The sequence below is a fragment of the Leopardus geoffroyi genome, chromosome D1 (assembly GCF_018350155.1).
Source record: "Leopardus geoffroyi isolate Oge1 chromosome D1, O.geoffroyi_Oge1_pat1.0, whole genome shotgun sequence".
NCBI classification, from domain to species: domain Eukaryota; kingdom Metazoa; phylum Chordata; class Mammalia; order Carnivora; family Felidae; genus Leopardus; species Leopardus geoffroyi.
Genome location: NC_059329.1, coordinates 15,462,807 through 15,527,584, shown reverse-complemented (window position 1 = coordinate 15,527,584; position 64,778 = coordinate 15,462,807). Strand labels below are relative to the sequence as shown.

At 53.8% G+C, this 64,778-nt stretch overlaps 2 protein-coding genes and 1 long non-coding RNA gene across 9 annotated transcripts; 2 read left to right on the top strand and 1 right to left on the bottom strand.

Annotated features, from left to right (window-relative positions):
* Positions 1–15,586: 15,586 nt before the first annotated feature.
* On the top strand, positions 15,587–47,069 carry FXYD6 (FXYD domain containing ion transport regulator 6). Of its 6 annotated transcripts, none has more exons than XM_045482967.1 (8): positions 15,587–15,847; positions 41,559–41,621; positions 42,217–42,255; positions 42,365–42,439; positions 43,255–43,291; positions 43,851–43,900; positions 44,418–44,468; positions 45,756–47,069. In XM_045482967.1, the coding sequence occupies exons 2-7, from the start codon at positions 41,564–41,566 to the stop codon at positions 44,444–44,446; spliced, it is 288 nt and encodes a 95-aa protein (XP_045338923.1). In that variant the 5' UTR covers positions 15,587–15,847; positions 41,559–41,563; the 3' UTR covers positions 44,447–44,468; positions 45,756–47,069. The 6 variants fall into 6 exon arrangements, with proteins under 6 accessions (XP_045338923.1, XP_045338927.1, XP_045338928.1 ...); XM_045482971.1 differs by having other exon boundaries at positions 15,604–15,847; positions 42,220–42,255; XM_045482972.1 differs by having other exon boundaries at positions 15,653–15,847; positions 44,418–44,460.
* LOC123600723 lies at positions 24,901–26,873 on the bottom strand. The gene is made up of 2 exons (XR_006713774.1): positions 26,181–26,873; positions 24,901–25,735 (listed from the first exon to the last, which is right to left on the bottom strand). It is a non-coding gene; the product is annotated as an uncharacterized LOC123600723 (long non-coding RNA).
* An 8,283-nt stretch (positions 47,070–55,352) lies between the features above and the next one.
* LOC123600722 (sodium/potassium-transporting ATPase subunit gamma-like) lies at positions 55,353–62,490 on the top strand. Of its 2 annotated transcripts, none has more exons than XM_045482974.1 (6): positions 55,353–55,511; positions 59,963–60,001; positions 60,185–60,259; positions 61,911–61,947; positions 62,133–62,163; positions 62,297–62,490. In XM_045482974.1, the coding sequence occupies exons 1-5, from the start codon at positions 55,493–55,495 to the stop codon at positions 62,155–62,157; spliced, it is 195 nt and encodes a 64-aa protein (XP_045338930.1). In that variant the 5' UTR covers positions 55,353–55,492; the 3' UTR covers positions 62,158–62,163; positions 62,297–62,490. The 2 variants fall into 2 exon arrangements, with proteins under 2 accessions (XP_045338930.1, XP_045338929.1); XM_045482973.1 differs by lacking the exon at positions 55,353–55,511 and adding an exon at positions 58,026–58,147.
* The last annotated feature ends 2,288 nt before the right edge of the window (positions 62,491–64,778 follow it).

The following is a 64,778-nucleotide window of genomic DNA, read 5'->3' as shown; positions in this document are numbered from 1 at the left end:
GTAACAGCATCATTTGTTGAAGACTGCACTTTTCCCATCCAGTTGCCTTTTCGTTTTGTTCAGAAAGTCAGTTGAGCACATTTGTGTGGGTGTATTTCCAGACTCTATGTTATTCCATTGGTCTATGTGTCTGTTCGTTCACCAATGCCACCCTGTGAGCTTTACAGTATGTCTTAAAGTTGGGTAGGGTGAGTCCTCCAAATTGGTTTTTTTTTTTTTTTCAAAATTATTTTGGGTATTCTAGTTCCTTATTTTTCCACACAAGTTTTAGAACCAGCTGGTTTCTATCTACAGAGAATCCTGTTGAAATATTTATTGGGATCGTGGTAAATCTGTACTCCATTTGAAGAGAATTAACATGTTAACTATTGAGCCTTCCAAACTATGAACATGGTATGTCATCCATTTCTTTAGATTTTCATTGCCTTCTTTCATTTAGGTTTTATAGTTTTCAGTATACAGACCCCGTACCTATGTCATTACACTTATAGCTAAGTATTTAATCACACGTTAACATAAATAATAATTTCGTTAAACTAACTCTATTTTTTAAAGAAGAAAAAAAGGTGTTTTACACGTTTGCAAATCTCTTTAATATCTGGCTTAATAAAAGCTAGCTGGATTCTAATACTTGCTTCAGTATTCAATCTTTTGTGATATATTATTTGGGATGAAATATATGATGAAAATCTGATCTCACACAGATATGGAGTTGAAAAGTGAGAGTATTTTAGTAGCCCTTTCAAGTGATTGTGATTACTGTGACACTAGACACAAACTTGACAAGTAGCAGTTCTGTAAAGGTCAGTTGCAATGTGGAATCTGAAATCTGTCAATGAATGTTTTGTGCTTGGTTATCTTAAAATCTCTTGGTCTATGTTGCACTCTCAATGGGTCTCTTACCCATGCCTGATTGTATAACATCATACGTTGCTCATTTGGAAAATACTGGTTCTGAGTTATGAACATCTCCCAAATGTTGATACATTCTGGTACAATATAAAAAATAGTATCTGTTCATATCACCCCTGATCTCATCAGAAAAGCCTTTAAGGATTGGGAAGCTCATGGAGAAGGATCCACATTTTCCACAATCCGAATTTTCAATTGTAAGTTTATATCATTAGTAGCAAATATTGCCGGATGTTTTCTTTGAGGTGACAGTCTCATTTTGCTCATTTTCGAGAAAATGGTTGCCAACTATCAAGTTGGAGTGATCATAGTTTGTCCATCTTCTTTCAAGGAAAAATGGTGTTTCGTGAAAACAGTGGCTGGTTCAGCCTGCAGCTGAGACTTACAAGGGCTCTTTCTCGAAACGAGCTTAGCATCTCGGTGTGTAGCAGGACTGCTTTCATTTTTTTCACACGGAATATTAAAAAAGACATGTACTGGGGATTAGGATTTAAACAAATGAATACATTTGAGTCATGAATAATCTCTGCCGCTTCCATGTTCCTAAGTGAAACTGGCAACTGTGTAATCGTGACGGCGACAGCGACTACAAGTTCGAGTTGGTGTCATTGCCTTGACTCATGAGAAGGAGCCAATGGTTTTGCCCACCATTGCTTTTGTACCATTGGTGCAAATGCTAACACAGTGAAAAAGGCAACTGACATCATAGTATTATTATGGAAATAGTTTTGACCTGCTGATCCCCTGAAAACGTCTCAGGGACCCCCACACTTTGAGGACTGCTACCTTAGACAGCCGAAGACAAAAAATGGAAATCTGCGAGTATTGTCTTTGGATAGTTACTTCCCGGAAGTGCTATTGGAACCGTGTCTTTGTCTGACTCTCACCGCCCACACTCAGGAAAAAGTGAATAATCTCTCATCGAAAGAAGCGGGGGGTCTAGTCAGTTTATGGTATGCGGTGAGGTTGGGTCTTGTTGAAGAAGAGAGATGTTAATTTAATTGCAGTTTAATGAAGAGCTCAGTGGGTGGGAGAAAGAAGATAGGGGATTTGCATTTCCTTAACTTCTTGGGCTTACTGAATCCCAGGGGAGGGCTCGGCTTCTAGTTAGAAAAACACGATCACTCTGCCCCGTTGGGGAAGCATGGCTGATGCCCTCAAGGTCAGTGGTGAAGTCTGGGTGGGGTCTGCCTTGTGGTGGGACTAGAGATGAGTACTCCGTCAGGTTCTTCTCTGATAAACCTTCTAATGGTTCTGAGTCATAGATGCTCCAAACCCAGTGGAATTCAACAAATTGTCACAAGCACTTACTAATACCAAAAACCGTGTTAAGTGCTGGGGTTGGAGGTAGAGGTCGAGGACATATACCTATCATTTATCATGGTGTCCCCTCATTGGCCCTTTCCAGCCTGGTCTATTTTTTTTAAGTTTATTTATTTATTTATTTTGAGAGACAGAGAGAGACGGGGTGGGGCGGGGAGAGAATGTTAGTGGGGGAGGGGCAGAGAGAGGGAGACAGAGAATCCCAAGCAGGCTTTGGGCTAACAGTGTGGAGCCAGATGCAGAGCTCGAACCCATGAACCATGAGATCATGACCTGAGCCAAAACCAAGAGTTGGATGCTCAACGGACGGAGCCAGCCAGGCCCCCCACCCCGCCTGGTCTGTTTTTTAAAGCTTCATTGTTTTTGTTATCTTATAATTTAGCTCTCACTACAGGAGAGTTTTTAAAAATCCAAACGATCCTGGAAACTATGAAAATAATGTAAAGAGAACTGTTTATTTGTGACAAGCATCGTGCGATAAACTCTCCGCATCCTCACACACTTTATCTCATTTAATCTCTCGACAACATTATGAAGTAGGTACTATTGCAAAGAAGAAAGTAAAAATCACCTTCAATCCCACCATCCAAGGATGCCTGGGTGGCTCAGTCGGTTGAGCATCAGACTCTCGATTTCCAATCAGGTCATGATCTCCTAGTTCTTGGGATTGAGCCCCACATTGGGCTCTATGCTGACAGCACAGAGCATGCTTAGGATTCTCTCTCTCTCTCTCTCTCTGCCCCTTTCCTGCTCATTTTCTCTCTCTCTCTCTCAAATAAATAAACTTAAGAAAAAATTTTAAAAAAAAAATCCGACTCTCCAAAAGTAAATAGCATTAGCATTTGGGTAAAATGGTACAACTCCATGCGTCCATAGAGAGGGCTACAATTTTATGCCAGTAGGATCATATTTTATAGATTATTTTGTACCTTGATTTCATCTTCTCAACAGTAGGAGATAAGCACCTTTCCCAAAGGCATGGGTATTATCATCTTTAACAATTGCAGGATATTCCATTGGACAGATATATCAATCCGCCAGTGGACATCCAAGTAGGAGTAGTTGGTTTCCAGAGTTTGCTATTATACACACTGCTGCTGTGAATTTCTTTGCACCTGCTTCATTCCGAAACAACAATCTTCTGAGGGTAAATTTCAATAAGGAGGCTTGTTTACATTTCCATTCAAAATGCTGCACGGTTTTCCAGGAGAGCTGAATTAACTTCCATACCTCCAACAGTGTCCCAGTGTGCTACTCTATTCTTCAAAGAATGTTAAGGGCAGCATGAAAGCACATGTGAATGTGTTGTCGTGTCAATACCTGTGTGTATATGTGAGCTGCCCACGTGTGTGTGTGGGGGGGGGTTCATTTATTCATTTAACAAATGTTTCTGGGCATCTACCACGAGGCAGACATTCAGGTGGGGCTGTAACTATTGAGAAGCTCAACATGATCCCATCTCTCACGGGGTCAAACATACTTGAAAAAGAAAAAAAACAACTGCCATAACAGCGTGAAGAAAAATTACGTGAAGATGTGACCACCTGTAACGAGGCTCTGCCCTGGGCAAGTGATGGTGGCCAGGGTAGTAGAGGAAATCAGAGAAGTCTTCCTTGGAAAAGGGCTATTAGAGGGGCACCTGGGTGACTCAGTCGGTTAAGTGCCCAACTCTTGGTTGCAGCTCAGGTCACGATCTCACGGTTTGTGGGTTCGAGCCCTGCACGGAGCTCTGAGCTGACAGCATGGAGCCTGCTTGAGATTCTCTCTCTCTCTCTCTCTCTCTCTCTCAAAATAAATAAATAAACTTACAAAAGAAGAAGAAGAAGAAAAAGGGCTATTAGAGCTAAGGTCTGAAGGGTAAGGAGGCACTAACTAGACATAGAGTAGCAGGAAGCGTGTTGCAGGCAGAGAGAAAGCTTTTATCTCTGGGTTTACCCTCAGTGGGAACCATCTTGCCAGGACAATCTCCTGCCATTCCCCACATTCCTGACTTTTCCGAGGCAGGAGGAGTACAGCCTGAAGAAAGAAAGAAGGCTGGAGAGGCTGGAGCCCAGAGAATGCGTGGGGAGAGTGGAGCCCAAGGATGCAGAAAGGGGTGGCAGGACCTTGTGTCTGGTCGCATATGTCTGAACGTGTACGTGCACTTGAGCACACGTGTGACTATCGGAGAGCTTGGTGGGTGGACGAGGACGCAGGTTCTCCATATGTGGTCCCCTGACCAGAAGTACCCACATCCCCCGGGGGTGGAGCCCAGCAGCTTGTGTTTTAACCCCTGACCGTTGGGTCTGCGCGTCTGTTTGAGAAGCACTCCGGAGGATGTGTTTGTCCGGATGCACCTGCGTGAGAGGCTTTGGGATATTTGACTTGCAGGTGGAGGTTTGCATATAGGCGTCCTCATGGCAGGAAACTCCTTCCATCTTCTCGGCTTTGCCCTCTCAAAGCACTCCCAAGTCCAGGGCAGTCACTCTGAGGCACTTAGCAGATATCAAATGATGATGATAACGATGATAGGCGGCTATGTCTCCAGCTGAGCCCCCATTTCTTACCAGTCCCCGGGAAGAGCAGCCACAAGGCGCCCTTCTTTTATCACAGACAGAAATTTAATCTCAATGGTGCAGGAAGCAGGAAATTCACAATGGGAGAGCAAGAGAAATGGCTTATTCAGAGTGGAAAAATACCTCCCTGCACCGCCCCTAACCAGATTCCCAGGGCAAAGAGAACAACTTCTGGCCAGTCCCTGGCTAATGACACTGGGTGTGCGGAGAGAGAGACAGAGAGGGTGGGGTGGGCGCCAGGGCCTTGGGGCCACACAGGGCAGGGGGTGCGGGTGGCAGGTGGCCATGAGACGGTGTCCTTGTGACATAGGACTGTGCACGGTGGGAGCCCCAGAGAGCAGGATCTCCTGGTGGGAAGAAGGGGCCAGGATGCCCGAAAGCCAGGCACTAAGGTTGTATCTTCACTGAACAAAACCCCAAACATGTATCCGATCCGCACCCAGATTCTCGTCCTGGCTCGGCCCCTTATCAACTCAGAGACGCTGGGGAAGCTGCTTCAGTTCTTTCGGGCTCGGTTTCCTTGTCTCGGAAATGGGGGTGATCACGGGATCTTCATCGCAGGGCTGCTGTGTGGGCTAAGGGAGGTGATGCACGGGAACTCATCAGCGCTGTGCCAGCCTCATGGGAAACGCTCACTTCCAGCTGGTGGTGGCATTTGTGTTAATTCCTGGAGACGCAGTTCTCTGGCCGCACTACCCGAGCCAGCTCAGTGAGTTCAGTTGGGTTGATCAGGGTCCCCGAGACCTGGGGCGGCCAGCGGTGCTTTCCTCCCTCCTGGAACACCCGGTGTCCTGGTGATCTGCAAAGGTACAGGGGTCCGAAGCCCAGGGCGTGTTACTTGGACCCCACAGTCACTGCTGTCTTGTGTCTCTGCATTCCCTCTGTCCCTTTGTCACAACGGCTGCCACGGGGTGGGGCTCACCGTGAAGAGGGCCACAGGGAAATGGGGGTAAGGAACACCTAGGTCTCAAGGTTGCTGTGTGACAAGGTGTGTAACATGCCTAGTTTCATGCCTGGCATGTGCTAGGTCCATAGCAGGTGTGAGTTAAAGATCGAGTCGTGGGGCGCCTGGGTGGCGCCGTCAGTTAAGCGTCCGACTTCAGCCAGGTCACGATCTCGCGGTCCGTGAGTTCGAGCCCCGCGTCGGGCTCTGGGCTGATGGCTCGGAGCCTGGAGCCTGTTTCCGATTCTGTGGCTCCCTCTCTCTCTGCCCCTCCCCCGTTCGTGCTCTGTCTCTCTCTGTCCCAAAAATAAATAAACGTTGAAAAAAAAAATTAAAAAAAAAAAAGATCGAGTCGTCTCGTGGGGCTAGTCAACGTGGGTTCAGTTAGTGCAGGAAGTCACGAAATAGATGTTCGTTGAGTAACTGCCCTTGCCGGACATCGCAGCAGGTATGTTCTGTGTGGTCTCGCCATCAGTCCCCACAACAACCCCACAGAATGAAGGCTCTCATTATCACCACCTTCCCCGATGAGGAAACGGACACTCAGAAAAGCCTTGAACTTGTTCGAGACCAGCAGTCCTGGATTCTAACTCGTGACTATCCAATTCTCACTCTATTAGCCTCTTACTACTTGTCCGAAAGAACCTGTTCTTTGGCGTGGAAACTGCAGACAGCGTTACTGATTTGTCCACTGAGCGAGAATTATTTGCCAAAGAAATACATTTACCAACCTCACTCATTTTGCCCACCCTGACCAGAGGGGTAGTTCTTCTCTCTGCTTGGCCTTGACCTCTCCAGCATCCCTTCTCTCTTGTTCAATCCTCAGCAGAGGGCAGCTGGGAGCATTTAAGTTATGTGCTCTGTGCACAGCAGCTCTTGGGAAGAAAGGGAAACTAAAAATAAACTCGCTTGGGTGGTATCTCTGGGCCTCCTCTAATGATGAAGGAGGGGGGCTGGGCTTCGAGGGGAGAGAAGGGGAGAGAGAAGAACCCCAACACTGGGTTGAGAAGACTTGGCCTCACAGAAATAGTTCTGGGGGCCACTTCTCTCCCAGATCCCAGTCAGCTTTCTTAGCAGCACAGGGGGGCAGCTGGGGACTCAGGAAGTCCAGGTCATAGGCCCTCCCAATTGGGCGGCTGCCAGCCCTGTCTCTCTTCGGCTGGTGGAGGAAGCAGATAAGAAAACTGACCCTGGATGGAATCTTCTAATTCCCTATTCCCTCCCAGCAGGCCTTTCTTTCTTTCTTTCTTTCTTACTTTCTTTTTGTTTAAAAAAATTTTTTTAATGTTTTTTAAATTTATTTTTGAGACAGAGAAAGACAGAGCATGAGTGGGGGAGGAGCAGAGAGAGAGGGAGACACAGAATCCAAAGCAGACTCCACCTCGGAGCCGTCAACACAGAGCCCGACGCGGGGCTCGAACTCACGAACTGCGAGATCGTGACCTGAGCTAAAGTCAGACGCCCAACTGACTGAGCCACCCAGGTGCCCCCGCCCCCCCCCCCCCACCACCACCAGCAGGCCCTTTTTAACCTGCCAAGTAGCTCACGCTGTATTTGCCACAATCGCATTCCAACCTCTGTGCCTGGGCTCACTCTTCTACCCCAAACCTCCATCCTCTACCTTCAAAGGTCAACTCTTCCAGGAAGGCAGCCTAGATTAGTTCCACCTCTTATTCTGATCTTTTCTCTTAGCCTGGATTAGTTGGGACATTAATAATCGGTACTCACAAGTACATGGCCTAGTTAACATGTTAAGATATTTGCCATGAGTTTAAGAAAGTGTAAGTTTTTCTCACCCCTCAGTTATGACACGGAAATCCTGGGAGATAGGTCTCATCCAGCTCAGATATCCATCCTGTGGCTCTGTTCAGAGCTCTGCACGCAGAACTCTCTCGTGCCCTGTTTCTTCCAAGACGTGGCCTTGTCTCTCTCGCTGCGTGTGTCCCTGCTCCTGTGCACTCCAGGACTTCAGACCCACTGAGTCTGCGAGCCATGTATGAAGCAGTTCATGGGGGTATTCAGCTCTTTCCCGGTCCCAGGCAGGTTCTGTTAAAAAGCTGAGGCCCAGGCCCCGTTCTTGGAGAATCAGATGCATAGGCCTGGGGTGGGGCCTAATCACCTTGCCTGAGTCGTCTCTTGCTGCAAAACAAAACGCCCCCAAAGTAATGGTTTCAAAAAACAACAACCATTTTATTTACTCAAGATCTGAGGAATAGGAATTCGGGCAGGGCCCAGCTGAGTGACTGGTGGTCAGGGTCGCGCAGCGGGTGGCCCTCGGCTGGGATGGGAACGTCCAAGGTGACCTCAGGCCTTTCTCCATGTGGTCTCTCTCCATCTCTTTCCAGCAGGGTAGTCTGACTTCTTCTAAGGCGGCTGGCTTCCAAGGGGTGATGTTCCAAACACCTACAGCAGAAGTTACAGCTCTTTTTCTTTAAAAATTTTTAAAAATTTTTATTTATTTTTGAGAGAGAGTGAGTGTGGGAGCAGGGGAGGGGCAGAGAGAGAGAGAGAGAGACACAGAATCCGAAGCAGGCTCCAGGCTCCGAGCTATCGGCACAGAACCTGACGCGGGGCTCGAACTCATGAACCAGTGAGATCATGACCTGAGCTGGAGTCGGACGCTCGACAGACTGAGCCGCCCAGAAGCCCCTTGTCAATATCACTCTAATCTTTTGCATCAGCAAATACTGATCATCCACCAATTATATTGGCAGGTGTCAGGGAATGGGTGTTAAAAACATAAAATATAAAACAAACAACTCCCCCCAAAAGACAAAATAAACAAACAGAAAACATAAACTAGACACCCTTCCTGTCTTCAGACTACTCAGCGTCCAACAGTACCCGGCTTAGGTGATTCCCTGGGTCAAAATCATTGTGTTCCTCCTCCCGATTCGGAAGCTGAAGTCTCTGAGTTAAATTTAGGAAGACAATTGCACACTCTCTTTTAAACAATGTGCCAGGAAGGAGTTGCGTTCCGGGGCTCTATAAATGTTTAATATTAGGATAAATGGCCAGAATGGTGAGAGTTGTAGGCCCATCCCCTCCTGTCAGCCACATCTTAGGTTCCATACAAGACCTGAAAAGTGAAAATCAATAGAGATGATGCTTTAAACGGTGGACATCAAATATGCTTTTGGTCTGGGAGGCAATTACATGAACGGCATCATCAAAGAGAGAACGGAATGGAAGGAGGGTTGAGAGAGATGGAGAAGCCAGTGGACCCAAGAGTCTGTTAGAAACCGACGAGAGAGGCAAGCGGTCTGCTGACCTGCTCGGCGTCCCTCTTGGGTGCCCCGTGTCATCAGAAATGAACCCCCTTCCCGCGACGGGCCAGCCACAGCCCCGGGATGCCAGGCCTCGGGCTGGTGCCGTCCGCTCCTTGGGAGAAATGCAGTAGGCCCTGAGTTCGCCCCGCAGGGAAGTTGTTCTCCTCTCCTGGCAGTTAATCTGCAGGCCTGGCATGATTTCCCTATAAAGTTCAGCAAATCAGCCAGCCCCAAAACATTTGATTGCTTCCCTCAACTCTTGCTTGGGCTTTGGGGAGGGGCTGGGTGGGGAGGATGCAACAGAGCAAAAGTGGATTCGAGTCTTTCCAGCCTGGACACGTGACTGGGCTCGTGGGGTATCGTCTGATTGCGGGGCTGGTCTAAAGGCTGAATGGAGGCCCCTGCTGTGTCCCTATGGTTCTTTCTGGCCTCTGTTCTGAGCCTGGATCCAGGGGGTTGCGAGAAAGTATATGATGATAAACAGGTGCCTCGCCCCGCAAACGTTGGCTCCAGGCACTCAGGGAGGGGTGGGGAGTTCAGACGCCTGCTTCTGCTAAAAGGCTGTCAGCTTCTCTGTGCACAGGGGAAAGCAGAAACAGGAATCTATTCTGGTCTTGTCTAGGGAGCCATTATGGATTGAATCTCCAACGTCATTATCTCCAAAGGGCAGCATCACTCGTTTTCTCCCATTTGCATTCACTGGGAAGAGACAAATGGGTGCATATTTGCAGAGTGGAAAGGCTGGGGGGCGGAGTGGTCATGTGCCCCGTTTGGATAACGAGCGGCTCTGGAAGAGGCGTGCTCATAATTAGAGATTGGCACCTTGGGGCGACACTTCACATTCACAAGACAAGTTTAAGTTAATCAGGCAGAATTCGTTCTCCAGACTAATGGGACCGGGGTGGATTTTTCACTTAGAAACAAATCTCATGCATGCTTTGGCATGCCTTGTTTCCTGACATATGTTATAGTTTTCCTGTGGGAAGACAGGGAGAAATTTTGTTTCAGACTTCCCCCACTCTGCCTGCCTCTGCTTTCTTCCCTTTCTCAAACGTCAAGATCCTGAGGTACAGGTGGCTAAGGGAGGGGAAAATGGGGGACCGACTCCAGGAAGAGAGGGGCTGGTGTCTGTTTCTCTTTGGACGTGCTAGCATGTGTCACGCGTGTGTGAGTGGGGCTGGGATTGACAGGTAGAGATCCTGCGGGGGGGGGGGGGGACGTTTCGCTCGTGCTCAATTTCTGCCTTCCCATGATGCCAGGCTGTCTCCCCCCAGCTGTTCCATCCTATTTGGACAAGTTGGGACTGTGTTGGCTGCGTGCAACAGAAAACCAGCTACGGTCCATTTTCTGTAATGGGGGCTGAATTTTCTCAGGTGACGGCAACTCTGGAGGGCAGGATGGCTGCTTTACCTCCAGGCATCACGCCCAGGTTTCTGACCAAAGAGGGTGAGGAGGAAGAGGTAGAGAAGCAGGAGGGAGGAGAGGAGGGGGGAAAGGGGAAAGAGGATGTGGAAAGGGAGGGGGAGGAGGAGGAGGAGGAGGAGGGAGAAGAAAAGGGCCCAGGGGCGAAAGTCACATGTCTTTCTTAGAATTCTTACTCAATATAATTCTGTTGCTCTCTCCTGGGCCAGAACTGGGTCACACGGACACCCCTAGAGAGTCTGGAAAATGAGTAGTTTACACAGAGCACAGGCACCTCGGTTAGAAAAACGCGACGATCTGGTCTGGGGAACCTGCCGTGTCTGACATCCTCCCCAGTCCCTGCGGCTCCACACGTCGGCAGAGAAGTCCCGCTTTTCAACCCCCAAAGTCAATGCCAGGGTCTCCTGCTCTAACTCTGCAGACGGCCTGGCCTGGGAACCCTGTGAGGCTCACTGCTCACCTCTCCTCTACCTGTGGCCTCAACAACACCGCTACTCCGTCCCGTCACCTTGCGAAGAGAGAACAAAACAATCGCAGGGCACACGTGTGGTGCAGGCCCAGGGGTACCAGTGCGTGGCGGGGGGGGGGGGGTGTGGGGGGGAGACGGGGGGGCGATCTGCAGGCTTGGGTTAGGCTGTGAGATTGCTGGGAGAGTGGGGGAAGAAAGTGTTCAAAATGAATCTGGAGAGGTTGGCTGGTTGGGTCACCAGGCAAGACACGGGGGTCTCAGATGGAGCGAGAGGCCGGGCTGACCCCAAGGAGTTCCTGTTCCGTTAGGGCAGCAGATGTGCAATTATACCCACCAAACTTTGGACTCTGATAGGTACCCTTATACGTGTAGGGCACGGCACTCTTCCTGACAGCATGGACAAAACAGCCTTAATGTCAATAAGGCGACGTCTGAATTGAGCTTTGTGGGCTAGGTAGGGTTCTCGCAGGCAGAGAAGGGAGAGGGGATGTTTTAAGCAGAGAAACTCTACGAGTAAAGATCTGGGGGGCAGGCCAGGAGGCAGCATATTTGAATTTTCATTTTAATGTTTATTTTTGAGAGAGAGAGAGACAGAGACAGAGAGCGTGAGTGGGGGAGGGGCAGAGAGAGAGACACACACAGAATCGGAAGCAGGCTCCAGGCTCTGAGGTGTCAGCACAGAGCCCGACGAGGGGCTCGAACTCATGAACCGCAAGATCGTGACCCGAGCCGAAGTCAGACGCTTCACCGACTGAGCCACCCAGGCGCCCCAAGGGGGCAGCATATTTGGATAACTGAGTGGCCTTCTTGGGCTGGGGGACAGCAGTTGCAAGGATTGGGGTGACAGGGGCGGGGATGGGATGGGGAAGGCAGGGCAAGGGGTGGGGTCAGGGGACGAAGCAGAAAAGGTAGGTGGGTACTGGGCTATAAAGGCTGAGCGTCGTGTTGAAAAGTCGGGCTGCGGTGTGCAGAAAGCAGGAAACTGCTGAAGGTCTGAATCACGTCCGAGTTGTAGAGAATGACTACCAAAGAGTTGACAGCCTGAGGGTGGGGAGACGGAGGCAGAGTCTCCAGCAGGAGGCTGGCAGCAGAGGGGCCTGATCTAGAACCCAAGCAGTCAGGGGAGAGGAGTGAGGATGGCAGGTGCCTTCCTGGGTGAGTGACCGGGTGGGGGCAGCGCCATTTATGAACTCAAGAAAGACACAGGAGGGGAAGCGTCTTTGTTGGGGGTGGGGGTCGGGTGCTGGGTTCAGCATGAGCAGGGCTGGGTCCCTGGGGATTACTCCTCTGGGTCTCTGGGTCTCTGGGGTGAGGACCAGGCTGGAGAGTGCAGGGCCATCGGCCCTAAATGGATGGTAAAACCGCGGTTGTGGAATGGATTGTCCAGGAACTGGGTAAAGCAACAAAGGCCCCAACACAAGCTGCTTGAGGGAGACGCTGAGGGGGGTCTAGAAAGAAAGGTCAGGGAGGGTGGAACGGACCAGGGTCAAGGAGCAGTGTGGGAGTGAGCAAGCTCTTTCAGCCCAGGAGTAAGAAAATGGTCCTGTCTTACGGTTTGGGGGCTCAGCATTTGTCTGGGGTTGGGGGAGGTACATTCAAAGTGAGTGTGAATGGGGGCTCCTGGGTGGCTCAGTTGGTTAAGGTCTGACTTCGGTTAAGGTCACGATCTCTCGATTCGTGGGTTCGAGCCCCGCCCCGCGACGGGCTCTGGGCTAACAGCTCGGAGCCCGGAGCCTGCTTCGGATCCCGTGTCTCCCTCTGTCTCTGCCCCTCCCCTGCTCATGCTCTGTCTCTGTCTCAGAACATAAATAAACATTAAACAATAATTTACAAAGTGAGCGGGAAAGGATCCAAAGTAGCGCTTGGCGGAGCTGCTCTGAGCCTACAGTCTGCACCCCAGGATGAAACGGTACCTCAAAAGCCACTTTGGAGGGGCACCTGCTAGAAGAGGTGGGGAATCTCTCCCTGAGACTCCTGGTCTTGCCGCTTTCATTTTCCCTGCTGGCCCTCCACTTCCGGTCAGTGGCTGCGTGGCCCTGGGGCCGACGCGCTGAAGAGCTATTTTTGCCTCCGATGCTGGAGGCCTGGGGAGCGTTTTAGAAACGGTTTCTGTCCTTTCTTGTCCTACTTCCACCACGGCCATGCACCCCTGCCCGGCTCTCTCCTTTTGCTTCCAGCGCCTTTAGAGAAACAGGGTGCTCTTCATTTGGGGGCCAGGCCCGTGTCTCAGCCTTACACGGGCACCGCTCTCCTCACAGCCCCTGGCTCCTCATTGAGGGGGGGGCCCCTACATCCTAAGCTAGCCATTCCCCAGTTCTCGCTTGCAACGGGTTTCCTACCGCCCTTCAGTGGCTTCCCAGTTTCCTGAGGATAAAAGCTGGATTTGCCCAGGAACTACCAGGCCTGCCTGATCTGGCATCTGTCTCCTTCTGCGACCCGTCACCCCTGCTCCAGGGCCACCGTGGCTCCTTCCGTGCCGTGCTCCTTCTGCCTCAGGGCCTTTGCACATGTTGCTTCCGTTGGTATGTCAGAATCTTTTCCCACTCCGTCTGTCCTTCCAATTCCTGGCTCCTTCCCCTCCTCTCTTTTGACACCACCTGACCCTTTGGCTTGCTTTTCAAATGCTACATCCTCAGGGCTCTGGACCAGGTTTTACTGGCACACTTATTTGTAGGACCAGTTGATAAATATCTGTCTCACCCATTAGCCACGAGGGGCCCTGACTTTCCTTTCACCGTTGGATCCTGGAGCTTGGCCCAGGGCAGAGTGGCTCCTCACATCAATAAATACGCTGAAAGACCCTTCCTGACTCACGCCCACATTTCATAGGGGCTGGATGCCTCTTTTCTCCCCCTAGAGGGAGATGCTACCCTTCCTGGAACAAGCTTGGGCGGGATCATAGCTACGCCGCCCCCACACTTCTTCCTCAGTGGTCCTGGAGGGACTGTGACGAAGCACCGTTTGAGAGGCAAGCTGTGGCCCTTCCTCCAGGGATCGGAGGTCCTGGTCTACCTCTGCAGCCTTTTGCCAGGCAGCCGTGGTGGCAGGTGTCCCCAGGAAGTCGTGTGGCCAAACACCTTGGAATTCTCCGGCGGGAAAGGGGCTGGTACTCCAGGTGACCTGGCTTTGGGGTTCCCTTTTCCCCAACAGGTGTGCCAAGCCCTGGGTTTGATGTGTCTCCACCAGTAGGGGACTTTGGAAAAGCAGCGCAGAGAAATGGCCCAAATGGCACTTAAGGGCATCTGGGAAGGATGAGTCCGCTTGCCCAAGGACACGAGCCTACCAAGTGGTATGGTTTCGTCTCTCCCCCCCCCCCCCCCCCCACTGAGAGCAGAAGAGAATGGAGGACAGCTGTCACCAACTTCTCACTTGTAGAGGAAAAGACAGGGACAGAAAGGTTACTTGGTCCCCGTCAAGACCCGTGGATTCGCCAGGATCGGAGCCAGCCTTAGAGTTTTAGCTTTCGGAGGCACCCACAGAACTTGGGGACTGTCCCAGAACCATGCCCGTTTTGTCCAAGGTCCTGTGCTCGACGGGTCGGAGCTGTCCCCCTGCCGGTCTCCCTGAGGGGGGGCTACCCACTTGTTCTCAGTAATCCTTGATGGCGTCCACATCTGTGCAGAGCCTTTTTGAATTCTTGAGTATGTCCTGCCTTGGGATTTTGAGAACTTCTCATTTGTTAAAAATTACCTAGTCTCCTTCATTTTGCAGATGAAAATACTGAGGCTGGGAGCTGGGGGTGTTGGAGGTGGGGCTGGGTCTCTTCCTGGCCATATCCCTCTGTCCCAGGGTCTGTAAAAAGTCTCTGTGGTCCCGCCTAGGTGTGGACAACCAGTCTCTCTCAGGAAACCCCTCTCACCCTGACAGCCTCATGGCAGGCAACATGACTTCCCGGCTATGACTGCGTGGCCAGCCTTTACTGTGTTTTTCTGGTTTCTGCCCTTGCCCTTCTTGGTCCCCTCTTATAAGCCCTGCTGCTTCCTCACTCCCTGAGGAGTGAGCAGCTTGCTCCTTCTGCCTCAGGGCCTTTGTACTGGACTACCGAGCACTCACTCTGAGCTCCTGGGCTAAGCCTCCCAGGAGGTGAGTGTAACCCAGCCATCGTCATTTGTGAGGAAACTGAGGCTCAAGAGCTTCCTTTAGCGATTTGCTCAAGGCTACCTCCCGGGGAGAGTCGCAGAGCCAGGATTTACATCTTGAAATTCAGATGTCATCTTAAATTTGGACCCTGAGGACTGGGTTGGGGGGGGGGGGGAGGCAGTCTTGCGACCTGGCAGGACCAGGATGAGGGGCCCTGAAGAGGAGGTTCTAGGCAGCACACCTGTCACTCGGGTGAGCGCCCCCCACCTGGCTCCAGCTGAAAATGACAGCTACAACCAGGGCGGGCTCAGGCGCCTACGACACAGCCATTCATGCTTTCGGTACACATTCCCCCTAATTGCCAAGGCTCCCAATTAACGTGGGTTGCTGTGTCTGGTGCTGGGTTATTTCCCCGTTCCCCTCGGTTTACTATTTCGGAGAGACACTAGCTCTGTCATTGTGTTTGTCTCGCTGCCTTCCCACCGTCCCCGGAGGAAAACCAAAAAGCAGCAGCTGTAGGCAGATCCCGGGCGCGGGCCCGCCCCCTCGGCGGCCGTCTCCTGTTGCTTCTGGAGCGGGACCTGCCCCCCCCACTCCCCCCCCCCCCCAGAGGCGCCCTCCCTCACCCCGGACGCGCCACGCTCCCCGGTGACACCGCGGCGGCCCTTCCCGGAGCCCGGCCCGGCCGAGCCCCGCCCCCCTCTCCCACCCGCGCCGGCCGCGCCGCTCCCGCCCGCCCCAGCCCTGCGCAGGAGGGGAGGCGGGAAACACGCGAGAGCCTCTCCCACCGCCCTGCCCCCAGCCCCGCCACTCCCAGCTCCTCGGACTCCGTGCGTCCTCCGGGGATTGTCTCCGAGGGGCCCGCGCTGTGCAGGTAAGCGGCGGCGGCGGGAGGCAAAGTTGGGCGCTTCTTCCGAGGACGGCAGGAGGCCGGGGTGGGGACCGAGCGCGGCGGCGCCGGGAGCTGCCGCGTTTTGTTTGTTTCGGTGGGTGTGAGCGGCCCCCGAGGGCCCCCGGCAGCCCCGGCGGCGGGAACGCGCTGGGGGCTGTAAACCCGGGGGGGGGGGGGTGGGCGTCGGAAGGGGAGCGTGGCCTCTCGCGGGGGAGGCCCGCCAGGCGGTGGGTGCGGGTGAAGCCGGTGACGGCAGCGCCCTCGCCTCTGCCCGGGGCGTGGGGCTACGGTGTTTTGGAGAAGGGGAAGGGGCAGCTCCCACCCCAATCTAGCGGGAGCCTCCCCTTTGTTACTGGGCGGCCGTGGACACTTGAGTGGAGCGTGGGCATGTGAAGACGGGGAGGTGGCTGGAGGCGAGTGTAGACACACGGAGCCGTGCAAAATGGGACGGCTGGTTTGGTGCTTGGGTGGCGTGGGGGCTGGGGCAGGGCGGTGGGCAAGGGGCTGGGGGGCGGCGGGGGGGGGGTGGGGAGGTAAAGAAGGGCTGGGGTTCCGAGCGTGGATTCATGAGAATGTCTGCATCAGTTGTTTTCCCTCCTTCTTGTTTATCCAGTCCTGTTTTCTTCCAGGGGGCCTCCCCGATCCCCCCGGTTCTCTCCTTTCCTCACGCCCAGCCCCTTTCCCCAGCAGGGCCGGCCCTGGCTGAGCCTCCCCCATTGTGTCTTGCTGGGCTTCTGTGGACAGTTGGAAGGGCGGCTCTGGCTCCTGGCGCTTGCTTCTGGCTCTTACAAGTGGTGGCTGGTCGGGAAAGCACCGGAGGGTGGGCGCAGGGAGCGGCGGTGCTGGAGAACCGGGCCCGGTCAGGCCCCTGCTGCCAAACCCCGGGGACACATGGGGAGGGGGGCGGGGGGGGGGCTGTGGCCTCTTTCTTCCTCCACTTCCTTTGTCTCCCCGGCGTTGGGCCCTCCGGCTGGGCCCGGATTTCCAGGTTCGGAGATGGGTCAGTGCGCAGCTCCCGTCCTCTACAGAAGGACCCCCGCCCTGGGGGCCCGCCGCCCTCATATTGTGGATGCGTGCATGTGTGTATCTGTTTCGGCAACTTAGCCTTTCGCACGTGACCTCCCTGGCAGTTGCCATGGAAACCCCTCTTCAATTCTCAGCCTCCCTCCTTTTCCTGCCCATTCCTCACCTCCATATCGCCTCCCCTCCCCCCCCCAACATGGTTGCCTAGAGACTGGTTATCCCTGGCTTCTCTGGCTCGGAGACCCTGGGTAGCCAGCTCCCACCTGGAACCCAGGCGGCGGCTTCCTCGCTCCAGCTGCCCCCCCACTACACCCCGCAAACGTGCCCCGAACGCCCCAAACGCATATCCCTGCATACCGCGCTGCACACACTCCCTCACACACGCACCACGCGTTCTGTCGTGCCAGGCACTCGAACACACTACAGGTACGTGTATCTCATCCCGCAGATACACCGCATGCACACCCAGTTCATCCTACACAGGACCCTCAATGCCACTCCCACATTGCGTGTGCTCTCACACCGACGATAACACGCACACACACACACACACACAGTACTTCGAGAGAAGTCTCGAGCTGGAAGAGAGAGGGCAGTTTCCTGCCTCATCTGGCTCTGTGCGGGAGTGTGTGTAGGGAAGGCTCAGGGAAGGCCAGAAGGAAACATCTCCCTGGGGACGCTGGGTTAGGAGGTAGAGAGAAATGCACTGGCAACTTCCAGCTTCCCTCAGAGAGGAGCCCCTCCCCTAGGTCCTAGCCTCAAGAGGCTGAGCACACAACCAGAATTTAAAGCCCTCCCTGCCCAGACCCTGAGAAAGCCTGAGGCTCCTGGCCCACCCTGGCGGTCTCATCTCAGCCCCCCGAGTCTTCCTGGCTAACAGGATCGGGCAGCCCCGGGACCAGCAGAGGGCTGAGAGCCTCCACAAAGAAGGGAGGACGCGGGTGGTAGGGCTGAGCGAGGGAGCAAGTGGGGGGGGGGGAGGGGTGCAGGGAGGGCAGGAAGAGGACCGAGTGGAGACAGGGCCAGGAGGGGCTGGAAGGAGAGGAGCCAGGCGGTAAGAGGGCACGCGTCCGGCGATCTGCTCCTGTTGGGGGTCCAGGCCACCCTCTCCCCTTTAGGCACATTTCCCCGCTTCCTGTGGCCCCTCCGGCCACATGTGTGCATCTGGGAGAGGAAGCCAGTTTGCAAAGGGCTCCTGCATTGCTGGGGCTTTTCCAAGACCCGTGGCTTCGGTGGTGTTCAGGGCGAACACCTGGGTGGACACCAGAGGGAAGAATTGCCTTCCCGGCCTCCGCTTGCACTTTGGACTGACGGAGTATCCATTTCATTCATTCATTCATTCATTCATTCATTCATTCATTCAGTGACTTGTTTTGAGTACCTACTGTGTATTAATTACTAGGGACACTAGAGTGAGGAAGAAGAGAATCCTAGATTTCTGAGGGTCACAAGGGGCCCTGAGGGAACATTCAGTCAGGACGTCGTGAAGACGAGGAAACAGGCTCAGAAGTCACACACACACACACACACCCAGCGGTGGCTGAGGCTTTCTGACTTTTCAGCTAGGATTTGTGACACCACACTCCCATCCCACATCTCTTGCCTTCTTTTCTCTATTGCTGGCAATCCTTGGTGGACTGAGCTATCCCTCCCCAAAGGGCAGGTGCCCGAGGTGGGTACCCGAGTGAGCCAAGAGCCTGCTCTATTGTATTTTCTTGGAGGGTGTGGCTAGGAGAGGGGGGAGAAGGAGCAGTTCCCTAGACCCTGGAAACTTCCTGCAGCCTTAGGGGAGTCAGCCCACCTGGATCCCCCATAAACCAGAGCACATGCTCCCCTGCCCCGCAGCCCTGTTGGACTTAGCTGGCTGCCATCTGGAGGGCAGACTGTGCCAGGCGGCCCCTAGGACTCACTGTCTAACAAATCACCCACCTGCTTCTGCCCCAGTGCTTGAGCGCCCTGGAGGAAGCAAACCAGTCGTGACAGGCACAGTCCCTGGAGGCAGAGAGCCTGAAGCATAAAGACTATGAGCCTGGAGGCACAGACCCAGGTTCTAGTCCTGGCTTTGGCCCAAGGGCAAGTGCATTCATCCCACAAATACCCTTTTGGATGCAAACTGGGCTTCTGGTGAAAGTCAGAAATAGTTTAGGCTGATTTCACGCAGGTGAAAGCCTCCAACATTTTAGACCTCTGTTTCCACCTCTGTCAATAAGGGGTTTCGATTCCATGATTTCTAAGCCATTTCTTCCTCTAATTTTGGTAGATTATACAATCTTGAGGGCCCTTTCCTCTCCTGGTGCCAAATTGTGCTCATTATTTCATAATACAGGGTTGCAGCTGAGCTGAGCAGGAGAGGGTCTGGTCTCTGGTTCCTTTGGAGAAAGCCTCCCCTTTAACCTAGTCCAACGGGAGTTGTCCCAGACGCTGAAACTAGGTTTTCTTCTCTCGGGGTGTAGGAGCCAGCCCCTCCTGGACACTGGTCTACCTGTTCTGTTCTGCCAGGATTAAAACAGGCTGGGTAGAAGGTTGAAAGAGGTGTTCTCTGCAGAGGATGAGACCCAGGGCCACCATTTGGTGGGTCTGTGAAATCCCCGAGAGGGAGAGCCTTTGGCCAGGTTGTGGCTGTGGCCCCAGGAGTTGAGCAAGGCTTTCTGTGCCTGATGAGAAGCAAAATATCTCTGGCCGAGACAAAAGTCTGGAACCAATTGTCAGCATCGTCTCTGCTCTGGAATAGGAGGGGGGAGGTGAGACCTTGACCTGGGGAAGTCTGAAGTCAGCTTGGATCCCACACAGGAACACATTTGTTACTCAGATGTTCAGAGCGGCTGTGTGTGTGTGGGGGGGGGGGGGGGGGGGGGCGGAGGACGAAGTCCAGGAAGGGGGCTGGGACCCTGGGGACCAGGCTGGGCCATGGGAATGTGACTGTTCCCTCAGAATATCTGACTTGGGCCTCCTTTTAACAAACGTCAGCCGAGTCCCTTGGATGCATTAGGCTGCTTCTCAGGACCCAGCAGAGCCGTGAAAAGAATAGCTTCTCATTCTCAGAGCCCTCCTGCTCACCTTGATCAGTCGCCTTGTCCCGTCCCTTCCTCCCATCAGGAAGGCTCTGCAACCTTCTTCAGCTGGAAGGGCCCGGCACTCATGTGCACGTGGGCTCACACGTGCACACACTTTCCCTTTTTGACACATACGTAACCTGCCATCCCTCTCCCGTGGGCACGTGCTCGCAGGTCCCCACACCCCTTCTCGCCTCACCCAGCTGCAGTCTGGCACCCAGACCGTTGTGACGGTCCCTTGCCTTGTTCTCTCAGCCCCGATCCACTTGACCGGCGGTGCCGCCGACGGAGTCCGGCTACGTCACACCTCCCGTGGCTCTCCGTGGTCCGTTAATAAGGACAGGTGCCTGGGCATCAGCACTGAGGCTCTCGTAACCTGGGTGTGGCCATGCACCGGCCATTGTCCCCAGGTGGGGCATCCCTGGCCTTGTGTTCTCCTCCTGTCTGCCTGTGCTCAGGTCCTACCCGGAACGAGCCCTCCCTCGGGCCTGCCGAACAGAGGCTGGCGCACGGACTTGGGTTCAAATCTGGGTTCTGATGCCTCCTAGGTTTCTTAACTTTCTAGGCCTCAGTTTCCTTATCTGTCACACGAGCATGGGGATGACAGAGGTGAGCTGTGTAGGGTGCTTCACACGGTGCCTGGCATGTAGTAAGCAGGAGATATTAGCTGTTGTGACGATAATAACAGTGATGACATTATTATTATGGGAATGGAGTAACTCGCTGTCGTTACATCAGCCTCCGAGGCTCCTCTCCAGTGCTCATTCTTGCAAATAGGTTTTCCTAATTCCCAGTAAACAGAAGTGCTTTCCTTCCCCTGGGCCCCCTGAATGCCCTGTTGACTCTCCACCTAGAGTACGAGGCCCGCCGTCTCCCCTCCACCTTCCTTACCTCTCCAAAGGCAGGATCTGTCCCCCACACGGTGCCTGGCATGGTGCTGGGCACCTGGAGAAAGTCCAGTGAGCATGTGTGAACTGAACATATGGGAGAAAGTCCTCGCCCACCAGGAGGTGTTGAAAGCCCACTTGTCCTGCAGAACTGCCTCCCTGCCAGTCGCTCAGACCCAGGAATGCATCCTGCGCGTCCCTAAGGCATGCGTTCCTTCGTGCCCATGCGCCATTGTGGCGGGGGCGGTTCCCCTGGTAGAATCCAGAAAACAAGAATTCGACCCCATCCGGGGTCTGGAGGATGCTGAAGGTCTGAGGTCAGTGGAGGGAAGCTGACTCATAGCGTTTTGGTGAGTGGGGTTTGACAGAGCCCCAGAGAGCAGAAACGAGGCAGTGGAAGGGAGGGGTGCTGAGAAAGTTTTTAAATTCCTGAAGAAACCTATGCAGGTGCCTGGGTTGTTCTGAGCTGGGATTGGATCATAACCACAAGGGATAATCATACGGAACATCCATGCAGTGGGGAATCGACATTTACTGAGCAGCTGCTTTGCTGAGCCCTGGAGCCCCGAGGATGCCTAACCTGTGCCTCCACCCCCAGGGAGTTCATAGTCTGATGGAGGAGACACCCTAGTGGTGGCAGTGCATACGTGGGAAGAGGTAGGGGCCTTGGCTCAGCGGGAACAGGGGAACGAGGGCTTGTGGCAGGAGGGAGGGGACAGTGTGCTTCCTGGAGTGGAGGCACACGAGGTTGTATAAACCCTCCGAACGTGCACATGTACCCACCCTTGCCATCTGGAGGCAGGGCAGATTTCCCTGGGGTCAAGGTTTGTCCCCATGCTCCTACCCCTGCCACTGCGAAGCAAGACGATGTGAGTACGTTCAAAGCACCCTGCAGGCTGGGACATGCAGGCCAGAGCTGTGCTTTCCAGGAGCTGGGCTGTTGGATGGGGAAGGGCAAGGGGCCTGGCCAAGCTGCCTGGTACTGTGGTCTGACCGTGGGCAGGGTGCTGTGGGCCTCTGGCCTTGGCAGCTGCTCTGAGTTTCTGTTTCTGCCTCTGGGAATGCTTGTCTGGCCTCTCTTGAATGGGCCTTTGTCAGCGGGCATGTGGAGGAGGTGATCCCATTGCTGGCCTGACTCATTCACGTCTGCCCAGCCTGCCCGGGGTTGGGGGGGGGGGCGGGGGGCGGGGGGCGGCCCCGGGCTCCTGCGCGATGCCACCCACCGTCTAGGTTCCCTGGAACTAGACCGAGTTCCCCTAGGGGAAGGGGCCTGGGCCCTCTGAGCTTGCAGCCGGCAGGCAACAAACAGTCCTGCTCCCTGACTCTGGGCAGCTTGTTTCCCTGGCCTGTGCCGGAGTTGGCCACACAGCCCTGCTCTGTGTCTCTGGGCTGTCCTGTCCGGAAGAGCTCTTGGGGCAGTGGCTGGGATGGCATCGTGAGGATCGTCACAGTTGGCAGGGATAGCGGGGGCCAGCGAGGCACTGGGCCCCCACTGGTGGGTCAGCTTGGGGTCTTGCCAGGGAAATTTTTAGAAACCAGGCCTGTGTTTGTGCTTTGTGAACCCTGTGTATCCCTTTCCAAGGAAAGGGCTTTATTTCTTTGCGTGGTCCATTCTTTTTTCCTTTGACTGTGTGTCTCTTCCCCCAAAGGAACTCCATGTTAAAGATAAAGGTGCCTCTGGGTTGAAATAATAAGTCCTCTCTACATAATAAAGGACCTTTCTTTGTCCCTCCCACTCCCCCTGTGCAGCCAGGCTAGATTGGGTTTGGGCTCCAGAGAAATAGCTTTGAGTCACAGGGACCTGTGGGCTCAGCCTCCCGCCCTCAGCTGTGGGGGCGCCCTGCTCTGTGAGTGAAGGAGGGTGGGGGCAGACCCAGAGAGGGGGACACTCGGGGAGGCCCCGCAAGACAATGAGAGGGATTCAGGAGGAAGGGGCCACCCTGGGAAGTGTCAGCATGATGGTCTGGGCCCGAGGTGCCCTGTCATGCTTATAGCCGCCTTGGGGCAGTGCAGGGAATTCAGTAACTCAGGCCCCTTGGGCCTGTGACAGTGTCACTGCCCTCTGCCGTCTCCTTAATCCCAGGCTTAGAGTGCTCTCTGTTCATCAGCCCCTCTTTGGAACTTTGTAAGGGGCCAGTCATTTCAAGTTAGGTTATTAAACAGAATAATTGATGTTTACTGTTTATTTGACGGGCATTTAAAATGCAAATCAAGGGAACAGGTTGCATTTTCCTCTGGAGGCCACAGATCCATCAGTGACCTCTGGTTAGACCCAAAACACTTGTTTTAAATGCAGCTTTAAAAGCCTTTGCTGGATAGTGGCTCTGTGCTTCTGAGCTGTAAAAGCCTGGCCTCTGTTACAGGAGCGTCAGACGTCATGAACAGGGCACAGGGCTGCACCCTGCTTGCCAGGAAGGTGAACAGATGTGGGAGGTGATGGGATGGGCTTGGGGGCTGTTGTGTTTTTAACTGAAATAAAAAAAAAAATTTTTTTTTAACATTTATTCATTTTTGGAGACAGAGAGAGACAGAGCGTGAGTGGGGGAGGGGCAGAGAGAGAGGGAGACACGGAATCCAAAGCGGGCTCCGGGCTCTGAGCTGTCAGCACAGAGCCCAACGTGGGGCTCCGACTCAACGAACTGTGAGATCGTGACCTGAGCTGAAGTTGGACACTCAACCGACTGAGCCACCCAGGCGCCCCACTAATACGTTGCTATTAATTAAAGTCCATACTTTATTCAGAGGTCCTTCGTTTTTACCTAATGTCCTTTTTCTGTTCCAGGATCCTGTCTGGAATACCACATTCCACTCAGTTGTCTTGTCTCCTTAGGCATCTCTGGACTGTGCCAGTTTCTCAGACTTGCCTTTTTTTTTTTTTTTTTTTTTTTTTTGATGACCTTGACAGTTTTGAGGAGGACTGGTCATCCATATGGTAGGATACCCCTCAACCTCGGATTTGTCTGACTTTTTTCTCGTGACTCGACCGGGCTTATGGGTTTTGGGGAGGAAAATCACAGAGGCGGAATGCTATTTTCATCATGCCACATCAACATCAAGGGTACGTGCGATCCGTGTGAATCATCACGGTTGCTGTTGATAGGACCGGGTTTTCGGTGCCCCCCACACCTCCCCGACACAATTCTAGGGCCTGGCGATTAGAGCTGTGCTCCTTCAAACATCCGTCTGTCAGCTAGCACTCACTGGCTGGCTGTCCGGCCTCAGTTTCTTGCAAGTCACGGGGTGGCACAGAGACTTTTCAGCTAGGAGAGCCTTGTTAAAGAGAGCCTGAAACAGAAAGTGTGGTGTGCCGGATCAGTGCTAATGACAGGCAACAGGTGCACGTTGAGTCTGGGGGAAAGAAGCAGGCAGTTCAGTCCATAGGCTGGAGAGGTCGTTGGACAAAGACAGCATTTTTCAACCTTGGCTGCATGTTAGGGAAGGGCATTCTCTCTCTCTCTTTTTTTTAAATCTTATTATTTTTTAATTAATGTTTTTCAGGAATAGAATTTAGGGATTCATCACTTATGTATAAAACCCAGTGCTCATCCCAACAAGTGTCCTCCTTAATGCCCCTTGCCCGTGGAGCCCATCCCCCCCAGCCCCGACCCAACACTCCACCAGCCCCCCCCCCCACCCCCGACCCAACACTCCACCAGCAACCCTCAGTTTGTTCTCTGTATTTAAGGGTCTCTTAGGGTTTGTCTCTCTCTGTTTTCATACTCTTTTTGCTTTAGGGAAGGGCATTCTAAGTGGTGGGAGCAACAGGAAACAGGAGTCCACTATCTTAGCTGAAAGTATGGGAGAAAATACTGGAAGGGTAGAAAATGGATAGACTTAGAGGTATTTATACGCCACAGTAAAACATTTCTTTCTTTTTAAAAAAAAATTTTTTTTAGAGAGACCATGAGAAGGAGATAGGGACAGGGAGAGAGAGAGAATCTTAAGCAAACTCCTCACCCATTGCAGAGCCCAATGCAAGGCTTGATCCCATGACTCTGGGATCATGACCTGAGCTGAAATCAAGTCAGACACTCAATTGACTGAGCCACCCAGGCTCCCCAAAAAGTTTCTATTATTTATTTATTTATATAAATTGTATTTTTTTTTTCAAGTTTATTGATTTGGAGAGGGGGCGCGGAGAGAGAAGGCCAGACCGTAGAGATATTGCAGGAGTGAGCATGGCTGGGACCATGTTGTTTGCCCTGGAAAGAGCTGTCAGGTCCGACAGCAGTGTGGAGGCTGGGGGGCAGGGGGGACCCTGTGAATTCTGTTAGACTGTAAGCTCCTGGAGGCAGTGATCGTGTGTGTCGTACCCTCGGTGATGACTAAGTTGCCCAGGCAAAAGCAGGCCATCAGTAAAGCCGTATTAATTTGATTCCCGGAAGGAGAATAGTGCCATTCTCTCCCGAGTTACACCCTGTCCCAACCTTACTTTTCTTTGCTCCGCCTAAATGCAGGCCGATCTCAGCGGTCTGGAAAGCAATCTGATCTAAGAATGCAGGCTGAAATATACGCGACCGTTAGGATCGGATAGTATTTGAAAAGAAGCATTTGGTGAAGCTAAAGCATCTTCCCGTGGGACAGTGTTGTGGATGTGGATCTGTTTTTGAGGAGGGGTGGTCTTTCGTTCAGTTCTATACCCTGATCTAATTCTGAGCCATTCTAGAAAAAAAAGGAGGGGGGGGGGGATCTGCAGCTTGGCAGCCTGCTCTGAAAGGCTGCTGGGGGCTGGGCTGGTAGTTCTGTTGGCTTCCCCGAGCTCCGATGGACGGGATCACCTGCGGGTCGTGTGGGACACTGTCCGGCCGCGGCATGAAGGCGCTGATGTTCGCGGGCCAGAGAGCGTCAGGGTACCCGGCAGCTGCTGTGGGCGGTGGGGGCTGAGGAGGGACACGAGGGTGCGTCAGCTGGGGGTGAAGGGGCAGAACTGTGAGCTGGGGTTCGGCGATGGCCGACAGACCAGGCCTCCCCTCTCCTCCCAGGGGCTCCGGGGTCCCAGCCCTCCCCTGACATCGGTCATAGTGGACAGTGCAGAGTTGAGCCGGCCGCTGTGAGGGATGAAAGTGACATGATGCGTGCGTGCGGAAGTTAAACACAGCTATCTAACTTAATTTGCGTTATTCTTACCCGTGTTTCCCCTCTGGCCCGGGGGGAGAGCACGCCCATCAAACGAGCCCAGCTGGGGCGTGGGGTCAGGGTCAGTATTTTCATCTCCCTTAGTCCCCAGGCATTGCCACACTGGCCAGGGAGGCAGCAAGAGTTGGAAGGGCACCGTCAGCATTCGGCCCCCCAGAGACTCAGGAGCCGATACCGTTTGCCGCGGGGCCGTGGGCGAGTCACGGCGGGCCTCACCTCCTCTGGGCCGTAAAATGGCCGATTCCCCAACGTCACACGTGGTTGTGATACTCCTTTGAGCTGGTGCTTGTGAAGTCGTCTGGTAAGTAGGCTGTCTTGCAAATGATGTTATCAACATCGCCATCGCCACCCTCGGCCCCTTCAGCCCCCCGTGGGCGGGGATCGGGAGCAGGAAGGGTGCTCCCCGTTTCTTTGACAGCAGCGGCAGGTGCACTCGGAGGTCCAGGGTGGAAGAGTCTCTGTCCTGGTGTACCTTGTCCCAACGCCCCTTCAACCCAAGAGGCAGGGGGATTAGGGCTGCCCGAGGCATGAGTGTGCATGGCCCTGCCTGTGAGTCTCAGCACCCGGCCTAGGGCATGCAGGGGTAGGGTGGAGGCCCAGAGAGGGCCTCGCAGGGAGGACGGTGGCACGAAGGCTTGTTTGGTGTTTCTTCAGAGCAGACTGTCTCGTCTCACAGCAGTCCTGGCCTTTCTGCTTTGCCACCTGTGTCTCTCCATCTCTCTTCCTCACGTTCGATCTCTGCCGGGACTCTGCCCTTGGCCAACCTCGCTTGGTTGGTTCATCGGGTCTTTCCTTTGTCAGCCTCGTCTCGGGCTTCCCTTTGGGTGCCTCCCCTGTTCAGTTTCTCTTCCTCTGGGATTTCCTTCCTCTTCTGCCACCTTGGGCCCTCTGTTTCTCTTTGCTGCTGTGTCTCTGGGTTGGGGCTGCCCTGTGGTGGCTGACGTGTCATCAGCTCCGGCTGCCCCGGTGAGACCCGCTCTCCCCCATGCCGCCTGTCTGTGGCCCTGGATGACACTGGCAGTTTTTCTTGGGGGCAAGAGAAAGCAGTGGCTCTGGGGGGCCTCCCCAGGCCCTCGCTCTGCCTGCCTGTGTCTTCTGAGGGCCGAGCGCCCTTTCCCACCAGTCAGGAGGACACCGGAGCCCTCAGAGATTGGAGGGTGGCTAGAGGAGGGAGGGAGGGAAGTGAGAGGAAGGGACCAGGGCCCTTTCCCTGGCTCCGTTCTCTCTTTCTCTTCCCCATTTCCCACGAGAAGGTAGAAGAAAATGGAGGGGAAGCTGAGGAAGGAGTTGGGGAGTGACAGTAGTCATACTATCAGCCGCTGATGCTTAAAGAGCAGTCTCTATTCGCCCGGCCTGGAACTCGACTCTGACCTGACAGCTCTTTCCAGTGCAAACAACGGAAGGCCAACTCCAGCTTGGTTAGACAAGGCAGGTACCCCGTTCAGGGCCAAACCGCAGGATGCACAGCACTGGTGTGGGAGCTGGGGGGGCTGGAGCACACCCAGCCCTGACCTGCTCCCTCTCCCTTCTCCCTGCTCCTCTGTTCCCGTAGGTGAACTGACTCCCCTACAGGCTTCCGCCCCCCGCGCCCCCAACTTCACAGCTTGGCTGCTTTGACCCTTCCTCCCTTTGTTTCCACCAAGTGACAGTCCCTGGGGGACCACTGACGTCTCAGACCCGCTCCTTTTAGCCAGGAGACCTGTAGGGTTGGGGTGGGGGAGGCGCCCTCTCCCCACCGAAAGGAGATCCCCTTCTCAGAAGGGAAGGAGGGCGTGGGCCGACCAGTGTACTTGTCGACACACAAAAGTGATTTCTTCTCATCCTCATGGCTCCTGAGATACATGTCGTTACCCTTGTGCTACGTTTCAGAAGCAAAGCCTCCAAGAGGTAGAGCAGCTTGTTCAAGGCCACAAAACCACTGAGAGGCAGAATGGCAGGTGAGTAGAGTGGCTCAAGGCGAGGACTCTGGAGCCACGTTACTTGGGTTCCAATCCAGGCTCTGCTACTTTCTAGCTCTGGGACTTTGGGCAAGTTACTTAACTTCCCTGGCCTCAGTTTCTCCATCTGTCTAATGGGGATGATCCAAATCAGAGCCACTCCCTAGAGCCGCTGTAAGGATTAAATGAGTTAGTATATTTAAACCACTGAGAACAGTACTTGGTGTGGCACAAATGCAGCCTCATCAGCTGTGCAATTCTGTAATCTGTTAAAAAAAAAAAAAATCACCCTCCTGAGTAAACAGCTTTCTGTCCAACAAGGGAATATAAATTCTCCCTCCGGGGTGAGCTGGCAGGCACTGTGTGTTCACTGTATGAATATGCATGAAGCTAGAGACGCCGGGGAGCTTGGTTGGTAAAGGCTCACCCTGAGACAGGAGCGCCCTCTGTTGTGGCCCCCGTGCAGAGCTCAGCCCAAGAGCTGGGGAGGAGCAAGAACAGAGTGGCAGCTGCCTGGGGAGGTGCCCCCCCGCCCCTCCCCTGCCTCCAGGGAGCCTCAGTATAGGTGGCCCTCCCCTGGGATGAGTTCTGGGCTCCCAGCAGGAAGCCCACAAAGCTGGGTTGAAGCCTAGAATCCAGCTCTCACCTGCCAGGGGACCTCTCTTTCTCCACCTTAGTTTCTTTGCCTCTAAAATGGGTTTGATGGTAATATATACTTCCTAGGCTACTCATCATGATTATTGTTATCACCTCTTATGCCACTCCAGGCCCCAAGACTGGGCTTCGGATATGGGCTTTCCACCTCAGACTTTTCCATTCCTCACACTGCCTTCCATGGGGTTCACAGAAGGACTCCTATGTTGCCGGCAGGCCTCTGTCCCCAGCCCCCAACCCCCCATTGCCGGCACCTTGCTTCTTTATTCCTACCACCGAGCTCACTGTTTCCTACCGCCTCGAAAACTCCCCTGTCTTTCCTCCGCCTTCCTTTTCACGCTCCCGTCAAGACTGTGCCCCGAAAGGTGTGTGATGTGAGTGGGGACTGGGCCATGTGTGAGCTGCGGGGAGAACCCCGGGCCTGAACGTCCCTCTTCAGGAGGTCCGCGTTCTGTGCCCTTGGCTCGTGGGCGTGAACCTGAACCTGAGGCGGAGGCGCCCTGGCCTGGGGTGGGGGATGGGCTGCACATTGCCCAGAGGCGTCTACGGGTAGGGAGGCCGCAGCAATGTCACGTGGCTATATGAGGAAGGGGGATTTTGAGCAGCTTCCCCGAAGAGGGCCCAAGATGATCAGGAATCCAACCTGTATTTTACACATGATGAAGCTTGGGGGAGGGGCCCCGGGTCCTGTGGTTGGGGAGCTTCAAGGCCGGAGTGTAGCGGTTTGGGGCCACAGTGTGGTCCTGGCCGTTTCCAGGTTCACTGGTCACGTGGAACATGAGATGAGGAGCAAACCCAGCCCCCCCCCACCCCCACCCTCCGCCCTCCCCATCCTGCAAACAGCCGCGTGGCAGAGAAGGAGCCAAGGGAGTTCTGGGCTCAGCAGGACGGAGCCTGGAAAAGTGCCCCCTTGAGCTCTTCCAGACACAGCTGTCAAGTAGATGATGACTATCCTTTTGTTCTTTGCTTTCTCTTTATTCTGGCACATAAAAGCCCGAGAGAGCTTTAGGCCAAAGCATCCGGGGTGGGAAGCAGAAAGGTGAGGAGCGGTGCAGGGAGGACGGGGTCTCTGTGTGTGAAAGGAGGTGGGGGGGTGTCTGAATGCCTGGCTGTCCCTGCGGGGATGGGGAAGCAGGGAGACCTCAGTGGTGGAAGGGGTGCCCGAGAGGATCAAGAACATTCCAGTCTTTCCGGCACGGAGGCGTTACCACACCTACGTTCTCATCAAGGTACAGCACGGGTGTGGGCTTTATCTGCTGGCTTGTGCTGGCCACTTCCCCGAGCCCCATCCATTAGCACGTGCCATCGGAACTATTGGTACCACTCATGAGGTGCACACGCGACCCTTTCACAGAATCCCAGGCGAAGGAGGCCCGAAAAGGCTGCTGGGGCCAGTGCCCCGTCTGTAATACGATCTTGACACAAATAGATCAGACAGTCTGGTCCTGTTTTCCTGACAAACAGTCAGACTTACCAACGTCTTAGGAACTTGAAGAACCCACCTCTCTGTCAGTAAATCAGACCAATTTGTCTTTGACGTTTTTTAGTCCTGGGCCTTTTCTCTTTTTGGTCCTTCGCCGAGCCTCAGGCTGTCCAGATCTAGGCTATAGGTAATAGCCACCCGCACCAAAATCAGCCACACGGCATGGCCGGGATAATTGGAAAGGACTGTTAATTTTTCTTTTCTTGCCTTCCTGTCTTTTGCCCCCCTGTTGAGAGACTAAGAGTGGGGCTCCAAGCCTCCTGAAAGTCTTTCTGGACGTGATACTCTTTCTCGCCTTCCAGAAGCCAGCGCTGCCCCCCTGAATGCCCTCAGTCAAAGGTGGTCTTCTAATGGAGAGCTGAGGAGCCTGTCAGGTGCTTCCCTCCCACCCCCTCTCATTGCTCTGGTGCAACCCCATTCCTATCTCCTTCCCGGCTGCCTTTGTGGCCTCCTGTCCTGCAGGCCTGGCCTGCCCGTCTCCCTGTCTGAGCCCACCAGAGCCTCAGACGGGAGCCGCAGACAGTTCTGTGCCCTGGCTGGCTGTGCGAATTGGCCGCATCACTGCTCTGCTGGGGCCTCGGTCTCCTCAAATGAGAAGTAAGAGCTTTTATCTCAATCATTCTGACCCTGGCATGCTGTGATTCCAGCTCCATCTGGTAAACCTCACATCTTGGCTTTGTCCTATTTATACACAGTGGAATCTTCTCTTAACGGGCTTCTTTGTTGCAGAGATCTGGATACATCACAGGCTAAGTCGCGTCCCCTGGCATCTGATTACACAGTCGAGGGTGACCAGTCAGCCTAAACAATGGGGCCCAGGCATTCTGTGGCCCCATAAACGGGTCCCATCCAGCATGTCCTGTCTGGAGTGGGGGGTGGGGCCCATGTTTCTTTGGGGATCCTGCCAGGACTCAGGCGTCAGTGATCCCTCTGGGCATGTTTCTGATGGGCTGAGCCTGAAGAAAGACAGGCAGGCCAGATGCACTGGACAGGGCTCGAGGCTTTAGGGGCGGAGGGAGAGAGGCATGAGCGTGAGATGATCAAGTTCCACTGTAATTTGGAGGCTGTGCGCTTTAGAGGGAGGTTGTTTCGGAGTTATTTTCACAATAGAACTGGGTATTCTGATCTACCTCACTGCTGCATGGAATCAAAAATAATAGAGCATATGTTGCTATATCATCAACTAGTGGCTTCTTTTTCTGAGCAGCTTTTACCCAGCAATTATGTGAAATTATGTGACTCAGAATGGAAAGATAATCGCCGGAGAAACTCTTCTGATTGCTTTCTCCCGCACATGCAGAAAGCAACTGTGCAAAAGGCAGGAAGATTGGGGAGCGAAATTAACGTGGAAGGGTTGCTGTCACCTGAAATGTCAGCTGTTTACCCACATAGAGGTAACTGTGAACGTGGAAAGGAGGAGAAGAACCACCAGGGGAAACCTAAAGTCTTTCTCATAAGATGCCACGGGCCACGGAGGAAGCAAAACGTGGCTGGTCCTATTTTCCCCCCCGCTGGGAAGGGTTGTCTAGATGGTGTAGAATTTCAGAGCTGGGGAGCAGCAGAGTAAGGGGGCCAGGACTCCGCCCCCTCCCCCCACTGTCCTGGGACCCTGTCCCTGAGAGCCAGGTCCTCAGGCTCCCCCCAGACAGGGTTCCGGGGCTTCACGCACACCTGGAGGCTAATGTGGTTTCCTGAACCCTTTCTCCCAGCTCTGCCCAACTCAGCCTTGCTTCTCCCTCTTCCAGAGATCCCTCCCTCCTTTCTTCCATCTACTCCTTAGACTCTGTGGCCCGGAAATGAGACTTCTCACTTCTATTGCCTCTTTCTCTGCCCCTCCCGCACCCACCCTTAGCCAGCCCCAGAGGGCCCTGCTTCCCTCCTGGGAGAGATGAATGTGTGGTAACTGGGAGGGCGTGGCTCGCACAGGGGCGGTTGTGTGGGAGGGAGGGGAGGCCCCTCTGGGGTTTCTTGGTGCGGCAGTGAGAGAAGGGCATTGTGTGTCTTTGCAGAGGCTCTGTGTGTGTGTTTGGCCACTTGACTCAGGGGCAATGCCAACGGTACCGACGAGACTTTACGAAGTGGGCGCAGGGGCCGAGAGTCACCCCGAGGAGGCCTGTGCTGAGGTGTGGCTGGTGGAGGCCAGGCCTGGGCAGCAGGTTGGAGGAACAGGGAGTTGGTCACTTTCCAAATCCGTAACAGTATTTCTTTCAGCACACTGTAACTTGATCAGAAGTGTTTTCTCCGGAACACAAAGACGAGTCTTTACTCTTCGGCTTGGCATTCGAGAGCCTCCACAATCTGACTTATCAGAATTCTCACCACCCACCCCTCATGCCTCGCTCAACAGGATCGTTCACTGTTTGGAGGGTATCTTGCTCTAGAAATGGCCAATACTTGGCAGATTGATGTCCCGGACCCTCCAGTGCTGTGCAGACATTACCAATGGGGCCAGGCCCCCTCTCCTGATGGACCTCATTCAGAATCCTTCTGAGGTGAGGTGGCCACTTCAGGCAGCCATCATCCAAGGAGTGCCTCGAGGCTCAACTCGAACTGAACTTGAACTGAGTACTGTTTGTTATCCCTGCCTCCCATTTCTCCTTCTCACTGCCTTGGCTCATGTCATTTCCTCTGCCAGGGAGCCCTGGCTTTTCTCTCTTCTTGCCCCTGTCCATCAGAATCCCATCCTCCTTCCGAGGTCCAGCTGAAATGTCAGCTCCTCCATGGGAACGTCCCAGGTTCCGTGTTGTAATCCCTGCTCCCCCTTTCCCTGCCCCGATGGACCCTCCTTTGTAGTCTCTACGTCTCCTGAAGCTCTCTTCGTACTTGCTGATGTACTCGAGCCCTTTGCTTCCAAACCCTGCCAGTCCTTGGAAGCTGAAGCTGTATCTTGTTTACCCACGTATCCCTTGCAGAGCCCAGAAGAGTGTGGCTCTTTCTAGAATTCAGTGTGTGTTTGTAGGATGGACTTGAACCTCAGCAGCTGTGAAAGGGATCTGGGGGGAGTTGAGGGGAAGGCATGGCAGTAACTGCTTCCCTGGAACCCTTAACGTGTGTCTTTCCTGCTCCTAGGAGGGACCCTGTTGCCAAAAATCCCTCTCCTATTGAAAAAATTAATTAAAAAAGGGGGCACCTGGGTGGCTCAGTCGGTTAAGCGTCCAACTTCCGCTCAGGTCGTGATCTCGCAGTCCGTGGGTTCCAGCCCTGCCTCAGGCTCTGTGCTGACAGTTCAGAGCCTGGAGGCTGCTTCAGATTCTGTGTCTCCCTCTCTCTCTGCCCCTCCCCTGCTCGTACTCTGTCCCTCTCTCTTTCTCTAAAAATTAAACATTAAAAAAAAAAACCCCAAAAAACAGCCCCTCTCCTGGCTAGCAGCCAGTCCCAGCAGCGGTCCCCATTCAGGGGGAGGGCATCACACCAAGGCCGGAATATTAGGAGGTCAGAATTCCTGGGATTCCCCTAAGAGTTTGTCCACCGGAAGGGTGAAATGAAAACATTTTCAGTAAACAAAACCTGAGTTTGTAAGTAATAGATCTTTGTTAAAGAAAATTGTGAAAAGATGTTCTTCAGGAGTGAAGAAAAGGTCTTGATGCATGGCTGAGGTTCAGCAGAAAGAATCATGAAGAAATCAGTTAGTAAATACAACGTATCGGTTATCTCCTGCCGCATAACAAATGAGCCTCAAACCACAGCATTAGTTCTCTCAAACAGTTCCCGAGGTCAGGAGCGAGGGAGCAGCTGAGCTGCGTGGTTCAGCTCCGAGTCACTAACGAGGCTGCAGTCAGGCTGTCAGCCAGGGGTGGGGATCGTGTGGAAGCCGGAGGATCTGCCCCCAGGCTCACTTACGTGGTTTATGGCAGGTCTCCTTCCTGGCGGGCTTCTGAACCGAGGTCCTCAGTTCTCTGCCACATGGGCCTCTCGGCAGGGATGCTGGAGGAGCCTTAAGACACGGCAGATGCCTTTTCCCCTAAAAGCAAGCAGTTGGAGAGAGGGAGAGAGCAAGGGAGCAAGCACAAGCAAGAAAAGAAAGCCATAGTGCCTTTTATAATCTATTGTTTGTTGGAAGTGACATATCAATTCTGCTGTATGTTATTGGTCGCACAGATGGTGCAGTGTGGAAAGGGACTGTACAAGGATGCAATACCAGGGGGTAGTGGGGACCGTCTTGAAGGCCGGCTACCACACATGCGAGTGAATCTAAACAAACATGTTTCTATGCAATATACATTGTAATATCTATGTCATAGAATTGAAAACGGAACTGAAATTTTGTGCAATAGCACACGTATTAGGAGGGAGGTGATTTGTGTTTTTGTCTTTTTCAGGAAGGGTGTTATACCCAGTAACTATGATACGTTTTAACTTTAGACTTTGTTAAATCAAAGACTGTCTTTGTCTGCTCAGGCTGCTACAGCAGAGTACCTTAGACTGGGGGACTTACAAACAACAGAAATTTATTTCTCACAGTTCTAGAGGCTGAAGTCCATGGTCAAGGTGCTGGCAAAGCAGGTTTACAGATGGCCATCTTCCCACTGAGGCCTCACTTGGGGGGAGAGGTGAGAGAGCTCTTTTTTGTAAGGACTCTAATGGTATTCATGAGGACTCCCCCTCATGACCTAATCACCTCCCAAAGGCCCATCTCTACATACATCCCATTGAGAATTAGGTTTCAATATATGAGTTTGGGGGACACAAACATTCAGTCTGTAGCCAACACACATGGTAAAATTCCAAAGGTAACCACTAAAGGACTAGAAATAGCGTGTATAATTTCTTAACCAGTAGAGGGAGAAAGTGAATAAGAAAAAAAAAATCTAAAAAAAAAAAAAAAAAGGTCAAAAGAGAAACAAATCAGACCAAATATGTCAATAGTCACAATAAAATTAAATGGGCTAAACTTGATAGTTAATAGAAAATTATCAGGTGGAATTAAGAAAAACATTTTTTTTTAAATCTAGGTCTTTGCCATTTACAAGATGATAAACTATACGTACAACACATAAGGACACAAGAAGGTGGAAAGTGAAATAGAATTTAATCCAACCCATAGGACAATATAGCAATTTTAATTTTTCTGTTAAATATTATAAGAAACACAGGGATAAATATATAAATCCTTCCTCCTAGAGGTATCTTTTAAAGCACCTATTTCCATTGTTGAGAGGCCAGTCAAAAAAAAATAAAGTGTGTAGGAATTTAAACAACACAGTTTAATAGTCTTAATTTGATAGGCACATAAAACTTTCTTCCCAACAATGAAGGAATTCGCGGTCTTCTAATAAATGGAATATAATTTTTAGAATAACTAACCATATATTAGGTCAATACATTTTGAGGCATCTGTATCCTCAGACCACATTCTCTGACCACGGTGCATTTCAGTTAGCAGTCAATTATGAAAGTAATTTAAAATCACTATACTTTTGGACATTTAACATACACACCGCTTTATAACACTTGGGTCAAATAAGAGGTTACAGTGCAAATTTAAAGTACTAAGAACTTAACAATAAGGCGTAAGCCACATTTCAGAGTTCATGTGTTGGGGTAAATGTAGCACTTGGAGGATTACAGTCTTAGATGCTGATATTAGAAAACAAGAAAAGGGGGCGCCTGGGTGGCGCAGTCGGTTAGGCGTCCGACTTCAGCCAGGTCACGATCTCGCGGTCCGGGAGTTCGAGCCCCGCGTCAGGCTCTGGGCTGATGGCTCAGAGCCTGGAGCCTGTTTCCGATTCTGTGTCTCCCTCTCTCTCTGTCCCTCCCCCGTTCATGCTCTGTCTCTCTCTGTCCCAAAAATAAATAAACGTTGAAAAAAAAAAAAAAAAGAAAACAAGAAAAGGGGGCGCCTGGGTGGCTCAGTCGTTTAAGCGTCTGACTTCAGCTCAGGTCACGATCTCGAGGTCGGTGAGTTCGAGCCCCGCGTCGGGCTCTGGGCTGATGGCTCAGAGCCTGGAGCCTGCTTCCGATTCTGTGTCTCCCTCTCTCTCTCTGCCCCTCCCCCGTTCATGCTCTGTCTCTCTCTGTCTCAAAAATAAACGTTAAAAAAAAATTAAAAAAAAAAAGAAAACAAGAAAAGCTAAATATTAATGAACCAGGTATCCAACATAAGAAGATAAATATAAAGAAAGAATAATAGAATGAACCCAAAGAACATGTAAAGGCAGAATGAAGGATAATTTAAAACACAGTAAAAAGGATCAGCAAAACCAAGAGCAGGTTCTTGAAAAGACATACAATGAGTGAACATCTGGTGGAGCTGATGAAAAAAAAAAAGTCGTCACAAATAACAACGTTAGGAATGTAGAAAAAGACATAACTACAGATCCAACAGAAGTTAGTGATTTCTAAGGGTAAGTATAAAATGCTATAAGCAACTTTCTGATAATAAATTTGAAAGCAGAAAAGGGCAAATTGCTATAAAAAATTATACTCACTGAATATGTTCCAGAGGAAGAGAAATCTGAAGAGTGCCATGGCCATTAATGAATTGAAAAGGCAATTGAAAATCCTCCCACAAAGAGAAGACTAAGTCATACAATTCTACCAGGTGTTCACAGAGCAGATTATTTCTGTCTTCTGCAAACTCTTCCAGGGAATAGCAAGAGAGGAAATACTTGTTCTGTGAGGCCAGGACTATCATGATACCCAAACTGGGCAAGGTCAACACAATAAAATAGAAATTACGGCCCAATCTTACGCACATAAATGCAAAAACCTCAACAAGACAGCAACAAACCAAATCCAACAATTTATTAGGAAGACAATAATACATTGGTTTTATCCCAGTAGTGTAAGGATGGTTTGACATTAGATAACCCATGCACATAATTTACTTCGTTGATGGATTAAAGGTTAAAAGCTATAGATCCAGAACATTCATTCACAATTAATGTAAAACAGAAACATCTTGGAAAACCAGGATTACAGGGGCACTTACAAAACATTAGAAGAAATCTATTTAAAATCAGTATTTCCCTTCTTTTTATGGTTGAATGAATGATATTTCATTATATATATATATATGTACATATATATATATATATATATATGCCATTTTTTCTGTATCATTCCTCACCATGCACACAAAAGATAATTATGTGAGGTGATGGAGGTATTAACTGACCTTATTGTGGCAATACGTGGCAGCATAAACATGCATCAAATCATCATACCTTAAACGTACACAATGTTACACGTAACATTGTGTTGTACGTACCGTGTTCCCATCACGCTAAAGCTGGGAAGAATTAAAAATAAACACACACACAAATGAAATACAAGTAAAAAATAAAAACCAGTAATAAGACTGCATGTGTGTGTATGTGTCCTGTATTACTGCCTCTATTCTACGTTTTACTCTAAGGCCTAGCAGTACAGAAGACCAGAAATAAAACCCCACAGTGTAAGCATTGGCAAAGAAGAAACAGTACTGTATCATTTGCAGATGATATGTCGACAGAGAAAACCCAGGGGAAATCTGTAAGTAAATTATTAGAAATATTAACAGAGTTTAGCGAGATTGTTGGATTTAAGATCAGTATGTACAGCTCAATTGCCTTTCTCTGTACCAGCGAGAATTAGAAAACACACATGAGATTGCATTTAAAACGGCAATAAGAAATATAAGGCACCTAGGGATAAATCTCATGGGAGATGTGCAAGACCTGTATGAAAGCAGTTATAAAACCAATATAAGACGCTGAAAAGGATGTACAAATGCAAAGGCAGACTGGATAGGAGACTCAAGATAGGAGTCTCAGGACTCCTTTATGGGTAGGAGACTCAAGATTCAGATCCATTGTCTCAATTCCAGTGAGAATCCCAACAGCTTCAGATGAATTTGGCAGGCTGATTCTAAAATTTATATATAAGAGCGAAAGACAAAGAGGAGGGAAGATATTCCTGAAGGAAGAGGGGGAAGAGGGAGAGAGAAGAAGTTTCTCCTACCACGCGGGAAGATCGCTGTCAAGTTGTAGCAATGGAGACACGGATTCGGATGCAGGGACACACAGACCGACCCCTAGATCGAAAGGGAAGTTGTAGTAGCAGATACACCCCTGAATAGTAAAAATTTGATCCCTGCCTCCCGCCTCACGTGAACAACAGCTCTGGGTGACATGAAGATTTAAATGTAAAAGACGGAGCTGTAATATGTCCAGAAGAAAATTCTTTCTGACTCAGGCTGACGGTATCGTCAACAAGATACGCACAAAAACAACACTGCGTCCAGTTACGTTAGAGTTCAGAAATTCTGTTCGTTGAAAAACAACAACAAAAAATGAAAAGCCGCGGGGCGCCTGGGTGGCGCAGTCGGTTAAGCGTCCGACTTCAGCCAGGTCACGATCTCGCGGTCCGTGAGTTCGAGCCCCGCGTCGGGCTCTGGGCTGATGGCTCAGAGCCTGGAGCCTGTTTCCGATTCTGTGTCTCCCTCTCTCTCTGCCCCTCCCCCGTTCATGCTCTGTCTCTCTCTGTCTCAAAAATAAATAAACGTTGAAAAAAAAAATTTACAAAAAAAAAAAAAAAATGAAAAGCCGCTAATAGGGAAGAGACCTTTGCAGTACCTTGTGACAAAGATTTCATATCCAGAATAACACCTGAATGATACTAATAATGCCCAACCCATTGGCAAAGTGAGCAGAAGACTTGAAAGACACGTGACCGATGAAGGAACAGAAGCCCGACTCCTTTAATGAGCGAGCAGATTGAGACCGTATTTCACACCTCTACATTGGCGGAAATTAAGCAGGCTGACCACGTCAAGTGTGGATAAGGATGCCGAGGGATAGGCACAGTCATGCAGGTGGTGTGGTGGGGTGTCGAAACGGGGATGACCGCTTTGGGAAACAATCCGAAAGTATTCTGTGAGGTTGACAATTTGTACTATACAACCCAGTGACCACACTCCTAGGCCTGTCTCTAGAATATACATCTTCCTACTGCGGTATGACCCGTTAGTGGGTCTAACCATTTTATTTTAAAAAGGGAATCAGAACAGAAACCGTCAGAGGGCATCATTCATTTTAAGGTTAAGAGTTGTTTTGTGATGTTGTTATCCCCGGTATACGTCAATATGTATTTGCACTGGGTTCCGACGTAAAAAGTATTCCATGTGAAAATGATGGCAAAAAAAGAAATAAAAAAAAAAGAAAAAGCATCTTACGCTGTGCAGCACGCATAAAAATGTTCACAGCTGCATTATTTATAATCGCACAAAATGGGAAAAGCCAAAAAGATCTCCACTGAGAGGAGAGTGAACCAATACGTGGTAATTAAGCTGCACAATGGAAAACTACACAACTTTGGAAAGAAGTGAACCGAAGGTTACATGTCCTAATGGGTGAATCTTAGAAACAATGTTGAACAAAAATAGCCAATCCCAGAAGACTGCAAACAACATAGTATGATCATTACAAAGCTCAAAAAAGCTCCACGACCCGCATCTTATTAAGATAATATGTGCATGACGAATAGATTTTGAAGACGAGTGGGAGGGATAGCCATACAGAGGAATATTACTCAGCCATAAAAAGGAATGGAGTTCTGACACGGGCCACAACATAGATGAACCTTGAAAACGTGATGCTAAATCCCAGAAGCCAGACGCCAAAGGCTACATAGCGTATGATTGTTTTACGTGAAGTGTCTAAAGTAAGCGAATCCACAGATGCAGAGAGTAGATCAGTGGTTGTCAGGGGCTGGGGGCCGGGGTGCAGAATGGGACCGATGGCTAGTGGGTATGGGGTTTCTTTTTGCGGTGATGAACATATTCTGGAGTTAGTGATGATGGTGGCACAGGTTTGTGCGGATACCGAAACCATTGAATTGCGTGCTTTGTATTTACTAAAAAAAATTTTTTGGATGTTTTTACTTGGAGAGAAAGCACGAGCTGGGGAGGGGCAGAGAGAGAGAGGGAGACAGGATGTGGGGCTCGAACTCACGAGCCGTGAGATCATGACCTAAGCTGAAGCCAGACGCTTAGCCGACTGAGCCACCCAGGTGCCCCGAAAATTGTACATTTTTAAATGATGAGTTTCATGATGTGTGAATTTTATATTTCATTAAGAAAAAATCCTTTGAGGAAGAACAAGGGAATGATGAAAAAAATGTATGGATATACGTTGTCCGGGATACTGTTTACCTCTGGGAGTGAGGCAGAGGGACGATTTGGAGGAAAATGTAGGTAAATGTAGCAGGTGCTTGTAAAGTTCTAGTTTTTAAGTTATGAGTGTTCATCTTATTACTATGTATGCGGGCGTGATACATATATTTTTATACGTATAAAATGTAAAACTTATGTAAAATTGGAAAAAATTACAAATAATAGATGAGATGGCATTAGAAGCAAATTACTGCCTTTTGATGAACATTGAGCGGCTTTCTCCCAAGTCCCCAGCTGGGTCTCAGCGCGACTCTGGATGCAGCTGTTCTGACCCCTGGTGGCCGAGAGGTGAAGGGCAGCTGAGGATGCTTGCGTGGGGACTGGCAAGTAATGGGGGCGATCCCTCAGGGCCAGCATGGTCCTGGCCACTAGAAACTGGTCTGGGGGGGTCAGGCCACTGCCAGTCCCACACCCTGGAGGAAGACAGACAGCCTTGCGCTTTCCTGGTGTGGGTTTCTTTCTGCCTTTCCTTGATGGCTCTTCACCAAACATACTTCCTTAAGCCCAGGAGTGACTTGCGTGTGACTCCACTGAAATCTGTCCCTGGCCGCCTGCTGCCTCCATCCGGATGGCCCATCCGGGGGCCCCTGGCCCCAGAGTCCAGGGGCTCGATGAGCTCACGAACAGAAGGGGAAGGTCAGGATGCTGGCACTCAGAACCGGTCCGCACGTTGCCTTTGTTTGACCAAACGGCCTTTCTGGAGGATTATGAACTAAAATTGGAGGAAGAATTGGCTCGGGCACCTTAGAGGTGAGGGTGTCGGGGGCAACTTAAGGGAGAGCTGTTGGCATTTCAGGGTTTACCCTACGGAGACCAGTGAACAGCAAGTCTCCCGCCCCACCTGGCGGGCGGGCTGGGCTAGAGAGGCATTCGATTATCTGCCCCATTTAATCTCCTAGAAGAACGAACTTCCGACCGTGGGTGTTGGCCATGGGGAACCAGGCCAGGAAGTCCCGGAAGGACGGCCTGGAGAGGAGGGCGTAGCTGGGGTCATCACCAAAGCCTTGGGGTTTTCCGGCTTCGGCACCAGAGAGGCAGCGTGGTGGAGGGGTTAGGACCCGGGCTCTGACACTCACTATCAGGAGTCTCATTTAACTTCTCTAAACTGTGGTTCTTCGCCTGCAAAACGGGTCAGTCCTTGCGCCCACTGCTTGTCATAGTAGGCAGTTGTAGTAACTAAATTAATGCGTGCGGAGCCCTCTGTAAGAGCTCAGTAAGTGTCAGCCACTTCCATTCTGTGGCTTGAACTTTTACTGTGTGGAGGGTACTCAGAATAGAGCCGGGAGCCCTACGCAGCCCCTGACCCGGCCGAGGGCTGGGGTGGGGGTCTCCTGTGCAGAGACTCACCTTCCTTCCTTTGTCCCCAGACGCCATGGAGGTGGTGCTGATCTTTCTGTGCAGCCTGCTGGCTCCCAGCGTCCTGGCCAGTGGTAAGTACCCCTCCAGGTCCTGGCCCTTTGGGACACAGGGCTGGGGGGCTCTCAGATTCTCCATGTCTGATCAGTGACTCCCCTGTCCCCGCTGAAGTCAGCAGAGAAACTGCTGGAAGGCAGCATGTATTCACAGACCCTGTTCCAGCCCGCCCACCTCTCCCCAGAGGGTCCAGCAGGCTCTACTTTCAAGCTCTCAAGCACTCCAGGTCCCTGTAGACTTTTTGCCTGAACCTTGGGAGCCAGGCCCGCTCATCAGTGTCTAGATTCTGGCTTTGTGCAAGTCACATGTTCTTCCTTGGTCTCAGTTTCCCCACCTGTAACAGGGGGCTAACCGACCCTGCCTTTGGGGGATAATGGAACAATGCAAAGGGGCAAGAAATGTGGATGTGCTGTGCACGCGGGCTCTGAGTGGTACCCAGTTCTGCTCTCGGGCTGGCCTTAGTGGGCAGGCCCTTCTGTGCTTCCCCGGGCACCTCTGCTTAACGGGCTCTCTCTCCCAGGAGTCCCTTTGTGGGAAGTGACACTGGTGGGGTATTAGGGAACCAGATGTGCAGCTGTCTTTCCTCTTGCCCGCACTCGTTTATTTTTTCAGCAGCTGAGCAGGAGAAGGAAAAGGACCCTTTTCATTATGGTGAGCGGTGATGGTAACCCTGGGGGGGGGGGAGGGGGGTGTGTGGCCCCGCCCAGGGACGGGAAGCCATGCTCTTCCCTTCCTTTCGTCACCTCTGCTCCTTTGGCAGACTACCAGACTCTGCGGATCGGGGGACTGGTGTTTGCTGTGGTGCTGTTCTCCGTGGGGATTCTCCTTATCCTGAGTAAGTTTGTTCGTTCCCTGTTGGCTCTGTAGAGTGATGTCTGCAGCTGCCGGGGGAGTGGAGAACAGTGTAGGAGCCCGGCCGTGCTCTCTCGGGGGGAGAGAGAGATGGCCCGTTCTCCCTGTTATCTCCAGCACCTAACATAGTGCGGGGCACATAGTAAGTGCTCAGTAAAACAGGGCAGCATGGACAAAATAGGGGCACCTGGGTGGCTCAGTCGGCTAAGCGTCCGACTTCGGCTCAGGTCATGATCTTGCTGTTTATGAGTTAGAGCCCCGCATTGGGCTCTGTGGCGATGGCTTAGATCCTGGAGCCTGCTTCCGATTCTGTGTCTCCCTCTCTCTCTGCTCCTCCCCTGCTCTTGCTCTGTCTCTGTCTCTCTCAAAAATAGATAAACATTAAAGAAAAGTGAACAAAATAAATGCTTGATGAAAACAAGGTCATCAGGAAGGGCAGGGTGGCTGTCCTGGTGCTGTGTCCAGTAGGCAGAGGTCGGGGAGTCACAGGAGATAGCGAGGAGCTGTCCGTAGAGTGCTGTGAGAGAGGTGCCCCCGCGTTTGTTTTCTGCACACGAGAGCCCGGGCCGCGCGGAGCCCTCTGCACTTGCCCGATCAAGCAGACGGTGGTACGGCCATCATCCAGGCATTTGAATGTTGAACCTTGACCTCAGAAGAACCCTACTCCCACAGAGGATTGCTACATGTAACTGTGCTTTTTATGTAGCCCCCTGTGGCAGCTTTGCTGTGGTCAAACCAGGAGCGTGACCTTGAACTTGAGCCGGGAGCGTGACCTTGGGTGGTTTCTTTGCCTTTCAGGTCGCAGATGCAAATGCAATTTCAATCAGAAGCCCCGGTAAGGATGGCGTGTCTGTGGATATCGGAGGTGACGCTAGGAGGGGACAGGGCGGGGCCCCCTGGTGTGTGCCAGGCATGTTCTGGCAGACACGAGGGCAAAGCATGGATCCTCTCGGGAGGTCCATCTCGTCTCTACAGGAGCTGCGACGCTGTCCCTGCTCGTCACCTGTGCATGGGGCTCTTTGGCTGAGGAGGCGCTCGGGCTCCATCATTCACCTCTCCCCCCACCCCATACCCCATTAGTCTACCGCAAAAACCAGGGGCAGCAGTGGACCTCAGAAGTCCAAAGTCTGGCAGGACACGATGCCAGCCCCCAGGGGGCCCCAAGCCACTCCTTCCCAGCGCTCAGTGGGGCCGGCACTGAAGGGTGCCTGCGAGTTCCCCTGACACCCCTTCAATCCCAGCTTCGCCCCCGCCCCCGGCCCCACGCGCCCCTTGGTGGAGAGTGCCACAGCCTTCCAATGACTCGCAGGGGCCTGCTCCAGACGGCCCTGCCCCAGCAGGGACAGCGGGTTTGCCCCACAGAGCGCCGACGGAAGCTTCTCCTTCTCTTGCAGGGCTCCGGGGGATGAGGAGGTGCAGGTGGAGAACCTCATCACTGCAAATGGTAGCGGTCACGACCACCGGCCCGGGTGGGATACAAGCAATGGGGGAGGGTCCTCGGATGGCTCCGGGAGGGATGGTGGTCAGACACCGTGGCCTCCCTAGAGCCAACCGGACGTGCTCCTGTGTCTGTGCGGGGAGAGCGGTCTCCGGGGCCCCTGCTCTGGGCCGTCCCCTCACCTCCACCAAACCGGCTGCTACCCCTGACGGCCGCTGTTTATAGGGCATGTGCTTTGTGTCGGGCACGAGACAGGTGCTTCATAGAGCCCCCTTCGTGTGCGCACAGGCCCATGACAGAGGCTCACGATCCGCATTCGATAACCCAGGGACTCAGAAAAGTTAAGGAATGTGCCCAATTCCTATAACCAGCAAGTCTGTCTGACTCAAAATCCTGCCAAGCCCCCTCTTTGCTGCACGGTTCAGACTCCTCCAGCGTCAGGCCTGGGCACGGCTGCTGCAGCGGGTGGCCTGTGGGGGTGAGGGGTCCATTCGCTGCAATCTGTTCCATTTTTTTTTTCCAGCAACGGAGCCCCAGAAAGCAGAGAACTGAGGTGCAGCCCTCAGGTAGGAAGGTAGGATCCTGTCTTCCCGTGTCTTCCTCTGTCTCCGTCACTGTTCATTCCTCAGGGAGGTGCTGGGCCAGCTTTTGCAGCGGGCACAGCGTTTATTCTGAGCCAGGCTGGGGAGTCTTGTGTCTGAAAGGGCAACGGGACAGATGGACGGAGACATCTGAGGGCACCACACATGCGCGGTGAAAGGCTGGGGAATGGGGCTTCTGCTTCTGCACGACCGGAGGCCAGGTTAATGGAAGGTCACCCTCCCCGCGATGGGGGCAGGACTTGGGAGAGAATGACAGTGCGTGAACTCCTCCTAATACCAGAGTAGCTCAAAGATAATGGCTTTTAGCGATGGTTCAGAAAGTACCTTAGGACGGCTTAAAAAACATCAACACTTTAGAATCAAACTTGCTAACTCTACACAGGACTAGGGAGAATAGTGTATCTCCCCCTTCCCGATGCCAGCGTTAGCCGTTCTCAGTTCTCAGCTGTTAGGGGCACCGTATTTAGCATTTGCTTCCGTCGTTCATTGTAGGGACACGGGAGAGTGTTTGCCGTTAAATGTCGTAGTTTTCAAAATGCTGCCCCGCACAGACTTGCCTGAGCCTACCGGAAGAAGCAAGTAGGGCAGGTGGGATTGAGCCCCACTTTATAGATGAAGAAACAGGTCAGAGAGAACAGCTATCCAAGATCGTGTTACCACAACAGCCTCGTGGGTGGGCAGCGCGGGGCTCAGTTTGTCCATCTCCTAGACGGGGCTTGGGAAGGTCGGTGATCTCCTACACACGAGGTGGCCCTAGATGCCAATCCAGGAGTCAGGTGTCCTAGCTGGTGGCTCGGGGTTCTGTCCATTCATGGCCACTGGCAGGTCCGATCTTGGCTCAAGTCGGGGGAGGCTCAAGGGAAGGAGGCTTGGGTTTTTTTGTTTTTTGTTTTTTGCTTTTTTTCCTAAACTAGGACTTCCTCAAAAACCCTGTTCTCTTAGGTCTCGGGATTGTGAGCAACGACTGGGGGTGTCCTGAAATAGAAACCCCGGGTTTAACAATTTTCTTCCCATGTCTATCAGGTTCTAGCCTTCCTGGGAGAAGCGCTTCCCTGGGCCCCCCTCCCCCTCCCAGGCCCCTCCCCCTTTCCCTGCATTTCAGCCTCGTCCTCCTGTGTCACCGGGGGATGTGAGCTCCGAGTGGGTCTCCTGCGAGTTTCAGGGGGGCACAGGCGCTGCGTTAAGGCAGGGAGACAGCCAGTAAAGACGCCGGAAAGGAGGCAGAGTGGAGTTTTAATTTGGATTCTCTCCCCATTTAGCTCCCAGAACCTGAAAGGAGCTGCTTGAACCTTTAGACGCAAGTGTTGATGCTTAAGAACACCGGCCACTTCAGCAGCAGATCTTTCCCCAGGAGAAGCCAAGAGTGTGTGTGTATCCCCCTGCCCCTTCGCCGTCCCCTGGAACACGATCCTCAACTTAACGATGCAACTGACACCCGCCTCTCCTGCCCGCAGCCCGCGGTCTCGTCCACGTCCTGTGACGTGTCTGTGTGTGTTTGATGACTGTGATCTCTGTGGCTGCTTGTTTGTGGATGATGTTGTATTTTAGTGACCCTGAACTCGCTTTCCCCGGGTGGGTGCTGAGCCATGTCACCGTCAGCCCCTCCCTGCTCCCCTGTGGCCCCCACCCCCATCATCTCCCACTCCCGGGAGTCCGCTTTTTCCCTGAGAGGCCAGTCCCTTCTCTTGATTTGGGGGTGGGTGTAGGGCTAGGGGGGTGTGGGGGGGGGTCTCCAGTTGTCTCGGGACTTGGGAAGGTTTACATCACCTCCGTGATCATTTTTCTTGGCCTCTCTTCACTTCATTCACAAGAACCTTGCTTCTGTATTCTAGTCTAGACCCAGGTCTGTTCTGAGGGTCTCTTGGCAATCGGGAGGTTCACGGCCAGGAGCTGGTGAGCGCAGCTTTGCCTCCAGGCAGGCTGTGCCCCTTCCACGGTCCTTTCCCTCTTGGGGCTTCCACCCCGGGGTCCTCATCTGCCCGGCACCGTCGCAGAGCAGCCCGGGATCCCGGGCCCCGGGCTTCTAGTCTGCCCCTGGGGAACGTGCCCCCTGCATATCTTCTCAGCAATAACCCCATGGGCTCTGGAACCCTGCTCCTCTCTCCTACCTTCCCTGCTTCCCAGCTCCCAGCTATAGCCCGGCTCTTCTGGACTCAGACTCCTGTCCCTGAATGAGGTCTCTGGTAGGCAGTGGCTGAGGGGCTCCATTCTGTCGGGGCCCGCAAAGCAGCAGGGAGAGGAGGCGTCCTGTGCTTCTCTGCCCGCGTCCCGTTGGTCAGGGAGCAGCGATGGCTCCCAAGCCCTTTGCTCCACCTGTTACTGGTTAGAGCGGCAAGTGCAGTGGCTACACGTGGCTTAGAGACCCGGGGCAGGTGGGCACAGCCCTGCTGCGGAGGGAACTGCCAAGAGGTCGAAGGTCATACAGAATGGAAAATCCAAGCAGACCCCGCCCCTCCCATCCATTGTGTTCTCGTGGCATCCAACCAGACGTGCCGCCTGACCGGGCCGCTGTCCTCCGTGCTGTGATCGATCCTCTCCACAACAAAAGGGAATAAAACACCATTTGTTTCCTAGTGGCTCTGAAGTGCTTTCCTTTGTGTCAGAGAGCTGGAGCGTTTGTAGGGCTGAAGGGTCCTTGGTCAGAGGGAGGCGGTGACAGCTGAAGAGGCGGCCGAGCTGTTTGGTCCAGCTTAGCTCCTCCCCTCCCCCTGGACCCCTTCCCCCCTTTCCTCCTCCCACCTCCCCCTGCTCCTGGGTCGGTGCGCCCGCGGCAGGACCTGAACCTTACGCATGTCGTGGGTTCAAGCCCTGCATGGGGCTCCATGTTGAGTATGAAGGCTACTTAAAAAAAAAAAAAATACAAAACTGTGGAGGCCACGTGGATGGTGTCCATAGTGGCTCATAGGGGCCAGGGGTCACCCACAGTGTCCTCCCAAAGACACTGCAATTCAGTCTTTGGAAAAGTGCTGTTGGCCAAATAAACACAGATGCAGCCTGATTCTCCCCGAGGTCGCTGCTGCTCACCGTCCTCTCTACGTGCTTTGTGTGTCTTTATCTGAGACGGTTCCTAGTGGACAAGGACTATGTCTCGTTCTAAGGTAAGAGTGCCTGGAACACCTTCACCCCGCCCCCCCCCCCAAATCTTCAGAGTCCGTCTAGAGTCTGTGAGTAGTTTAGGGCTGCAGAATTGGCAGGTGCAGGTCCTGAGGGACTCGGGGGTCCAGTCACCCCCCTGGCTGCCCCCGGGACACTTCTGCACCTGCCTTTGCCCTGTGTCCCCCCAGGTCTTTGAAAAGACCTGGGACTTATCGCTGAGATCAAGCTCCACATTGTCAACTCCGTGATCGCGGAGGCTACACCATCTCCGGTCACACCGCAAGTTTGTTAAGTCAGCTAATGAGCACCATTTGTGGGAACACTCACGGGTCAGGGAATTACAAGGCTGGCAGCAATTTCAGAGCTTGGCCGGATGAAGACCCTCCGGGGCCCCAGGAACACAAAAGATGGTGGGTACCTCCCCACCTTCATTCTTAAAAATAAAACCTTGAACTCTAAAAATAAGTATGAGGAAGTATAATGGGGGAGATTCGGGTTTTTCTCATAGTAATCATGTTATCAACTCTAGGGCATTCTAGAAAATAGTTTTCCCTTCTTTGCCAGACTCTCAGCGCCCGCTCATCTTTCCCCCGGACAACCCAGTCTCATTTCTGAGGTGGGTAGGATGTTCACACTTTAGAGATTCTCTGAAATGTTTGTGACTGGTTGAGGTCACGCGGCTGCGAAATGGAGGGGCTAGGAACCCGGCCTAGGCTCTCTGTCACCAAAGCTCTCTCTGGCACGCCATGTGGCCTGGCTTCCTTCTGCAGGGGAGGGCTGACATCCAGGGGCAGGGAGAGGATCGCCTGGCACGGTGTGACCACATCTGGAGCCCGGCTGGCCCTTCAGGGCATACGCTACTTAGCCTGTGCTCTGGGGAGGGTCTTGTGGCCTGGAAACAAGACACGTAACGAATAGTCAAAGGAACTGGTGATCGAAATGATGGCAATATTATTATTCATAACTAAATAAAGCAGCTAATACATCGAGCACATGCTATTACCAAACACGGGGCGGACGATGTCACATAGATCAACTCGTTCAGAACTCACGGCACTACCTGATGGTCTCCTGATTTTACAGATGGGGTCACTGTGGCTCGGTGGGACTGGCCTGAGTTTGTGCTCCGAGGGGCAAAGCCAAAGTCCAGCCCGGGCCCGCCCAGCTCCAAGCCCGGCTCACTCTGTGCTGCAGAGGAAAGGGCTTAGGCCCATCAGGTGTACGTGAGAGGAGGCAGAACTTGGCCTCGTGTGAGGGAGTCCTGGGCTCCCTCCGCTGTGACAATCCCCAACCGGAGTGGCTGTCCATCTGGAAGTGTTCAAGACCCTCCGGGCAAAAATGGACTCTGCGAATCTGCCCAGGACAGCCTAATCTGGCCAGGTCCGGGCTCCGGTTGAGGACTCCACTCCCCCTCCCCTCCCTCCCCCCCACATGGATGAGCCCCTTCCCCCTCTCTGGACTAGCACTGCAGGGCCAGGGAAGAAGACTCCAGAATCCAGGCACGGATTGCTGTTTAGTGTGTGTCTTCCTTCTGGACCAGTGCTCGGTGCTGGCAGGACTGTCTACCTGTCCACTTCGTCCCCAGCCAGGTGACTGAGGTCTGTCATTTGGTTGGATACAGGAACTGTATAACTTGGTTATATGGGAAAGTTGACCAGTTGTGCCATTTCCCAGAAGGGAATGCTGAATCCCCTGGCCTCGGACAGTGATCTCAGGTGTCCTGCACGCTTTACCTCCCAACTACTGCCCCCCCCTCCCCAGGGATCCCACTCCAAAGATTTTCAAGTCTGCGCACAGAGGTGTTTGTGTTATTTAACACCACATAAAAATAGGCCATTCTGCCTACTGGTCCCCCAGGCTGTGGCCCTCCCTACCATTCTGGGGTTTTTTGTTTTGCAGGTTGTGGATTGGAACTTGCCAAATTGTTCTTGGAAGAGAGTCAGAGGCAGAGTGCAAGCAGCAGGGAGGGTGGGGTGGGTGAGGGGGATGCCAGGCTGAAGCACATGCCAAGGTCACTGGGCTCTTTCTCTCCTTCCTCTGGGGAGGAGGGCTCTGCCTTCCCAGGGATCATGGGCTGGCAGGGGTGGCCGGGCAAAGCCAGGGTGGGAGAGCGGTCCAGCTCTATCTGGTTCACCCCACCTTGTCCCCAGCAGAAGAGAGAAAGAGAGAGAGAGAGAGAGAGAGAGAGAGATCAGGTGTGTTTACCTGAGCCAGGGGAGAGGCTTTGGAAATACCTGTCTCCGGGCCACGAAGAGGAAGAATGTCACCTCTCACCATTAGTGTGATTCATTGCTGTCACAGCTGAACTCCAGGGGGGCAGAGACAGCCAGCTCAAGCCAACCGGTTGTTGATTTTATGGAGCCGGCTCCAGCCCTGTGCCTGCTTGCACAATAATGGGGCACCTGCCAAGGCAGGGACGGCAGAGCCGGTGATGCTGGGTGGGACATCATGGAGGACGTGGGCTGGTCGGGGCTGTTGCGGGGAGGGTCTCCCGCACTGCTCAGAGGAGTGGGATCCGGCCTCAGAGCCAGGCTCGGAGGCAGGCCGGTGGAGGAGGAGGAGGCTCAGGACATTCTCTGGCATTCCCCTCTTCTCTCTAGCTGTGCGAGCTCAGGCAGACGCCGGCGCCTCTGTCACTGTGCAAAATGAAAGGCTTCCTAGCCATAGGGTAAGCTGGGCCCCAGTTATCACCCTGAGAAAGCCACGGAAGCCTCAGTTTCCTCACCTGGGCGATGGGTCCACCGATCCCTATCTTGTTCCCTCCCAAGGTCAAAGTGATACGACGGGCATGCAAACCCTCTGAAGAGTCTACATGTGGGTATTGTGTTGTTAATATTTTTACTACCATCCATTTCCCTATGCATCCTTTCTTTGAAAGCAGGGTGGCCCTTCCGTGAGACCTGGGCCTGAGTTCTGACTTGCCTCCGTAACACTGCTGTTTCCTCCTCTGTGAGATGGGGACCACAAAACCTGCTTGGCTGAGCCACTGGAAGGAACAGAGCAGATCAAGGAGGCAGAAGCTCTTCAGAACTATCGAGAACCATGAAGTGGACGGAATGTTACCGAGGAGGGATTTCTGGCCACCAGACTGACATTTAACAGACACCAAGAGCTGAGGCCTGGCACAGGCCAGACTCGGCCAAATGAAGGACAAAGATGATTATCAAGCCAGATATGAGCCATCTGGGCCATGCCCGTGTAATCCAGAAGGTTGTGGAGGAAAGGCAGGAGCAGAGAGGGTGGGCTTGCTCCTGGAGGTCTTCCTGGAGGTGGTGAGCCTGGAGCTATTTTTCAGAGATAAGGGGGAATGGGGTTACCAGGAGGTGAAGACTGCAGCTGGGGAGAATAGCCTCTAGTCTAGGTCAAGCCCAGACTTGAGTTCTGAGAAAAGTCAAGAATGCATTTCTCTCCAGGGTATTCACTGTGGGAGAGGTGGGTCAAACAGGTTTGCCCTCGTCACCAGCTGTAGAAACAGAAGTGGACGTCCCCATCCCCTGCCAGCTCAGGGAGCAGAAAGCTTCGGTGACCTTGACTCTCACAGTACATTGCCCTTTGGCAGCTCCCACGACCTGTGTGCCCCACGCCTCAGGTCATCCTGAAGCCAAGACTTAAGGAATGGACCCTCCAGGACCCACCTCCCCTGGCCTCGCCTTATAAGACCCCGGTGACCCTGGCGTCTGAGGCTACAGCAGGAGACAGGAACCCACACTCCTTGGGGTTCAGGAACTCTGGGCAGCACAGATGGGTCCTGGGAGCTGCCACCTTCCTTGCCAAGGGGCCGTGCATGCCATGCAGCTGAAGACCGACCCCAGCCCGGAAACAGAGCTTTCTAGTGGTTTCTGGCTTCTTTCCAGCTGGGAGCCAACACCAGGAGGATTGGCTGGGGACCTCGAGGCCGGGGCTGCGCACTCTGACGTGCAGCCCCTAGACACGCAGGGACGGTGGAGCCGGAGAACCCCATCTTGGGAAGGCTGGTGGAGGGGGAGCCCCAGGCGGAGAGTGCTCAGCTGATGCTCCAGCGTGCCACCTCCTTATCTTACCATCTCCAGAGCGACCACCCAGACTCCTGCCCTGAGACTGAAGATTCAGGGCACGGGTGGAAGGCTGCCTGGGGAAGACAAGGGAGACTGAGGCATGGCGACCAAGGACATTGTCCCACTGGGTGTGACAGTGCTAGAAGAGGGACCCGGGACTCGGGGCTACCTCCTCATACCTCCCGAAGATCGCCTTGATCTGTGGGGCTTGGGAGGAAGGCAGTGGATGGCTGGAAGGCCCCCTCTGGCTCCAGCCTGGAATGAATACTCAGAGGAAGGGAGGGAGGCTAGGAGGTCTTTGCCTGCCCTGGAACCTTTCCGGGACTCCCACCCCCTTTGGCTCCGTATCCCGAGAAAGACGAAAAGAAATGCAGCCGACCCCGACCCCAGCAGCGACCAGCAATGCTGTGTAGGTGTCGCAAAGGGGTGGGAAGGAAGGCTGGAGGTCCTGGGGCTGGGGTGGCTGGCAGAGATTGTGCTGAGGGGCAGGAGGGGGAGGGGCTCTGGGAGCCTGCTTCAGGGGACTGAGCCCGGGGCAGGGATTCCAGTGAGCGTGCTTGCCTCCTGGAAGGCCATTTCAGGTGAGGATAGCGAAGCGACCATTTATTAGGGCTTTCTTTGGTCAGGCCTTTTACCCGCATCCTCTCAATTCCTACAACGACCACGCAAGGTAGGTGCTGCCACCCCGTTTTACAGACGGGAAGAAGGAGACCCGGAGACGTGACCTTCCCCAAGCATCACAGAGTCCACAGTGAAGAGCGGGGGGTGCAAAGGGGCTCGAGCGTGGTGCGGACCGCTGGCCGCAGGCGGAAGGAGCCGGGGGCTCCCTGATGAAGAGCAGGGCGTCTCAGAGGGGGACTTCCCTGTCCCCAGTGTCAGCCAGGCCGATGACCTCAGCTGGAGGCGGAGGAGAAGTCTGAGGGAGGACTTGGGTGTGAGCAAGAAAGGGTGGACCTTCCTGACTCGGCCTCGGCCTTCCCCCGAGAGGAGAAATAAACACTGTCATCAAAATCGCCCGCAGGGCTCCGGGCGTAGAGCTGGGGGTGGGATCTCCCGGAGGAGGACTCCGGGGGAGGTGCTGGCAAGGTGTGGGGGTTGCTGGCCACCCACTGTCTCTCCGTGGGGGCTCCCTAGTTCCTGCCGCCTCTTACAGAGCAAGTGATTTCAGAGAAGGAGGCTGCGGTAGGCAAGGTCGGGACCCACCTGTGCCCCTAGAGAAAGGATTTCACCTCTGGGACTTAACTCATTCGCTGAACAACGCCAGGGGCCTGCCACAGGCCAGGTCCTTTTCTAAGCACTGGGAATCGACGAATGAACACAGCAAACAAAAATCCTCGCTCTCCAGGGGCGCCTGGGCGGCTCAGTCGGTGGAGCGTCCGACTTCGGCTCAGGTCATGATCTCACGATTCGTGGGTTCGAGCCCCGGGTCGGGCTCTGTGCTGACAGCTCGGAGCCTGGAGCCTGCTTCAGATTCTGTGTCTCCCTCTCTCTCTGCCCCAATCCACTCGCATTCTGTCTCTGTGTCTCTCAAAAATAAACATTAAAAAAAAAAAAAAAAATCCTTGCTCTCCTGGAGCTCAACTTTTAGCTGGAAGAAAGACCAGAAAACGATGAGGAAAATAATTGGTAACTCACCAGATATGGTAAGTGCCAGAGAGAAACAAAACAAAACAAAACGACTAAGAAGGGATTTGAGATGTTGCAGAGGGTAGGTGTGAAATTTTATTATTTTTATTTTTTTTATTTTATTAAAAAAAATTTTTTTTTTCAACGTTTATTTATTTTTGGGACAGAGAGAGACAGAGAATGAACGGGGGAGGGGCAGAGAGAGAGGGAGACACAGAATCGGAAATAGGCTCCAGGCTCCGAGCCATCAGCCCAGAGCCTGACGCGGGGCTCGAACTCACGGACCGCGAGATCGTGACCTGGCTGAAGTCGGACGCTTAACCGACTGCGCCACCCAGGCGCCCCTATTATTTTTATTTTTATTTTATTTTTAATATATGTATTTTAAAGCTTTATTTATTTATTTTGAGAGACAGAGAAAGAGCACGAGCAGAGGAGGGGCAGAGAGAGGGAGCGAGAATCCCAAGCAGGCTTCACACTGTCAGGGCAGAGCCTGACGCAGGACTTGAACTCACAAACCGTGAGATCATGACCTGAACTGAAATTAAGAGTTGGATGCTTAACCGGCTGAACCACCCAGGTGCCTGCCCCTTAGAGTGTGAAATTTTAGATGGGGATGTCAGGAAGGATCTTCTGAGTCAATCTATGAAGAACGATGTGAGCAAGGTTAGCCAGAAGTTCTCTGGAGGAAGAGTGTTCAGGAAGCGGGAACAGTCAGTGCAAAGGTCCTGAGACAGGAGCATGCCTGGAGGGTTAGGAGACCATCAAGGAGACTGGTATGGCTGGAGGTGAGAGAAAAGGCGGGAACGTTGGAGTCAAGGTCAAAGAGGTCGTTAGGGCCAGATTAAGGAGTGTCGTAAAAGAAAGGAGTTTGGTTTACATCCCGAGCCCTCAGAGGGTTGGAGTAGGAGCGCGAACCCTTTGTAAGTGATGGGGATGGGCGGGATGACTTTGGAGGTTCTTTCCAGTTAGCGAGTTCATGACACAGGGTCTCCTTTTGGGATCCAGACGCCTTCCTTCACTGCATTAGGGTCTGGTAGGTAACGCAGACTGAGTCCGTGTGTGTGTTTGGGGGAGGGTGGGAAGGGACTTCCGGCTGCGATCTTCACTTTTCTGAACCACCAATGTGTTTGGACCAGGTAGCTTCTGAAATGTCATCTAACCCCGAGATGTATGAATCTCCCGAAGCGCCCCGCTTGGGGAATTTCTGCTCGGCAGCCCTGAGCTGTCTGAGTGTGCAGGTTTCCCCTTGGGAACGTGTGTCACAGCCTGGTCGTGGGAGCAGCTCGGCCCCCCCGAGCAGGGCCCTCAGGACAGACCTCAGCCCCTCCAGGTCACGCCCCTCCAGGCCCCCGGTTCTCCATTTCCCCCCCGGGGTCTTCTAGCTTGGAGGTGGCTCTCGCATGGGGCAGGGTCGTCAGTCGTCCCCTCGGGGCAGGAGATATGGCTAAGGAGGGACAGAGAGGCAGGCTGCCCTCTGACTGGAGCCAGGGAACAGAGACTTGGTGGAGAGCCAGCTTGGGGGGCTGCTCTGTATCTCCTGTGTGGGCTCCTGGCTCCTGCTGGGGACAGGCCCCCTGTATCTATCTCCCTGGGACCAGAAGTGCTGTCTTCCGGCCGTTCCCCGAGGCCTCGTGAGGGCTGCTGTTGTCTCCGGCTGGGCCGCTGAGGTGGGGTGGGCAGGTCTGACGTCACAGCCTGCGGGAAGTCCCCGGGAGCTATGAGAGGGGGCCCAGCTGAGAAAGGGCAGGCTCCTCCACCCGGCCCCCGGGCCCCCAGCTGCTTCCCTTCTCCGCCTACTACCTAAGGACACAGGAGGCTCAGCTGAGTGAAGGCTTACAGGGATCCCCAAATGGCCCCGAGTATCTCCCTCAGTGACCTTTGCAGGCACCCTGGGCAGCCTGGAGGGCACTGGCTGTGGCCTCTCTCCCGGGCACACAGGGGCCGATGGCTGTGGCTCGCTTTGCTGTGGCTCCCAGCTTCCCCCCTTCCTCGGGTGCCCGGTGGAGTTCAGAGAATGTCTCACGTGGATCCCCGCCCCAGCCCGCCCCAAGGGGCAGGCAGGCACGAGGTGAGGGCTCCCCTGTCAGTCCCTCCTCCTTGACTCTATCTCTTCCTGCCTGTGGGCTTGGGCTCGCCAGGGGCGCGGAGGGAGGGAGGGCCGCACTTTCCATCCAGGCCCTTGGCCACCAGCACGTCACGGCTCTCTCCCACCGAGGACACAGCCGGCAGCTCCTGCCATGGACAGGTGGTACCTGGGTGAGTCCCCTCAACCCCATGCCTCCCACCTGCTCAGACTCGGATGCAGGGGTCTACCTCATCACGTTCAGGGGCACCACCTGCTCCCCAGAAGTGCGGGGGGGGGGGGTGGGGGGAGCAGAAGCGAGGACAGGCAGCGTTTCTAAACAAGGGCATCTCAAGGTGGAGTCCTGGGCACGTGGTGATCTCTACTCTGAGCATCTCTGTGCCGCTGGGGCTGGGAAGACAGCTGGTCCCGAAGCCTCCCTTTCTGTCTCTCCACCTGTTCATCTGCAGGAATTCTAAAGCCAGGCTGCTGGGTTTAAATCTTGCTTTCCCCACTTCCTAGCTGCCTGACCTCTGGCAAGGTATTAAGCTTCTCTGTGCCTCAGTTTCCTCATCTATAAAATGGGGATGATCATAATACTTCCCTGACCTCAGAGCTGCGATGATTATGTGACTTGATTTTCATGACTTGCTTACAACAGGGCCTTGCACATCAGAGTTACAAATGCAGATGACAACTTGTTTTTCCAACTTCCCCTTTTGTCTGAAACCATCTCTCACTCTTTCCCCTGTCTATCTATCTATCATCTATCTAACTTTCCACCTATTTTTTTTACCCCTTATTCCAGATGGGATCCGCAATAACTTACGGAGACAGACAAAATGCGCCAAGATGCCAGGAGAATGTGTAGGAAAGGGCACCGGTGTCTTGTGTGGGAGAGTGACGGTAGCTTTGGGAGCCCAGCCTTGGGGGTCTGGCTTTCTAGCCCTGGCTTTGTTACTAATGGGAGGTTTCGGTTAAATCCCTCAACCTCCATGCCCCTCGGTCTTCTTGGGCTGCCCAGTGGGAGACACGGCACCTCCCCGGCCACCTCCAGGGGCCGTTACAAGGAGCAAATGACCAGCCTCAGTTTCTTCACCTGTAGAACGTTGCAACCGCGCACTCAGTGGGACAGTGCGTTTAAAGAGCCTGACACATGGTCGGCCCCTACTGAGCATGAGCTGGGTTGTAATATTCTCATGAATATCCATCGCTTGGTTCTGGAAGCTGAAGGTTGCTGGATGGGTGTCGGGGCTCCTGGTCTGCGAGGTCATGACATTCTCTCTCCGTCTCACCCCGTGCTAATTTTCACTGGAGGGGAGTTGGCTTTCCTGTGTCCAGCAGCTGACGTTCAACAAAAGGTCAATGCCGTTTATTTCTCTAGTCGGCACAAATCCGACAGTGACAATAGTGACACTTGCTGTGTATCTGGTCCCGTGCCCGGCTCCCTACATGCATTTTCTCCCTTTCTCCTCACCACAAATCCCTCAGGTAGGGAACAGTCCCATTTTACAGACGAGAGGACTGAGGCACAGAGAGGTTCAGGAACTCGACAGGGGTCATTTACTTAGCAGGTAGAGGAGCCAGGAAATGAACTCAAACTTTGACCCCCTACAGCCGCTCAAGGAGGATTAAAACATGGGTTCTTTTTCTTTGGAAGGACCAGCCCCTCCTTGGTGGACACTGACTGCAGGCTTGGGTCCCTTGGCCCCATGGAGCATCAGCCTCTTCTGGAGGCCAGTGCGGTGAACTAGAACTTAGCTGGGAATGTGAACAGCCATGGAGTACCCAGCCCTGGGGTCCCCGAGGCGAAGGAGGCCACCACAGAGTGGGGAGGCAGCCTCAGAGGTGTGGGGAAGCACCTGACCCCTAAAGCCTAAGGCCTGCCTGTCATTCTCCACTCTGCCCATCACTGGCTGTGTGTCCTCGGGCCAGGGCCCTACCCTCTCTGTGCCTCAGATGCCTCATCTGTAAAATGGGAGCTCACACAAGGCACAAGGAAATAATAATTAGGAAAGCGCTTTGTAAATTATAAAGGCAAGACGCTCTCCCCGTGGCAGGACTTGGCCCCTTCCTTGAAGGAGCCTACGTGCAACCTGGGCAGCTGGTGTGGAAGCAACTGGATTGTAGGAGGAAAATGCCAGAGGCGGCAGGAAGAGAGAGATTAGTGAGGGATGGCTGGAGCCTTTCTGGCTGAGGTGCGAGCTGCTAGAGGCAGTTTTGATGGATGAGGGAAAGAACAGGAGTGGGCAGGCGTGGGGGGGGGTGTGAACGCACGGTGGGCTCGGGGCGGGCCTTGAGGTGGGAGAGGGGCGGGCACCTCGGGACCCCCTCAGGGGAGCCCTGAATGCAGGGTAAGAAATAGCAGCTGCAACAGTGATCTCCACGGTGGTTGGTGAGGTGGGCGGCTGCTGGGGTTGGGGGCCTCTGGGGGCCCCGTGACATCGTCCCCCAAGCTGTAGAACCCACTGAACGTAACTTTGAAAGTGCCACTTCCCCGTCGCCACAGCCCCAGCCACGACGTCTCCGGTCTACCTCTCCCCGCCCCGTCTCTGGAAATTTCCTTTGGGAGGATTTGGGAGCCCAGCCAGCCCCTCCCTGCCCCTGCCTGCCCCCTCACCTCCTCGTGCCTCGGAGGGAGCCCCTCCGCTCACACTAGGGTTTCTCTTGTGACTGGGGTAAATATTACCCAGCACTGTTAATGTTTAATGCCCCCACCTCACCCCTGGCTACCCCACGGCCCGGCACTCTCCCCGAAGCAGAGGCAGAAGAGGGCAGAGGAGACCAGCCCTGGCCGCTAGGGAAATGGCAGGGCTGTTGGCGGACGACGGTGAGTGTGTGCGAACGTGTGCGAAGCAGGTGGTCTCTCCTTGGGCCACCTTTGGAGGGATGAGTTGCACCCTTGCCCCCTGCCTTCCAGAGTCCCCGGCGCCCCTCCCCCACCCTTGCCACCCAATCCTAAGAGGATTTTTTCGAAACAATTTCTTTGAAAAGAGGATCCTGCCTTAACTCTGCTTCAAGGCAGAGCCTCGGGGGCCAGGGAGGCGCTGGGGGGTGGGGGTGAGGGTGAGCTTCTGTCTCGGCCTCCCGGCATGCACCTATCCTGGTACAATGCATCTTGGGGGACTATCCAAGCTCGGAGCAGGAGGTGGAGGGGGCCAGGCTGGCTTTGGGGTGAGAGCCCCTCAAGTTTGGGACACCCCTGGAAGGATCCTGCCATGGGGGCGATTCGGGCCTGGAGGCTAACAGGGGCCTCTGTTGACCACGGTGGGCTTTGAGCCAGACCTAGGAAAGATGAGGGCTTTGGGCGGGGTGGGCTCACCAAATGGATGGTTTCCTGATGTGGTGAGGGGAGCCGCCAGGCCAGTCGTGGCTCTGGCGCTCACCCCCCAGGTGACCTTGAACAAGACCCGAACCGGATCCTGGGAGACAACCTTGGTGGGCTCCTGCAGGAGGGCAGGATCGGGCCCCGCAGTCACCCCCGTAGGCCCAGGCACTGACCCCGCCTGGCCAGGGAGGCTGCCCTGGGGATAACCCGGCTCACCAGGCCCCAAAGCCCCCCACCGTGACCCAGGGCACGGTGCAACACGCCACTGGAGGTGACGATTTGTGCCTTCCTTCTACCTTACGCACGGCTTACTTACCGCCCAGAAGGGGCTGGAGCAGGGCAGGACAGAGGGGCCACCCTCAGCCATGGCAGCAAAGCTCTGGCCAGGTGTCCCCCGGCTGCCCAAAGACAAGCGTGCTCTGTTTACGGGGCTGGGGGGCAGAGCTCCACCCCTGGTGGGGAAACACCACAGGAGGCAAGGGACCGGACCATACTTGACCTTGAAACATCTTGTTCCTTCTGACCATCTGAGAGGCAATGTAGCAAAGGGGTTAAGCACCTCGATTCTTGGCAACCTATTGCCTGGGTTCAAATGCCAGCTGTCCCCCTTTATGGCCTGTGACCTAACCCCTCAGTACCTCCATCCTCTTATGGATTATATTGGAATAATATTAATGCTTCATAGGGTTGTTTGAGGGCTAAATGAGCTAACGTTTTGTTAGCCTTGGCCTGGCACGTGGTAAACACTATATATTAATGTCTCTTCAAAGGATTTGCTTCCCGTTGAGGATAGAAACGTAAGCGAGAAGAATCTAGAAACCTGAGTTCAAGACCCAGTTCTGCTTTGAACTTTCGCGGGGACTTTAAACAAGTCTCCAGACTGGGCCTCGGTTTTCCCCTTCTGCTCCGTGAATGTTAAGGGCCTCTCCATTCGTTGCATGAATGTCGCTAGGCATCTGCTAGGCGTTCAGTAGTCACATGGAGAGGGACTAAGAAGTCACGTGGAGGTGAGTCTAATGGGAGATGTCTCCCTCGGCCTTGCTTACTACTGTAGGAAGCAAAGAGAGGAAAGAGCCGACCCCCCAGGGTGTCCAGAGGTCCCCACAGGCAGCACAGAGCTCTGCTTTGGATGCTTGGTATTTGGCCCCAAGGTGACTCTATCTGAAGCAGCCTAGGACAGATGTCCCCGTTGGCAGTGGCGTTTGAGGCCCGCCAGCCTCCTCTTGCCCACTTGGCCACTTGGGGCTGACGGATGGGACGGATGTGAGTTCCACGGCTCCTGCGACACGCTCACCCTGCCTCTGGCTCTCTCTGCAGGTGGCAACCCCAAAGGGGATGTGGACCCATTCTACTACGGTAGGCCTGGTGGGTCCCTCCTCGGCCCCTCTTCTGGCCACCACGCACGGATGCCCGGGTCCCGGCATCCCCCAGTTATGTTCCCCCATCTTCCCCTGTTAGCATGGGGCTCCTGCTGGGGTGGGCTGTGGGGAGGGGTGCCTGGGGCGACCCATCCCACCTCCTTGCCCTCTCCTTCCTCAGACTACGAGACCGTCCGCAATGGAGGCCTGATCTTTGCTGCCCTGGCCTTTGTCGTGGGGCTCATCATCATCCTCAGTGAGTGGGGCTGGCCTCATGCTGGCGGGGCCGGGGGGAGGCGCGGCATAGAGCCTCATCTCTTCTCAAAGCCACTGGGCACTGGTTCCCCAGGTGGGGGTGGGGGAAAGCCCTCTCACTCCCTTCCCAGATCCCAGAAGGGAAATGAGTCTTTCCGCTCGCCTCCATTGCCCCATGCAGGATGTGGGAACTGACCGACGCCCTGATAGACAGAGGCACCCCGGGATGCCTCCCTACTTGGTCCTTGGACCACCCAGAGCAAGTTCCCTTTTCCTCACGTGCGTCCTCTGGTGGCCAGTGGAGGAACTGCTGAGATGGGAGGGCAGGCTCTTCCAGCCTGGGACACTGCAGTGTCCGCGGGGTTCAAGGGGAGGGAACCAACCTCCAATGGACGCCTCCCTTGACCAGATCCGGTCACTTTCCTTTCTTGGCATGAGCTACATCTCAGTCCGTTTATTTTTTTTTTAACCTTTATTTTAGAGAGAGACAGACAGACAGAGCATGAGCAGGGGAGGGGCAGAGAGAGAGGGAGACACAGACTCGGACGCAGGTTCCAGGCTCTGAGCTGTCGGCACAGAGTCGGACGCGGGGCTTGAACCCACAAACCGTGAGATCGTGACCTGAGCTGAAGTCGGACGTTCCACCGACTGAGCCACCCAGGCACCCCCATCTCAGTCCGTTGAATCCTCTCGGCAACACTGAGGGATGGTCAAGACTATCACATTTGATAGATGAAAACCACTGACCGTGGCAGGTGCACCAATTTGCTCTGGGTTCCACAGCCAATCAGAAGCAGAGCTGGGTTCAGCTGTTCCCCCCCACCCCTCCCCACCCCCCCCCGCCCCCCACCCACTGCTGGAAAGCAAATGATGGGGGGAGCCAGAGGCATCAGGACCCACTGCTAGTTTACTATGGATCCCCCTCGGGCCTCAGTTTGCATATCTGTTAAATGGGGACGATCCCACTGATAAAGCCAGGGCTATCATCCAAAGACATGGCAGCCAAGAAAGCATTCAGGCATAGGCATAGAGTGTTCTGGGGGAGCGAAGGGTCCTTGTATATCTCCCAGCCCCAGCCCAGCCCCAGCAGGCACACAGCAGGCACTTAGTAAAGGCTTATTGGCTTGTTTTGCTGCAACCGGAAGAAACACACCCAGAAACGCAATCAGTTCTGTGTCCTGGGATTCTAACCTGCCCATGGTTGGTGCCATCCCATCTGAAGGCTTCGGTCTGCAGACCTGGCTGGTCTCCCCAGTTCATCCGGAAGGTGTCTCAAGGGCAGCACCGTATTGTGGTTGAGCACACAGCTGCAGGAGGCAGACCGGCCTGAGCAGAGATCTTGGCTCTGGCCTCACAGTTGTCCTCCTCCAAGAGCTTACTGGGCGGCGACTATGTGCCCAGCCCTGGTGCTGGGGGCACCGCGATGGCCCAGGCTCGGCTACTGCTCTCGGCGTGCCCAGCCTACCTTGGATCCACTGCGGGAAATGTTTGTTGACGGACAGGGGCTTGGGCCCCTGAATGCTTATGGCCCCGCCATATGTGAAGAGAGAACCAGTCACCTGTGGCTTTGGCAGAAGGAGGGGAGGGAGGAAAGGGAGGGTCTCCTTGGAAGCGAGCGGTCGAGGGAAACTCACCTCCTTTCTCTCTTCCAGGCAAAAGACTCCGCTGTGGGGGCAAAAAGAAACACCGGTGGGTGTCTGCCCAGGGTAACTGAGTGAGGCAGGGACACGGGTGGAGGGGGATGGGAAGGAGGGCCAGGCCAAGGATTTTGGTCTCTGAGGCCTTTGAAGAGGGGTCCCCCACCTCAGGGACCCCCTGGATTCACCACCTCCTCCTCTGACCTCTCACCTGTCTTTGTCCCTCCCCTGCCCCAGGCAAGTCAACGAAGATGAGCTGTAATGATGGGTAAGTTGGGGAGGGACGGGGGAGGGGGCCAGCCAGGGAGGGCTGCGAAGAGAAAGGTCGATGAATCAGGAATGAAACAAAAGGCCCTGCTTTGGCCCCCACCACAGCCCAAATCCCATCTTTGTCTTTTCAGAGTCTGCCGTGCCCCCGTTGCACTGGGGTCATTGGGAAGCCTTCCCTGAGTTGTAGACCTTTGTCCCCAGCACTGCCAGGCCCTCGGCTGAAGGAAGCGCCAGGCTCCGTGTGACCCCTGGGTGCACATGGCCTCCTCCCACCTCTCGGCCGCCTCCTGTTAATAATAAAGCCAGCCTCAGAGATGGCTCCTTCCCTGGCCTCCCTCCCTCCTCCTCTATGCCTGCCACGACCAACTCGCCCTTCCAAGCTGGGGTGCAATGCAGCCTGGTCTCTCCCGGTTTTCAATGAACTGCTCAGGTGCCCGTGCCTATTAAAGCAGGAAGTTTCGTAGGACCACCTGCAGGCCTCTTCTTGCCCCCCGAGCCCCATGGGCAGAGGACTCAGCCTGTCTTCCCAAGGCAGAGAGAGAGAGAGAGAGAGAGAGCGCCGGGAAGTCTGAAGGTCAGCGATGATCGGGTGCCGCTTGGGTTTCTGCCTCAGGCCCTGGATGCTGCTACTGGAGCTCTCTGCTGGGGGTTCCCGCAGACATGCCCTGAGCTGTCTGTGACCACGGCATGTGCCCTGCCATCTCACACGTGCGCCAGCGTGCCGGGCCGGGCAGGTCCGGGGGGCCTAGCGCAGGCTTTGGCAACTCTCTCCCTACCCGCCTCCCGACCTTGGTGCTGAGCTCAGGCCGCGCCCTTTCCACTCGTGGGGCTTGGGGACCCCCACTGGGCCTATTCTCATCCACGTATTGGGGTGCTACCCTGGCGAATCCCAGGGCCGAGGGGTGCACAGTGACGGTGGGGCCCCTTGGTACCCTTTCCTCCAGCCCCGTCCACGGTGGCAGGCAGCCGTCCATGGACAACTTGACCCAAGATGGTGCCAGGCTGCCTCTCCCACCAGTGCCCAACTTCCTGATGCCTGTGGCCTCCTTGCAGCGCAGCACGGTCCCCTCTGGCCATTTCAGAAGGAGCCTGTCTTCCCTCTTCCACTCTCCCCTGCGGAAGGGAAGGATCATGGCACCACCTAGTGTCCAGTCCCCCCATCAGGACCTGCAAGCATGCCAGGGCAGGGAGGAGAGAACAGGCAGGGGAGCCCGGACAGCAGCACGTTAGTGGAGTTTAAAATGAACAGGGTGTGTCTGGGGGCCAGAGGCAGGCAGGCCACCGTTCCATTTGCAAACTGAGTCCTCTGTCTTCTTCCACGGCCCGCAGGCCCTGAAGCCCCCCGACCCTCGCAGAATCACAGGAGGTTTGAACACAGAAGATCCTTAGCAAAACAGACAAGCTTCCCTTTTCAGAGAGGGAAACTGAGGCCCCGGGAAAGGCAGTGACTTGTGCAGGTGACGCAGCCCGCCTGGATCAGGGCCAGAGCTATAAACCAGGTCTCCGGTGACCGTTCCAGCTTTCTTCTCACTGACCCCTGGGGGTGGTGGGCAGAGCCCCACTGACCCCCTGTGGGCTTGGAGAGCTGAGGGAAAAGAGAGAGGGGCTGGCGGGAGGACACGTTCCAGGGAGACCAGGAAAGCCTGGCCGCTTACAAGCCGGGGCCAAGGTCTTTGCAACACCTGCTCCAGATGGGGGCCCACCGACGACAAATGAAATGTGACAGGCCACACCCCTAAATAGAATTCAGTATTTCCATACACAAGATGGGGCGTGGACTCGAGCTACCGGTGATGATGGAAGAAGTGAACGGGAATTGGGGGAGGTCTGGTCAGGGGCGCTTTCCACAGGAGGTTGCCTCCTGAAGCTTCTCCATGCAACAGCAGGACAGACAGGAAGAGGGGGTGTTCCAGGTCTGTGGGCCACCTGGGGAGGAATACGAGCAGTGGCGAGGGGTTACACTTCTAGAATGTTCTATACACGGGTCTCTCAGGGTGCCAACTGGGAGGGGAATTCCACAGGGGTAATGGTCCCAGGTGAACCGCTCCCCTCTCCACCCCTGGCCGCAAACCCTCCACCCTTGTGAAAACTGAGGCTCCTTTGGGTCCCGGGTTACACACCCCAGAGAGCCCAGACACCCAGCATTCCCTCCAGAATATTGAATACGAATCTTGGGGTGGGTGAAAACTGATGCGTAGCTAGCTCCCAGCCGGTTCTGGAGACCAACGAGGGCTGAGAACCGTGGACCCAAGTGCCATTCTGAGGTCTGTGACCTGTTCCTGGTCAGGGCCCTTATGAATACTTTCCCTTCCCTGTCCACAAAGCTCACATGGGCTGGGAGCTACTGACTTTCGCTTCACTTCGGGATTTTTCACAATTCAGACGTGGTTTGAGTCACAGAGAACAATTGGATGAATTACTCTTCATCACACAACAACAACAACAACAACACGCCTGGTCCGAGGGGGGTGCAATTCCCACTATCACCACCAGGGGGAGCACGTGTCTCAGTCGAAACCTTCGAATTTGGCTTTTTCAACTCTGTCTTTCCAAGGCCCTCGGCTGACAGTAGGCCCCCCTGAAAGGTCTGCCTGGTGCCCTGGTTTCCTGGGA

Coding starts and splice junctions, on each gene's coding strand:
- FXYD6 (XM_045482967.1), top strand. CDS start 41,564: ATGGAGGTGGTGCTGATCTTTCTGTGCAGCCTGCTGGCTCCCAGCGTC. Junction 41,622..42,216: donor TCCCAGCGTCCTGGCCAGTG/GTAAGTACCCCT, acceptor TTATTTTTTCAG/CAGCTGAGCAGGAGAAGGAA. Junction 42,440..43,254: donor GGGGATTCTCCTTATCCTGA/GTAAGTTTGTTC, acceptor TTTGCCTTTCAG/GTCGCAGATGCAAATGCAAT.
- LOC123600722 (XM_045482973.1), top strand. CDS start 58,123: ATGGCAGGGCTGTTGGCGGACGACG. Junction 58,148..59,962: donor AGGGCTGTTGGCGGACGACG/GTGAGTGTGTGC, acceptor CTCTCTCTGCAG/GTGGCAACCCCAAAGGGGAT. Junction 60,002..60,184: donor TGTGGACCCATTCTACTACG/GTAGGCCTGGTG, acceptor CTCCTTCCTCAG/ACTACGAGACCGTCCGCAAT.